We start from the raw sequence: 72,089 nt of genomic DNA on the forward strand, positions 1-72,089 counted from the left end.
CAGCCATTTAAATTTAAATGAAGCGCCATTTTCCTGTGCCGGGTACCCTAATCTACATGCCTCTGATGCCAGAGGCATGTAGTCTAGATGTACCCTCTGACTCAACCACATAACTAAGGAGAGAATGCCTGATCTGGGGGGAAATGTTTTGGAAAGCGCTCATACATATTCTATTAAACTATGGGTACGTCTACACAGCAACATTATTTCGAAATAACTTAGTCCACGTTTACACAGCAGGCAGTTATTTCAAAATAATGTTGAAATACTGTTAATCTGGAAGATTTCTTACTCAGACTCCTGTAACCCTCATTGTACAAAGAGTAAGTGAAGTCAGAGGAAGAGTGCTCTATTTCAAAGTAAGCGCTGTGTAGATGCTCTCAGTTTTGAAATAAGCTATTTTGAAATAAGCTACGCCATTGACGTAGTTCAAATTGCACAGCTTATTTCGAGTTAAACCCTGCTGTGTAGACCCTCCCACAGTTTTCATGTCCATGTAACAATCGTAGGGCTTGTCTACACAGGGACTTCCAGGAAAATGAATGTAAGTTCACTAATGGTACAAATTTGAAGTGAATTAATTAAACTTCATTAAACCCCTGTTTGGATATCCTTGTTCAGCATTAAAGTGGTAGCATTTAACACCTACTTTGCACGGCTGTAATGCTGCTCTGGTGACCTCCCAGCAAAGGGTGGGATCGCTGAGGACATTTCAATAAGGGAAACCCTTCAATCCTCAATTAACTGTGTTCCTTCTCTTCACTGGTTTAGGCATCAGGAGTTACCATTCACAAAGCTGTTGCTGGTCTTGTTTCCCTTTTCTGGACCATTTGCATTGTTTGTGGACAACTTCTCAGTCAGTGCACTGCAAACAGTTCACAGATGCTTGGTGGACTTCAATGGAGCGGTGTCAGTTTACAGTAGCTGAGGAAATAGCTCATTGTTGGCTGCGTGATGCAGAGCTACAAAGGATCGTGGGTAGGGCAGGCACATGACATGATGCAATTTCCCATTCGGAGAAAACTTTCAAGGTTTTATGGTTCAGGATGGTCCTTGCTTACATTGTCCTCCTGCAGAACATATGTGCCGTGTGGGCCAGAGGTGACATAAAAGGAATCCCCTTGGAATGGTATCTGGTGAGGCCCTTTGAATAGTAAACCAGATTACAATCTTCAATTTGTCCGAAACACGTCTGTGCCATTGACAATCTTCATTACTAGCATTGTTGCAAGGATGGATTTATGCAGGGCCATTTCCCGCTCTGTCTGCGTCATCGCAGTTATTCTCAGGAGAACACGAGACTGAATCCCTCAAACTTTCTGCACAGTTCAGCTGTCTGATCATTCTGCTGAGCCCTTCAAAGTGCTCTCAGACTTCATTGGAGGTTGGCCACGGAGATCAGAGCCTTTTGAGGTATGTTCACCAGGGCACCTCACTGCGGGGCAGCTGCATGTTATGTGGCAAAATCCAGCCCTTACCTGTCCGTGATTAGCAGAGCTGTCCCAAGGGCAGCCATCTTGGGCCTTGTGTGTTGAGGGGGGGCAGGTCCTATGGGAACTGGCTCAGCCTAGAGGATTACTGCCTAGAGGTACCCGCAGGGGGTGGGTTGGACCGACCCCGCACTCCCTAGCGGCAGTGAAATCCATGAGAAGCAGTGACCCAGGGCCAGATCACTCCAATTCCTGGCACTGCTGTGTCCGCAGGGAGAGGCCTGATCTCTGCTGTCAGCACCGGGATCTGTGGTAATCCACGGGGTGGCGTTGCTTGTGGTAGGGTGCTTGGAGGAAAGGGTGCAATGAGGATGCAGAGCTGGGACAGGTGGGGTAGGACAGAGGGAGGGAGGTTGAGTGAGGGAGAGGGCAGAAGAGGGGCTGTTTCTGGGGCCAAGAGGGAAGCGGGGAGAGTTGTCCCAGGGCCCACACTCCCTAGGGACAGTGCTGGTGATTAGTGTAGGTGGCTCAAGAGGCATAAATACAATTTCCAGACACCTGCAGTGAACATACAGGCCTACAGCAAATTATTCACCTCTGCATCTTTTGATTTCTTGAGGTCTTCCCTAAGCTTTCCTGTGTAACGTGTTATTCATTCAGTAGAAAGCCATGTGATCCAGTCAATAGTGTAGTGGACTAGGATTTATGTGACCTCTGTACTAGCCCCTGCTCTGTTAATAGTCTGCTGGATGCTTGTGAGGAAGTCGTTTCCCCTTCTTGGGCCTCAATCGCCCAATCTGTAAAATGGGGTTAATGACATAAGATCATAAGAATGGCCATACTGGGTCAGACCAAAGGACCATTTGGCCAAGTACCCTGTCTTCCAAGGGTGGCCAATGCTAGATGCCCCAGAGGGAGGGATCACAGCAGGTAATCCCCACGTGATCCCTCCCCTGTCTCCCACTTCCAGAGAAACAGAGGCTAGGGACACCATTCCTACCCATCCTGGCTAATAGCCATTGATGGACTTAACCTCCATGAATCTATCTAGCTCTTTTTTGAACCCTGTTAAAGTTATAGACTTTGCCGCATCCTCTGGCAAGGAGTTCCACAGGTTGATTGTGTGTTCCACAGGTTGACACTGGCCTCCTTTTGAGATCTAGTGGTGAAAGTGCTATATAAGAACTTGGTATTGTTAGTCAGAGGCACCCAGAGTCTATCAAGCATTAATCCCAAGTTACAGATATAACTTCAAACCAGGTGATTCTCTTCTCTGAATAAGACAAGGCAAGCCATAGAAAATCAGTAAGCCAAGAATCTTAAGCTTCTTTTGAGCCACCCCTCTTTGTGTCCATTGGTTCTATTCCCCTCTTTAGCATGCTGTAATATATCACACATGGAGCAGACAGCCAGGCCGGGCTGCTGGGGAAGGTGTGTGTGTGAGGAGCTACTCACTCCTATAAGGGGCAGGGTGGGCAGCCAGTCCTCAACACCTCCGATTGCACACCACTCCGGCCCCTGCAGCCCTTAGAGCTGCCTGGAGTGTGCTGCACAGTGCCTCAGCAACAATTTAAAGGGCCTGGAGTTCCAGGCACAGTAGCAGCAGTGGTGGACAGGAGCCCTGCATCCTTTTGAATTGCCAGACCCCAGGGGAACTTCCCTCTTTGCCCCTTCACTGTCAAGCCTGCAGATAGCCACAGTACTTGGAAAACTGAACATATTTTAAAGGGCAGTTTGCAATTTGCCAAGCAGTGTGTCTCTAAAATTGCTTTTTTTTTTGTAGTGAAATCAGCATGGGGGCCTCTTCCATTCAGCTTCCTCTGACACATAACTAGGGTTGCCAGGTGTCTGGTTTTCACCTGGACAGTCCGGAATTCATGGCCCCTGTCCGATAAAAAAAATCAGAAAATATCAGACATAAAATGTCCGGTATTTTCTGTTTTTCTCGGATGGAAGGTTGCAGGGACATTCTTTCCCTGTGGTGTCTGGCAGGGGTGGAGAGAGCAGAGTGCAAGTGGATTTAAAGGTGAAGTAACTTTTTTGGATCAACAAGTTTGGTGAAAAGTATCTGGCAACCCTATGACAAAACCTGTTTCCTAGGTGAACGGGAGCTTGGAAAAATCAGAATGGTGGCCCTTTGCTACCAGTTTATGAGCTGCTCTCCCAATTGGTGACCTATTTCTCCTGCAGCAGGCTTAAGGCTTTTGTTTAAGAACAGGTATTCCTGGGAGAGAGACGGAAACTGAAAAAATTGATACTCTCAGGTGTGGGGATAAATCAAAGAGCCTGCTATAGAAAGGTACAAGCAGTGGTTACAGCTGATAGAAATAGGAGAGGTCTCCTCCCTATACGAGGAGTAGGAGGTGTGGAGGGACATTGCTAATCCAACCCATGGAGATGTGGGGAACTCCCAGCTGCTTTACTAGAGGAGGGGGAGTAGTCTTTTCCTTCTCCTACCTACTCCCTCTTACTTTAATCCGGGGGTACAAGATAACATTGATCTGATTAGGAGAGGAGTGATGATCTTTTGGTTAAGGTATTGCACTGGGATGGGACTCAGAGCCTGTGTAACTCTGAAGTTATTCAATCACTCTGTGCCTCAGTTTCCCCAACTATATGATGGGGAGAATATTTTTTCTTTTCTCCCATCCTTTGTCTGTTTAGTTTATTTAGCTTGTAAGCCCTTCAGGGCAGCAGCTGTTTCATACTAGTTTCATGGGAATTGCCTGATTCAGTGGGGCCCAGTTCTCAGATGTAAATGCTACTTAAAAAACAACAAAAGGTCTGGTAGCACTTTATAGACTAACAAAACATGTAGATGGTATCATGAGCTTTCGTGGGTACAGACTACTTCTTCAGATGACCGGAGTTTTGAGTTTAGGATGTGCAGACCCAAAATAAATAGGGGAGAAGGGTCTGTACATCCTAAACTCAAAACTCCGGTCATCTGGAGAAGTGGGCTGTGCCCACGAAAGCTCACGATACCCTCTACATGTATTGTTAGTCTATAAAGTGCTACCAGACCATTTGTTGTTTGTAAGTTTGTCCTGTACAGACTAACTCGGCTACCCCCTGAAGCTTCTGTAAGTGCTACTGTAACACAAATAACGGCACTCCAGTAGTGCTCTTTTTTGGTGGTTGAAGATCTAGTAGTGGCTTGATGCTTTCCACCATTGTACTGACTTTGAGGGAGGGGAGCAATCTGTTCCCGTGACCAGTAATTGCCTGTTGTTAATTTTGTGCCAGACGGTGTGTAGCTTGTACCTAGCCCGCTGCAAAGGCTAGGGAAGCAGTGCCCCATCCCAGGGGTGAACTCCAGGAGAGATTGGGACTTAGAAAGAGTCACAATTCCTCCTTGACTGCATTGGTGCTTGGGTAAAAGATGATGTCCCCTTGCTAAGGGTGATGCAATGTATTCCACCCTGTGACGGGGCAGCCCCTGCGCCCCGCACTCACCGGGCGCCGTCCCTGGCTTGCTGGGGAGAAGTGGCGGCCCCGCGCTGGTTCCTGCCCTGCGCGGCTTGTTCTGCCGCGGGCGGGGCCGAGCGGCAGCCCCAATCAGCTGCGCCCGACTCCACCGCCGCTTCCCCAGCTGTGCCAGAACGCCGGGCGTTGACACTGCCCATGGCGTCGACCTGCGCCGGCGCCCTGGCGGGCCAGCCACCCCCGCAGAGGGGGCGTGCCGGCTCCTCTGCGGAGGACGTCAGTGCGGCGGGACGCTTAAAAGGAGCGCCGCTGCCAGAGACAAGGGGGGAAGGCAGACACGCAGCTGGGAGGAGGAAGCACCGACAGAGGCACCTCGGACCCCGTCTGTATAGACCCCCGAGACCTAGTCATCACGGCGGCCCAGCGAGGGGGGTAGGAAGCGACCCAGGGCAGGGTGCTGGAACCCGGGGGGTTGGTGTGTTTAGGGGATCCGTCCCCCACCAGCCAGGACTGCGGGGATTGGCGTATCCCCTCAGACCTTAGGGCCCTGGGTCAGGGCTCGGAATGAGAGTGGGCCCGAGCCCCCCTACCCCATCGCGCCAACGCGGATGCTACTCGCAGTAGACCGAGCGTGGACAGACCCTGTCAGACTCAGGACAGGGCTCTTGGGTGATCGGGGAGCACGAAGAGGACGAGACCCCGGGTGAGGGAAATCGGAGGGGAGGGCGGAGGACCCTGCATGGCCCTCGGGGCGGGCCGCGCCGGCGCCGCGCCTCTCCACACACCCTCTGTGCTCAGCCTGATCTGCTACCCAGGGAGGAGGCAGGCATTGTCATGGCTCTGCTTCTTCTTTGCAACTCACCTCCCAGGGGGGTAGGAAGGAGACGTCTCTACACCGAGATTATGTTTGTGCATAGCTTTTACTAAGGGCATATCTGTGTTGCCTTGTAGTGTAATTCCCAGGCCAGGCAGGTGTACCCACACTAGCCTTGCTTGAGTTAACATGCTAAAAATAGGAGCCATGGAGGCATGGACAGTGGCTTGGCCTTCCGTCTGAATAAGTATGTAAGATCTTGGATGGGATGGTTTTGGGGAGTTAGCCCATTCCCCCATTAGCCCATCCATGACCACACTTCTGTCTTTAAACACTAGCATGGGCAGAGCTACTGCCTGTATGTGAGCTGGGAATTTCTCCTCTCACTCCGAGTTGCTGTGTAGACATAGACATACCCTGAAAAATTCGAAGCTGGGAGAGCAGACTTACCGCTCCTTTCTTTTTCTGTGCGCTTATGCATTGGTCAGGCACTGTCTGGCCCTGAGTGTTTATCACCACATTTTTCTATTCATGACTTCATTACCTACTGCTTGCTGCTGTGTAATAGAGCAGAACTGATGATTCCAGCATATTATCTGAGTACAAATCAGACCCTCCTCTTCTTCAGCTCTGGCAATCTTGTCCCTTGCTTCCAGCCCTGGGGCACATTCAGGATTTTGGCTTAATGGTGCTCTCTGATCTTAAAAGTAGTCCGATCTCTTGGCCTTCCATGTCCGTGGGTAATATAACAAGTTTTATGTGGCTGGCAGAGTCCCTCTGTCTCTCTTTTGGGTTAATAGTTAAAAATTCAGAGTTGTTTTTCAAAACCTAAATTGCTTTACCCTTTGCAAATTGTTCCCCTTTCAATTAAAAATCAAACTTTTGTCTAGACTCTACAGGGCTCTTGGCTGATAGCTCTGGCATGCAGGAAACCTTGAGGTTATCAACACACTCCCCATCTCCAAACTCACTCATCCTAATTCCAAATGGTATTTTTTCAGCAGCACAGTATGTTTAGCTAATTGGGTTAAGGAGCCTTAGAAGTTATTGGCTCTCCTCAGAGTGATTATTTTCTAGCTATGCCAATTTCCTTAGCAAACTTATTTAATTGTGTTGCCCATTTGAACCTCCTAGCCGGAACTGCATGTGAATCCTGAACCCCCCAAGAGTGTTTTTAGGGCGGTCTCACTGAAGAGACTTGCTTTGCTTTGGAAAAGCACCTGAAAATCCAGATGATTGTTCCTAGCAGAAGTGGGGGGAAAGAATGAGAGTCAAATAAAGGCACTTTCCTCAAAGCCATGTATCTATGATCTCTGCACAGCTATTAACTTGGCTGAGATAGAAGATATATACAGGGGCTCCCACAATGAGGTCTGCTGAGCCGGTGATGGTGGTCTGTGAAGTCCTGTCCTGTTAAATAGGGCTCAGGAGAGATCAGGACCAAAGTTGTAAGTGCTTGGTATTCAGAATTCCATCTAGATTTTTGGAAGATTATTCTGGATTCTTAAAACCCCATTTTTGTAGCTGCTTACCTGAGAAACAGGCTGGTCCTCTGTCTGCATCCCTTGGCATAGATAGATAAAGTTATGATGAATAACTTAATTGGCTGTTATCATTTCATTATAAAAGAAGCTTAAGTCTGAGATTCTGATTCATGGACAGATTCTCATTCATGATCAGGCCCCTTTACAGGGTGTGCAAAACAACTTTACAATTGATCGCCAACAATTTTGGTCCAATAGAAGATATTACCTCACCTGCATTATCTATTTTATATTCCAGGAACAACGTGGCTACAATAACACTGTACACAACAATGACCGTGTAATTTATTGCCATAGGGCTGTAAGACGCCTTTGTGTAAATCAGAATCAAGGCTTCAAATCTGTACTGTAATAGCAAGTTATATAAATGTGGTGATGATACACCATGACTTTCTTAGATTATGAAGAGATGTATTCCCTGCTATAAGTGCATATCTATGTAAATTCACTTATGAGGCAGCTATTGGTGCCTATATAGTAATAAATATAATAACGCTAAGAAACACAGGAGCACATGTATTGATCTCTTAACTCCATCCCTTTTTAATAGACAGAGAAACTGAGGCACGTTTCCCAGTATCACACAATGTGTCATATTTGACAGAGCTGAGGTCAGTATTCAGGACTTCCCAGAGTCCAGACCTTGCTGCATTCCCCCCACCGGGTTATTATCATAGTGAAGCATACAAAAAGTCCACAAACCTGGGCAAATGAGGAGCAGGTCAAAGCAGAACCCATATGTGGGGATATTTATTTTAGGGTTACAGGATGGCAACCTTTAGGGTTACTGATAGTCAATGATGGTTGCATATTTTAATATGTAGTTATTTCTAGCCATGAGTCAAATGGACATAGGAATGGCATGTGGGGTTTGTGTATGGTTTGTGATTGGATTGGAATCAAATATTAAATTCTTCACAAGTGCTCCATTATAGTGATAATAGACACCAACTCCATGGATGTTCTAGGGCTCAGGTACCTGCCAACAAAAAACAGGGGTGCTCAGCACCTACAAGTCACCAGTAGGTGGCAGGAGCCCATACGTGGCACACACTGAAAACACCCACTGTCAAAGCCAGTGCCTGTCATGGTGAATGTTCAGCATGCCTACCGCAGTCCAAATCAACCACTTCTAGCCTGTGCATGCAGCATCAGCAGTGATGTTGTGTGTCCATTATCGGTATTGCATTCATGCAAAGAGTTTCCAGCCCCAGCCCCAGCACGCAGCTAACACAGACCTGCATGCAGTCAGTAGGCCAGCTTGGCATCTCAAGTATCGGTAACGCCAAACATGCAAAAACCAAGAGTCTGCCCCCCACTCCTCCACAAGGCTAAAAAATGATGAGATTTAAACAAAAAAAACATTTTCTGATTTCTGGGACCTTAAGGGCAATGTTTTCAAGCTTTCCTTTGAGGGCTTAGAAACTTTTTATTTTCTGAACATTAAAATTCCTGCATAATCACTTGACTCTAGGAACTGAGGCTTTAAGGAAAAAGAGATTTATAATAAAATCACCAGAGCTATCAACACAATAGATATTTCTACACTGCAGTCAGGGGTTATGATTGCACCTTGCATAAATCAAACTGATTTAGCATTAATCTATCTAACTCAAGTACTGGAGCTGTGACATGGCAGCTGCATGGACTTCTGTATTGCCTATACAAACCCATCTGCAACCCTAGGTAATTTCTTGGGCCACTCCATTACCTAAGCTAGCTTGACTGAAATTAGCATAGGTGTGTCCACATTAGTGATATTAGTTATTGTATAATTTAATCGTCATGTAACTGCATGCAATTTTTGCAATTACACAACTATTTGATCATCCCTGGAATGGGGCCAGCAGCCAGTGTGCTCCTGCCCCACTCCTAGGGAGCCCCTTGCCACCTCTCCCCCTATATCAGAGGCAGCAGTGTGGGGTACTGGGCAGGAGTTGGTCTGTGAGCCAGTTTAAAAACCAACTCCATGTGCAGACCAACAGTGTGTGTGTGGGGGGGGGGCGGGGGCAGCAACCTCTGTCCATTGGAGATCCTAGCTCCCCATGGACAGAAGCAACAGCATGGTGGGGGGGCAGGGAAAGACATTGTGTGGGATGTGAAGCAGCGTCTGTCAACAGGGAACTCAGGATGCAGAGCAGCCTCTGTTCACAAGGGAGCTTGGATCCCCGCATGGACAGAGGATGCTTTGTGGCAGCCTCCCCCCCTGCCTGCTCACTCTCACTGCTGCCTCTAATAGTGGGGCAGACAACACTGAAGCCGGTGCTGGTGGGAACTGTCTTATAAGATGGCTCCCCTCAGCACCAGCTCCTGTCTCCCCTCCACCCCATAGGAGGCAGCAAGTGGGGGAAAGCAGGTCTGTGGGAGCCTATGGCTATGCCTACCCTGGCAGGTTCTTGTGCAAAAAAATGTCCACACTGCCATATGCTTTTGTGCAAGAGCACCCATGGCAGTGTGGATGCTCTCTTGTGCAAGAAAGCTCTGATGGCCATTTTAGCCATAGGGCTTTCTTGCGCAAGAAACCACTGCTGCACGTCCACACTGCCCTCTTGGCGCAAGGGCTCTTCCGCAAGAGAGCTTACACTGGTTAGGAAAGAGCGTAGCTCTTGCACAAGAGGTCCTGTCTTCTGATGCTGTACTGTAAATCCTCTTGCTCAAAAGCGGGCGGGCAGTATGGACGTTCTGCAGGTTCTTGTGCAAGAACCCGCCAGTGTAGACATAGACTCTATGTGCAAGGAGCTGGCTTGAAAGCCGGCTCCCCACACGTATTGGCTCCAGCCTATCCCCCTCACCTTATCTATCAGAAGCAGCAGCATGGGGATGGGGCAGGGGCAGGGGCAGGGGCAGGTGGATCCAGTGCTTTTAAACTAGCTGTTCCTGGACACCAGCTCCTGCTCCTTTCACCCTTGCTGCCTTTGATTCAGAGTCAGCATGTTGAGGGGAAATGCATGTAAGGTTACACTGTTTTAAACTTGTCATTGTATACACAATGACATCCCTAGCAATCATGCCCTGTGGCTGCAGTGAACATGGCACTAGGAAAGGGCTTCAAGCGTGGAGTCTTGATTTTTGTGGACATTATGAGTTAAATATTCAGAGAGTTACTGGGAAAGTTGCAGTTTGCACAGAGGGTGTTAATCTTCAATCACCTGATACTGCTGCAATCAATAGGATTCTTCAATAGGAGCAGGAGCAGATCCTGGAAACACTTATCTGCACATGGTGAAAGGTTTGTTTTGCTTGATTCCAATTAATCAGGCCTTTGGCGTAAGAGTGGCATCTTGGAGTTTCGTTATTAGGACTTTTTTTAGTCTTATGGCTTGTTTTATTGCAAAGTTAATTTGAGTTATAACTTGTGCGGCCTCTAAAATGAGTCATGTCCACACACAAAAACTCTAAACCTGAGTGTGGGGATTTGGAGTTGGCTGATCCCTTTTGGGGGGCCAGAATAAAGTTCAAATGAACATGACTCATCAGCTGCTGACACAACCACTCTTGTGATGGACACCTCTTGTGACCCTCTAGTCCTCCACTGACTTCCCTCCATTCCTCTGGCATGCCCAGAAAAGACAAAAGTCTTTAATTAATTAGGGAAATAATTCCCGGAGAGCTCAGCTGAGCTTTACTGATATGCAAAGAACCATAGGAGGTGGCCCAGTAGTCTTGATACTAGGTATGTTAGATATCACGTAATTGAAAAGTTGTGTAACCACATCTAATTTTAGCAGTTATCTGACTATTCAATAGTCCCCAGGGGAGGAGCTGGCAGCCAGCATGCTCCTGGTCCTACTCCTGGGGAGCCCGCTGCTGCCCAGCACGGCTGCCTCTGATACAGAGATAGCATTGCGGGGCAGCAGCAATCCTACCTGTGGGGGGACTGAACTCCCCACAGACAGAGGCTGTGCTGGCATCCCATGGAGCAGCCTCTGTCAATGGTGAGTCTGGGTCAGCCATGGACAGGGACTGCTCTGTGGCAGCCTCTCTTTCCCTCCTGCCCGCTGCCTCTGTGAGAGTTAGTATGGGGGGCAGGCGGTTCTGAGGAGTGGGCATGTGCAGAGAGTTGGTTTGCCTGCTCCCCCATCCCCTGCACTGGTGCCTCTGATAGAGAGACAGCAGTGTGTGTATGTGTGTGTGTGTGGGGGGGGGGGGGGAGGAGACAGGAGCAGCTCTACATGAGGGGATATGAGTGGGGAATTGGTTTGAAAGCCAGCTTCCTGTATGTATTGGCTTCCACCTGTCCCACTCATCCTCCACACTGGTGCCTTTCTATCAGAAGCACCTGTGCAAAGGGGGGTGGGGAAGCACATGAATATCCCTACTTCATACTGCACATGAATGCTCACATGTATGCAGCAACTTGGGTCTTATAGCTCAGCATGGCTGTTGTCATGATAGCCAGGCTAGCTTGAGGGTAAATAACTCCAGTGAACTCTGCTATGAAAACATACCCTACAATGTCTCCCAGGTGCTGGAGAAGGCATTCCACCGAGCTCTCTGTGCTGCCTTTAAAAAGTACATTCCCTTTCTGCAGAGACAAAAGGAATTGTAAGGTCCCAAGGCTGTGTATTGGAGTAGTTGTAGGGATAGACAGGAAAGGGCCCAAGATATAAATACTGTGGTAACAGAAAAGGGGATAACATTGTTTTGATAGCATGATATCACTGCGAGGCACGAATGCAAAATCTACTTGTGGATCAGAGTTAAACTGGAGGGCAGTACGATAAAGTTAAGGTGACAATTTGATGGGAAATGTTGGGAGCGAACAAGGTGAAGGTCAATCAGGATGCTGCTAATACCCAAACATAACCAGTTCCCCTACTTGGCAACCCACTTTCTAGTTTAGGTACATGGAAATGACTTCATTATTTGTTTCTTTGTTTCTCCCTTGTCCTAATGCCTTTTATTTTTAATCCTGCATAACGCAAGCCGCATCCCTTGGGGAACTTAACAAGGGTCTAAGTGGCACCAGTGCTCCCCTGTTAACAATGGGCTTTTGTTGTTCACACTTTCCCTATCAGAGTGTCCTGGGAGGGACAGACTATATTATGATGTTATGACCTCAGAAAGGGGTGGGAAGAGGAAGGGAGGGTTCAGGTGTATCTTTAACTTGCTTGAATAGCCCTTCTTCTAGTTCTGTTTTCTTCCGACCAGGATTCTTAATAACTCCTCTGAGGGTGCTGGCTCTCTGTACTATAAATATAGCCACATTAGCACTTGGCTGGTTTGTTGTCTGAGTGCTAATTTTTTGTGCTGCTGTGTCTGAATTTGTTGACTTCTGCAGACAGTGTCAGGAAGTGTTGGGTGGGAAAAGGATTAAAGGGGCTGTTGATATGACTTGGAATCCTGGCCAGGAAGATTGGGTCTATCCTATGAGCTCAGAAATAGGAGCTTGGTGTTGATGTTTAGCCTTGGCTTTTCTTCAAGAGTCGCTTTGGTCAGATCTCCACTCCCTCCCTCCCCCCCCCTCCGCTCAAGCACACTGACTCCTGCACTCTAGGCTGGAGTCTCCAAGGAGGAAGTAGGCCACGTAGTTGAGTTTCCTGGTATTATGCCATTTTAACAACCCCTCTCTTGATTTAGGTGTTGCAGGCTGGCTAAGAATATTCTTTGACACTTGAAAGGGACCTTTATTGTTTTCTTAATTTGTGAAGAATTGCTTTTAAAACATTTTTCCCTCAAACTTTTCTTTGTAGGGTCAGACTGGAGCCATGTTATTGTTGTTAAATTTAGATCTGAGACTATATTAAGTCCTCTGGCAGTCTGCCCCAGCGCTTTCACTTCTTAAAACAGGAAGTGAGGCCTTGGCCTAGCTGTATTTGTGTGCTTAAAATGGGTGAGAAGCTGGTTTTTTACTCCGCTGGGAAAGAAATATAAACCGGCACTCGGTATGTACGACGTGCATCCTGCTGAGATGAAGGGGGAGAATTTCAAAGGCACAAACCGGAATTAGACACCCAACTCCTATGCCCATTCAATACAAGTTGGGTGCCTAGCTGCCTATTTATCTGCGAATATCGCACTCGGCCTAAATTGTTTATCAGCACTGAATCAAAGATTATCCTGTTACTGGGGAGAGGACAGGGAAGATGCTGAATTGGCAATGGAAGCTTGTGGTGGCAAAGCTCAAAGGGCAGTAATGTATACATCAGACTGAGGATCATAAAGGTCTGAATGCAGGCCCAGGAATTTCTGGGGAGGTGTGTGCTTTTTTTTTTGTAAATGTGGACCACAAGGGTATCAGTGAATGCATGCCCATTGTTACCCAAGTAAGCAGGGGAATCAGCACAGACTTCTCCCGGCTGGCCAGAGCATGCTTACTTGGGGGCTATGGAGGCGGGGTGCTTTCATACCATTTGCATTCCCTCTGCATATGGGCCTGTAATGATTGACATTGTAGAACATGTTTGGCAGTGATATCGCCTCCATCACAAAGTGCCATGCTCATTTGGAGGTAGAGGTTTCTCTTTTAAAACTCTGTGAAAAGGCCACCAGCATGGCCAAAATAGGTGAAATAATTCAGAGTGTGATTTGTACATGTAAGTACAGAAAAGGAGGGAACTTGGGAAAGAAAGACTGTATTGCGGGAAAGGCATAGACTTTGAAGTCAGAACCTGGGGCTTTCCAGTTTGGCCTGCCAGTGACACATTATGTGGCCTTGGACAAGCCGTTTAGGGCCTGATTTTTCAAAAGTGCCGGGCAGCTTATGTTGACTTAGCTGCATGAGCTTCTGAAGTTTGTGCTCTTACTGACAGCACTGCAGAGATTTTCTGGGTGGGCAGCAGAATCCAGTTGAGATCCCTGCCTCTCAGGCGTCAGTTCTCTGGGATGAAGTGCAGAATCCAAGGCTTCATGCCCCATTTACTCCAGGAATCTTTGTCTCTGAACATCCTCCCTCCCTCTCTCTCTCTCTATATGCGTATGTGTGATAGAAAACGTTTTGGCTGAAGTACAAGGAACACAGCAAATGAGTCTTTGATGCCGCAAAAAATGAAGAGAAATGAGTTTGATTCTCCTCCCACATCATTTTTAACAATTCATTGGAATTATTTCTGACTTATTGGACCCCATAAAGTCTGGGAAGGAGTGCTGTCTCTTTACTTATGCAATATACCCCCCTTAGGGCAGTCAAGTTGTCAGTGTATTTCACCATATTCTTGAAATCAGTGCAACTCTTCCTAACTCCCCTCTATTGAGGCAACCATGTCACACTCCTGGCTTTTGTGCGCTTTTCTTTCAATACACTTAATTGCATTCCTAGCAATCAGTGTACTTCATCACAAGAGTCCTCTGCTAGGTAAAGAGTCTGGGAGCATTTCTGAAGGTGAAAAACAAAAGTTTATGTGTGTATGTGTTTGCTTACTATGGGAGATGTTAGTCGAGTATTTAGCGCTAACTCTTCTCTATTAGAAAGGAAGCACAATATAAAAGGGCTGATTTGTGGAAGAGAGATAGAGGTATGACCGGAAAGTGAAGGGTTGGATACTATAGGAAAGTTTGATCTTGCATGAGGGACTGTAGCAGTGTTGCCAATTCTTGTGATTGCATGGTGAGTCTTGCAGTATTTGGTGTGTTTTTCCTACAGCCCACGCTCCTGGCACTGTGTGAATTTATGTGAAAGCTTCCACTCAAATGTTCAAAGATGTGTGTCTAAATTTAAGTTGCTACTTTCATATTTAGTCTGCACACCACAGTGAATGTGTGCTAACTTTTAAATGTGGAAAATTAGAGCTGACAGCCTGACTTGAAGCACCCAGTTTTGAAAATGTCTTAGTGCTGATTTTTTACTTTTATAGGGAGTTTTTAGCTTTCATGGCCATGAAGAAAAGTTTGAAAATTTGGATCCTAACAGGCTCAAAAACCACACTGGAAATCGAAATAATAGTGACTGTATTATTTTCAAAGATCTGATGATTCTGAAGCCAATCTCATGATTTTTGAGAGGGCTGACTCATGATTTTTGGACACTTTGGGCTGGCAGTGCTGCAGTGATGAAATAAGCAGCATTCACAATTACTTCCTGCAGCAAAAAGAGGTTGTGTTCAAGCAAACTGCTGGGGTGGGAACTCTGCTCCCCTCTAATGTTGACCCCTCCCTTTCCCCTTCTTCATGCCATCTCGGGATCTTAGCTAATCCTTTCCATCAGCAGACATCTAGGAGCCAGCAACTCATTGAAAGGGGAACCAAGCTGAGGACAGGCTGCTGAGAGGAGCAGAAAAATTGTTCCTTCGAGGACTCTATAGATTTTTTTTCCCTGTGTAAAAGCATTCCTGCTCCAACACAGGAGTGGAGGGTGGAGGGTGGGATGGGGTGAGAGGATAAATATATCCACCAATGCTCTCTGCCTTTTCATAATTCAGTAGTCTGTCAATCGCAGCCAGCAAAGATAGGTTTACAAAGAGGGGGCATATGTGCATAGAGGTGTGTGTGTGTGTGTATGTGTGTGTGTGTGTGCATAGATAGCGAAAACCAAGTGTCAACTTGATTGCTGGCTGTCCTAAGACTCGGGGGAGAACAGCGAGCTGCCAGGCAGGCGGCGAGTAAGCCCATTTTGTGGGTTGGCACTGGAAACACAAACACATTATGTCATTAGTGTCGGCAGCAGATGCAGCTGGCCCTTGAAAGGTTCAGAGTTTGGGTTCTGTTTGGAGATGCAGCACAGACCTGGGGTGCCAGTCAAAACTGTTGGAGCCTTCAGTGTGCAGGAATTGCTGCCTCTAAAGTCCCTCTAGCCCAGTATCTTCTCTCAGACAGTGGCCTATGCCTGCTGCTGCTGAGGAAGGTGCATAATTAAGGATTGGAATAACCTGCCCACAGGGAAAGTTTCTTTCTAAGCCCATTGAAGTTGGCTTATGCAAATTCTGAATAGAAATCTGGTAAAATGAGCCTCTGTAACAGCATTTCTAGGGTTGTCAGATGGTTTTCACAAAAATACTGGACACACCTGGCATTACATTACAATCTACATTACAACTTATTTAGAAAACACCGGACATTTATATTTTCTCAGTTATATTTTCTCCATTTGTTTCCTGAACAGAAAGCTCGAATACTGGACTGTTTGGTTTGAAACCAGGCACTTGGCAACCCTAAGCATTTCTGCTCTCCTGCTTGCGATCTCAGCTGGAACCCAGAGAGGCACAGGTTTACAGAGGTGGGCAGTAAGTAACAAAATGGGAGGGACATTATTCAACTCTCCACTGGTTCATTTCAGGCCAGCTACCAAGAATGAGGGAAGCTCAGAACAGTACCTATTTTCTGGACACGTTTGCTCTCCTCTAGTCAGTAACAATGAAGGCCTGATCAATGCAGGAATCCCGAGACTGTGGTTGCAACTCAGCATCCCCTCCTGGAAGGGACAGACCAGAGTGAAAGGCCATCAAAATGGTTTTAAATCCAGGCTGGAATTCAAGTTTGGCCCAGTGGTCAGTGTGCTTGCTGCTTGCCCGCCATGTCTTGCACAGAAGGACCACAGAGTTGTTAATAATTTTTCCCTCAGAGTGAAATAGCATTTCCCACCCACAGCAAACCCTTAGCTCCTGAAGAAGAGCCCATTCCCAAAACGGAGTGTTTTTATTGGGGTACCCACCTTTCACCCTCACTTTCTCTCATCTTCATCAGAACCCAGAGAGAACAAGCCAGTGCCTGTGTATTACTCCACTTGGCCTGCAGTGCACCATCTTCCCTGATAATATGAACAGCTGTTTTCAATTAACAAGAAAAACTAAAGCGTACATCTACACAGCACCCTCAACTCAAAAGAAGATACGCAATTTGCGCTACGCTATTTCGAGGCATCCCTTATCCCTCATGGAATGAGGGTTACCAAGATGCTGAAATAGAAAACCTGTTATTTTGAAAAATATTTCAAAATAGCAGAAGGCTTGTGTAGATGTGGGGTAGCTATTTCGGAATATCTCTGGTTTCCTGAAATAGCCATGCAGTGTAGACCTAGCCAAAGAGAATATATAAAAAAAGAGCTGGCTAGCCAAAGGGTAAGGGAAGGGAGAAAAGGAAGAAAAAGAGAGGTAGGTGGTTGTTATATATTCCTCCAACCTCCAGGTTTTGTAATGGTGCCCATAAAAAATGGTTTAGTACCCCTAAAGCTTTGCCTACCCTATGGCTCCAGTCAGATTTAGAATCGTTTGGCTGAACCAGCTTTAAAACTGTTCATAATTTTTTATAGCAATTTCCCTAGCATTGACAAGACCTAAAGTTTCCAAGGCCTTTTTCTTGCAAAAGTTGATCCTTGGCCAAAACATCCCCTTGGCCCTGATGCTCTCTTCATCCACATCTCCCTCCATCCAGCACTGCTGCTTTCCACTCCAGATCCCTGGGAGTCTTTGGAATGAAATGGCTGTGTTTACACTGGTGAAGAGAAGACTTAGCAGTAGGGATGGAGGGGGGAATAACAATGTTCAAGTCTGTAAAAGGTGGTTACAAAGAAGAAGGTAATAAATTGGGGTATATCTAGACTACAAGCCTCTTTCGAAAGAGATTGTCTAGACAGTCACAAGACTTTTGAAAAAGCCGATCTGCTTTCGAAAAAGGCAGTCTGGACGCTCTCTTTCAAAAAAGCTCTGTTTGCGGTCAAGAATACCTTTTTTCGAAAGAGCTCTTTTGAAAAAAGGTGTACTTCCTGGTAAAAGGAGGTTTACCGATTTTGAAAAAAACGCCATGTTCTTTCGATTTAATTTAGAAAGAATGCGACGGCAGTCTAGATGCAGGTGAAGATTTTTTGAAAAAAAGGCCACTTTTTTCGAAAAAACTCTGTAGTCTAGGCACATCCTTGTCCTCTTGTCACTAAGGATGGGACAAGAAATAAAGATTAACTGTAATAAGATAGATTTAAGTTGGACATTAGGAAAAATGTCCTGTCGGCTGTTAAGCACTGGAATTAAGTGCCCACAGAGGCTATGGAATCTCCATCATCGGAGGTTTTTACAGCAGGTTCATTAAAGGAACACCTGTCAGGGTTGGCCTTCATCAGGGACCTCAAACTCCTGGCCCTTAGGTCAAATCAGTTGGAGCAATTGCTCAATATTTCCTGGAATTCCCAGCAAGCTGTGTGTGTGCGTATGTGTCTATTAATGTGTGTGTGCTGGGTGTCTATTAATGGCTCCCAAACCCTGTCCCTTCCTGCCATTAGCCCAGCACTCTCCTGCCCATGGCTCCCCATTCCCCTACCACGTGCCTTTGGGGATCACACAGTGGCAGCGCTTGTATCTCCATACAGCAGCAGGAACTGCAGTTGTACCACACAAGACTCCTCTGGTGATTCCCAAAATTATGTGCTCACTGGATGGGGTGATCTTGCGGTTGAGGGCAGGGCAATGGTTGGAAGAGACGGGGTTTGGGAGCTGATGATGGACAGCCCTTTCCTCTGGCCTGCTTTCCTCTGGCCCTTTCCTCAGGGCTGGATTGATGGATAGCCCCCTCTCTCCTCCTCCGGCCTGCCAGTAGCCTCAGACTGGATTACACGATTCCTCCATCTGGGATTGTTCTGTGGGCCAGGCTTTTGAGACCCCTGATCTAGATCAGTGGTTCTCATCCGTGGGCCATATGGCTGCCCAGGGGCCACGTCCTACCTCTAGGGGGCCACATGGGGAAAAAAAAGGAACATTAAGTAAATTATATACCTTTTTTTCCAACTAACAGCAGCTATGAGGGGGGCCACAGAGGTAAACGAGGCTCAGAAGGGGGCCATGAGCAAAAAAAGGTTGAGAAACACTGGTCTAGATAATACTTAGTCCTACCTCAGTTCAGGGGACTGGACTAGAAGACCTGACGAGGGTCCTCCAGTCCTACATTTCTATGATTATCCTGAACTGTAACCTAGGTACGTCTACACTAGCTCGTTAGTTCGAGCTAGGTAGGGTAATGAGGGCAAGCGGAGTTGCAAATGAAGCCGGGGATTTAAATATCCCGGGCTTCATTTGCATGTTTCCGGGCGCTGCCATTTTTAAATCCCCCTTAGTCCGAACTCCATGCCCGTGGAATTAGGAATAACAGTAGTTTGAATTAGGATCTTTAATTCGAACTACCTACTCCGTGTCGCGTGTAGCCGTGGGCACAGAGTTTGGACTAAGGGGGATTTAAAAATGGTAAGGATATTTAAATCCCGGGCTTCATTTGCAACTCCGCTTGCCCTCATTACCCTACCTAGCTCGAACTAATGAGCTAGTGTAGACGTACCCCTAGAGACAGAGTGGCCCAGTGGTTATTGCATTGAACTAGCATTTAGGAGACCAGGACTCTATGGTTAGTTTTTGCTACTGACCTTCTGTGTGGTTATGAGCAAGTGGTTATCTTCTCTATGCCTATTTCCTCTCCCACGCAGCCTGTCTAGTCTATTTAGACCAGGGTGGGGAGCCTTCAACCCCCGGGCCAGATCTGGATCACTGTTTAATTTCATCCAGCTCACAGCAAGTCTCTGAGCTGTGGGTTAGAAACCCTGAGCCTCAGTGCTCCATTTGTAGCAATGGCTTCTGATGTGCCCGGTCAGTAAAATTTGCAACCATAATTCCAATCCCTCGGGAAAGCCCCAAGCCTCTGTGCCCCCCACTGCTCTGTGGGGCTGTATGTGGCCACCACTGTTTTTTTTTTCTGGGGTGAGGGTGTCAGTGGTTCCAGTAGGAAAATGGTTCTTCACCCCTGATTTAGACTGTAAAATTTTCAAAGCAGGGACTGTTTTTTACTAATAGATCTAAAGCACCCAGTACCACGGGGCTTTAGGTGCTACTCTGATACAAGGAATAGCAATCAGCCCTTTTCCAGTTCACTGGTCAGCAGATAAAGCTTCACCTGAGTGGGCACCAACAACGGCTGTAATGCACTAAGCTACACATTCCGATTTCACCATAATCTCGACTTTTTATTTGTACACGCCTGTTCTTGGTTTCCAAACAGACTGTGGGTTCAATCACTTCAGAGACTGGCGTCAGTCAGTCAGCAGCACACCTGTCTCCTCAAACACACAGAGGTTTGCTTTCTCTGGAGCTGCCGGGCTCTTATCCGTGTCTCCTCCCACGAACAGACAGGTGCCTTCTGGCTGTGAAGCCTTTACACATCCTTCCCCCTCCAGTCTCCTTATCAAACCTCTGGCGCTGACTGGATCATTAGGCAGGGGTGTGGCTGATACTGAGACACTGATGAAAAGCCCAGATCAGTGGACAAGATGTCTGAGGCATATGATGCTTATCTGCTGGCGTGGGTGGAGGAGGAAAGGGCATCCCTTATCTCTTCTCCACTTCCAGCTCACTCTGGCTGCTTAAGGAGGTTTGTTGGAGTCTTCTCACATTCCTGTGCATTTGGGTTCCTGCTAGACAGGAAACGGCTGCTGCTCCAACACCCATTACACCTCAGCTGGTAGTGTCATTTAAAGTCAGATTCCCAGAATTCCCCAGGGCGAGGGGGGCAGGGAAGGGAGCTACTTTGGAGTTGCTGTGCTCGCTGATCCTTGTGCAGAGAAAGCTTCTCTGCAAAGGCGAACAAAAACATTTAAACCCAGATAATTTCTTGAACAGTTGGCAAACCTGGTCCGTGTTGTTTGGGTGCCTGAGGAAAGACAATTGAACCTTTAGAAGGTTGGAAGCATTGTGAAAGTCACAAGACATAAGCATGTATCTAGTTGTGTGCTTTTAAAATTAGCCTCTAATTATATTAACAGCCTGCTGTTATCAGCTCTCACACAGCCAAACTGGGATAGGCCTCATTCATCCTTTCTTGTTTGTGAGACTTGAGTACAGGAAATGGTGCTTCTTTTAATTCAGTAGGTGGCATTCTCCCTTTCTGAGTCAGTACTGGCCTAGAGCCCCAGTCAGGCACTAAGAGGCACTGGGTGCATATGCCATCTCTTTAATAAGAGTAAAGATGAAGTTCTGACTACTTGTGTCTATTAAACATTTGGTAACTATTGTCACAAAAATAAGGCTATTTTCACCTTTCTGATAATAAAGACTGTTGTTACCTTTATGTCCAGAGCAAATGGTATTTCTGATATGCCTCCTAAATCTCTGAAGTTTTAAATGAATACCATACCTTTATTCATTTCCTGTCATAAACGGTTGTGTATTTGTAATATTGCTGTACATTATTAAACAACTGCTACCACTTACACACCAGATACACCTTCATTTTAGTGATGGGTCCCTCCTGGCATTGGAATCTATGAATTTGAACTTATGAATTATTTTTTCTGAATGTAACTCACTAGACTGCAAGTAGTTTTCCATTATCAAACAAATGAACCTGGTAGTACAATGCTTTTCCGCAGTCAGTCCCAAACACTTTCGGCTGTTCTGTAGCATTAATTTCACTCACAATGTGGGAAGGTGCTGAGAGCCACAAGGTACATGAAAACTGAGACACATAGCTGCTACCTAAAACCAGGTGCCCCACTATCTGAAAACACACCTAAACCCTGATTACTTGATGATTCTCTGTTCTGTTCATTCCCTCAGGGGCATCTGGCATTGATTACCGTCAGAAGACAGGATACTGGGCTATCTGGACCTTTAGTTTGACCCAGTATGGCCTTTCTTATGTGCGAACCTTGTTCTTTTGGGCATCATGCATTGGCACCATGCTGGGTTGCAGAACTGCACAGAGAGGTAGCACAGAGATCCTAGGAATGTTTTATAAATTTAGACCTTGATGTTATGTCTGCAGTAGGGATGTGAAAATATTGGTTAATTGAAGAGTCGAATAACTACATGAATACTTAATGGTTAGTTAACTATTCTATAGTCTCCGTGGCTGGGACTGGTAGATAGTGTGCTCCAGCCTCACCTCTGAGGAGTCCTCTTCCATCCTGCATTGCTGTCTCTGTATCAGAAGCAGCAGCACGAGGTACTAGGTGGGAGCTGGTCCGGCTGCCTGTCAACCTGTGTTGCTGCCTCTGATAAAGAAGCAGCATTACGGGGTGGCAGCAGCCCCTGTCTGGGAGGAGTTCTTAGCTCCTGGACCCAGTGTGAGACAGAACTGACTCGGGCTACCTGACCTCCGAGCTCCTAATACACTTTAAATGCAGAGCTGTGGCAGGAATAGGTCCCAGATCTGTTGCAAGCCAGGACTGAGCTGGGCTGCTGGCCAGCCTGCTAAAAATTTATTGGTGGAAAGAGGGAAATTCATGTAGTCTATAGCATTAACTGATAAGTTTATGCTTATCGGTTAATCGACTACACCGTTACATCACTAGCCTGGCATTCATTTTGGCATTCTGCCCAGTGCTGGTGGGGTGTTTGCTGCTCAAGGTAACTTGGGAAGACACAATCATTTGTTGTTAGTATTGCTAAAACACAGTGGCCATGTCTACATTGGCACCCCTTTTCGGAAAAGGGATGCTAATAAGACCAGTCAGAATTGCAAATGCCGCGGGGGATTTATATATCAAGTGTAATTTAAAGTGTAAAGTAATGCACGTTGGAAAAAATAACCCCAACTATACATATAAGATGATTGGGGCTAATTTGGCTATGACAAATCAGGAAAGAGATCTTGGAGTTATCGTGGATAGTTCTCTGAAAACGTCCACACAGTGTGCAGTGGTGGTCAAAAAGGCAAATAGAATGTTAGGAATTATTAAGAAAGGGTTAGAAAATAAGACACAAAATATCTTACTGCCTCTGTATAAAACTATGGTATGCCCACATCTTGAGTGCTGTGTAGAGATATGGTCTCCTCACCTCAAAAAAGATATTTTGGCCTTGGAAAGGGTTCAGAAAAGGGCAACTAAAATGAACAAGGATTTGGAACAGGTCCCATATGAGGAGAGGCTAAAGCGACTGGGACTTTTCAGTCTGGAAAAGAGGAGACTGAGGGGGGATATGATAGAGGTATATAAAATCATGAGTGGTGTGGAGAGGGTGAATAAAGAAAAGTTATTCATTAGTTCCCATAATGTAAGGACTAGAGGACACCAAATGAAATTAATGGGTAGCAGGTTTAAAACTAATAAAAGAAAGTTCTTCTTCACACAGCATGTAGTCAACCTGTGGAACTCCTTGCCAGAGGAGGCTGTGAAGGCTAGAACTATAACAGAGTTTAAAGAGAAGCTAGATAAATTCATGGAGGTTAGGTCCATAAAAGGCTATTTGGCAGGGGGTAGGAATGGTGTCCCTGGCCTCTGTTTGTCAGAGGCTGGAGATGGATGGCACAAGACAAATCGCTTGATCATTGTCTTCAGTCCACCCCCTCCAGGGCACCTGGTGCTGGCCACTGTCGGCAGACAGGCTATTGGGCTAGATGGACCTTTTACCTAGTACGGTCATTCTTATGTTCTTATGTTCTTAAATAACACGGAAGGGAAAAACATTCCTCAGAGTTCTGCTGCCACTCCATTTTAACCTCAGGCCTGTCTCCCCAGCAGCACCCTCTATCCTCTTTTGGATCAGCTGTCAAGAATGCCCAGGAGGTGCACATTTCACATGTTCAAAATGTACAATGTAGTTATCAAGGAGGGCAGAATCTCAGAAAAGTCACAGGGTAGGGTCAGATAAGTACTCAGTATTTTGAATTCTTTGAGCCCACTACACCTCTATTTGCCCAACTGTAATTCCATGTAGTTCAGTGAAATTACTCATGCGTTTAACATTGGTATAGATTGGCTGCCCCCTGTCGTGATTCCTAACCTCATGCTTGCTGCCCCCTCTAGTCATGTGTGCGCATAACTATCCTTGACATCATTTGATATGAAACGGTCACATTCAACGTACATCTCTTTATCCTGGCACAACCAAACCCAGACCTTGCTTTAAGTGAGGAGAAGAAGAAGCTGCATGCCAAATTTGGTGGTTCTACTTCTTACCGTTTAGGAGGGAAAACTTAAAAAACAATAAATAGTCTTGCAGCACTTTAAAGACTAACAAAACATGCTGATGGTATCGTGAGCTTTTGTGGGTGCAACCCACTTCTTCAGATGAAGAAAGAAGAGTTCTTGAACAAATGAACTCAGACGGGTGGACAGACAGATGCACAAATCTAAAACATACAGATAGATGCTAAAGCATGTAGGGGACTTATAGTGTGCGGGGGCAACATCACAACTAATAAAAATCTAGCTTACTGCACGTGTGACCCCAATTTGTTAAGCTTTGAATGACTGCTGTCATAGATGACATCTAATGGTGTCAATCCATTTTTTAGTGGGCAGGTGTCTGCATCACAGTCACACAACCTCACAAAGATACTAAGGACCGAATAGACATGGACCAAAACTACTCAACATACTCTTAGGGTTGGGACACAAGACTAGGTTCTATTCCTGGCTCTGCAAGATGCTTCCCTGCTCTGTGCCTCTGTTTCCCCTCCCAACCTTTGGTTGGTTAAGCTCTTTGGAGGAAGGGAGTGTATCTCATGTTCATCAAGTATAGTAGGTCCTGATCTCTGCTGAGAAATGAGGTGTTACAATAATGCAAATAAATATTGACAATAATTTCCCCAGCAGCAAGTCCTTGACAAAACAATGGAGGTGTATTAATTGGGAAATTTGCATCACTATTTCCTGTGCTGTACTAGTTTCATGGATACACAGGAGACCTCAGTCAAACCAGAACAAAGTGAAAATGCATTTGTGCCTTTTAGATTATGCTTCTTGGGGTTTGGAATGTGAGGCTATAGTATCCAGGGGGCTTCTAGTATCCTCCCAGATGACTGGAGGGCTGCAATGTCTTTACTCTCTCATTTGCAACAAATTCTGGTGCACTGGCTCTTCATTACATGTGGAGAACAACCAGAAGTTATAATATGAAGGGTCACCTCCCTCCCTCAACATTGCAGATGATGCAAAAGCAAAGGCATGGTAAAGCCATAACTGTAGGAGCACATCTACACGACGGGTATGTCTACTCTACAGAGTTTTGTTGGAAAAATGGCCATTTCTCTGACAAAACTTGAGGAACGTCCACAGTGCAGTTGCATTCTTCCACAAGAAAATTGAAAGAACAGAGGGTTTTTTCTGGCATTGGTAATCCCTCATTCTAGAGCTCTTTTGCAAAAAGGTGTGTGTGGATGGGGAAGAGGGAGTTCTTTCGCAAGAAAAGGGAAGAGGAAAAAGCACAAGTTCCCTCGTGGCCACTCCGTCCACAGTAATCACAGCTTACATGTTAGATAGCATCCATTCAGTGTGGATGCTCTCTTTTGAAAAAGCAAATCACTTTTTCGATGCACTCTTGCAGCGTGGATGCTCTCTTTCGAAAAAGCTGATCGCTTTTTCAGTGTTCTTTGGCAGTGTGGACTTCCAGATCTCTTCCAAAAAAGCTTCTTCTGAAAGAAGCCTGCAGTCTAGACATAGCCTAAGAGATAAGGTCGAATTTAACATGGTCCGTTTCCTACCACCTGATTTTGCAAAGTCAAAGGTTTGTGTTCTCACTGCAGGGAAGAATCAAATGAAGTCCCAAGTAGTGTGTCACTGTGACAGGGCAGACAGGCCCCGCACCCACGGACAGGGGTAGCCCAGGCCCAGCTGGCAGAGAAAGCCCCGCTCCTCCGGCCCAGCTGGGCATGCTCCCAGCAGAGGCTGGGTATAAAAGCAGAGGGAGCCCTGCAGCAAAGGAGACCGCAGAATGAGGCAGTAGACTAGGCCAGGCCAGTGTTTCTGCAGCATCTGAGACCAGAATCGCTGCCTGTTCCTGACCCGGAGATTGAGCCAGCAGCTGCCGACCCCAGGGAGGCAGGAGCACGCCCGCAACCGTGGCAGGTAGTGACACGGAGGCGAATGGGCCCCAGAGTAACCAGGGCGCAGTAGAAAGCAGCCCAGGGCAAAGGACTAAACGTGTGGCTTGGTGTGTATCAGCTAGATTCCCCACCGAGCGGGCAGGGGCCATAGGCCCTGGGCTGGGACCCGGTGGAGAAGGAGGGCCTGAGTCCCCCTACTGCCCGATTTCCTTTCGCTGGATAATCAAACCCTGGGCCAGGAGAGGCTTCTCTGAGCGGCTAAGCCTCTAATGCCATATTTACCCTGCTAGAGGGGCATGGACTTTATGGGGAACTGTTAAGGCTGGATTTACCCTGCTAGAGGGGCATGGACTTTATAGTGAGACTGGTAAGGCCGGATTTACCCTGATAGAGGGGCATGGAGTTTATAGTGAGACTGGTAATGTCGTATTTACCCTGATAGAGGGGCATGTACTTTATGGGGAACTGTTAAGGCTGTATTTATCCTGATAGAGGGATATGGACTTTTATGTTGGGACTACTAGGGTTGTATTCACCCTGATAGAGTGGGCAACGGGCCTGTAAGAGAGGGGGCGCACCCCATGGCAGGGGCGTACCCCATGATAGTGACCATTAGGGAGCCTACCATCGACTCAAAGATTGAGGGACTGTGGTCGCTTTGCATTATAGGCTACATAGTTCATGGTGTCCATTGGGTCCAACACTCTGCTGCGGGTGGTTAGGGGCACATGTGTCAGCATCCCATATGATACTCGTCTAGTCTTTCCCCACTTTACATGGGATAAGGAGGCAGTGTGCTTGTGCCTTTTGGTGCCCTGGTTGCCTGTGCGAAGGCCATAGCAGCATGAGCATGGAGTCCGGTTGTCAGAAAGACATTGTCATGCTCAGGGCTCACCGAGCAGTGGCAAGCCCCGCTCACCAGCCACACGATTTTGTGCGGTTCTGTGCTCTGCGCCAGCTCTTCCGGGTTGTAATCTACTCGCCACAGGCGAGTAGATTACATTATTTGTCGAGCCCTGGTCATGCTCATGGGTGGCGCAGTGCACCTAATGGCACTGTGCTTCAACAGCATACACACATGTTGCTCCACCAGGAAGAGGATGAGGATGAAGCTCAGCACAGCATGGAGGCCCAGCTCCATCAAGGCCTGGTTCTCATGCCAGTCAATCCTCTGGCAGCACTCGTCTCCTGCTGCTCTGTGATCGGGTCCTGCTGCTCTGCTCACATCTCCTCCATGCGGGAGTGCATGCACTCCATCTAGTCTCTGACCATCTCCTCCCTCTCATGTGTTTTTGCCTACAGATTGGCACCAGGTGGGCAGACAATGGAAGAGGAGGAGTTCTCACTGAGTTGGTGGCTGGCACGGTTGCAAAGAAAAGTTACAAGGGAAGACTTTACAGTAGATACATTGCGTTAAGCCTACGCCATATCTATTAGTCTCTGTAAAGACGAAGAAGATGTGTGCCATGCAAGACCAAATGTTTGCTTTAAAATGGGTACTTTATAGCAGGTGCTCAGGCTTCCCAGGGCAACATCGGGATGTGCTCAATCTAGAGGCAGGTAGGCATGGTAAGGAGCTAGCCAGGGTGGGGGATAGCAGGAGAGGACAGCTTCCTGCTGTGTCCTGCATACACAATTTCGTGGGATAGTGCTACTTCCCAGTCAGGAAAGGAGCCTGCAGTTGGGAGCAGTGGAAAGGGGTGGGCCAGCTTCCTGCTGTGTTCAGCACACACCAGGTCCACCACATGTGGCCTCGAGGGGAGAGTGTGAACAGGTTCCCCTCCTCCTTCATGCAGGTTGCCCGGTGAGATGTCAGTCTTCTCCGAATCACACTGAGCGATCTGAAGCAGATGCTGACTGAATGTGGCCATAAACTTGGGTCTTATGCTTCAGTGCTCTATGGTTCAATGTTGCCAGACCACTTACGGGTGGCTTGGCAAGGGTAGGTGTCCTGCTGTGGAGGACAGCATAAGGCTGGTCTTCACAAAAGCCTTGTGAGAAGGATTAAAGAGTTCCTACGTGAGAGCTTCATGGAGCTGTTCTGCCCCCCATCCCCAACACTGCATAGGCACAGAGCATACCACACCTCACACCCCATTGCATTAACCCACTTGTAGTTAGAAAAAAATGGTGAATTCACCAGAAGTGCCCTTTGCACGGTCCATGCTGGACTGGGAAACATCCCGGGAGGAGGTAACTGGCTTCATCATCATGATCAACTCCTGGCTCTTATCAATCGCTGGTTGGCTAGTCTCCTCCTCCTCCTCCTGCCCCTGCACCACCACGGTGTCCTCCAGGCTGATGCCAGGAGTGTCTTAGCCTGACTCCACAACCATGATGGGGAAATTGGCTGGGTCCCACCCCAAAATGGTGTCCAGCTGGTCATAGAAGCGGCATGAGTGAGGTGCTGCACCAGACTGTGCATTCTCCTCCTTTGCCTTATGATAAGATGGGTGAAGCTCCTTGATTTTCTCGGCACTGCTGGACATCCCTGGAATATCCTTTAGCTACCATGCAGCTTATGATCCTGCCATAAATCTCAGCATTCCACTTGCTTCTTCAGAGCTCAGTGGGGATGGCTGCATCTCCCCACACCTCGATGAGGTCTAAGATATCCTGGACACTCCAGGCAGGGCTCTTCTGTACCCCTGGCAACTGGAGCCCATGGGAGCAGAAGTTCTCGAAATCGTCACACTGTTGGTTGAATTGTTGGAAATTACCTCCACGTGTGCCTTGGTGTGCTTCTTGCTCAAGAATAGGCTCACAATGCTGACCACATGGGAAAGGCCCTTCTTCTGTTCCTGAGCCTTTTTGAGCTCAGCAGGAGAGCAGTAGAGGCAGAAGTTCTGACCAGAGCAGTCTGAGCAGGAAGCTGCAGGAGGCTTCCCAAAGGCCAATAGCATTGACTTTCCGGCAATGCTGCATCTACACTAGTGTAAATTCGACCATGCATGGTCAGGCATAGCATTACTGCTCGTGAAAAACAGGAGTATGAAATTGACTTTCACAGCTCTTAAGGTCAACATGTCAGGCTTGGTAGTGTGGATGCATCACTTAGAAAATAGATTAGATGGGGCTAAAGTTGATGTAAAGTTCCAGTGTAGATCAGGACTAAAACTCTGTTCTCCAACAGATGTAAAGTATTTCTCTGTCAGGCACTTAGGTAAAGTCGAAGTGCTCAGTTGCTTCAAAGGACAGTCCAAATGGAATAATTAGGTTGGTGTATGCACCAATGTGTTCTTTTAACAGATCCACTTTTTTTCATGTTACTTTCTGGTGCACTGCAGTTTTATTCTTTGAACAAGTTAATTCCTTTACCAGGCCTGAATTTTAAGAATTCCACTGTCTGGTTCATTGCCCAGAAAATGTGATTCTTTTAACAGGTCATATTCCTTAAGGAAGGAATCTTTGAAATTGGCTCCACTGTCTCTTTTAATCCATGCCTAGAATTTCTCTCTGTCCTACTCCTTGTGCTCTGATTCCACATTGTAACATGAATTTCTGATGAGTTTTATTGAGTCTTTTGACCAAGAGGCTAAGCAGTTATAGTTGTAGAACCTTTGCAGTCTCTCCTGGGTTTCCCTTACTTCTCAGCTGGTTTTGAATCAGTTTAGATGGTATTAGAAATTCCCTTTGCATGCAGATAGGCATCAGACCTGATTTATAAAGTTTCCTTTGTTTTTGGAAACTGTGGTATTGATGCACTGCATTTTTTATTCTTATTACTCTGAAAAAGCAGTGTATTTATTATTTGCCTTCATCAAGTCCTCCCTTGCCCTCATAGATACAAAATTGGAGTAGCCTTGCTTTCAGTTAACCACTGGAAGGGGTGTCTTCCTGGATATAACATACTGATGGCTTAATATTTTTCAAAGTCCTAGCAATCTATGTTCAAAGTTGCACTCAGATATCTAACTGGCCATTTCTACATGAAAATATGTGGTTTGTGCATGTAGTCATATGCACGAATGCAACATGCAATTGCATGAAGTTCTGGGCTTCTGTAATTTGAAAATGAGGACTGACAGAATTACATTACTTGGGAAATCTTATTGCTAAAAGGTCTTGCAGATGATTTCAAGTGATATATGGAACATTAAGTGTCTCTAGATCTAAACCAGACCTTTTACTCTAGATCTGCTGTGAATCCAATTAATCCTGCTTACCATTATGAGTACCCACAAATTAAAGGGTTGGGTGTGCCTAAGAAATCTTAAATATTGCTTTTTCCATGCTGGAACCTGTCACAAAAAGCCTTTCTTGAATATATGCATGAATGATTTAGGCTGACAGCAATGCCTTGTCTGTCTTGTATCTTTCCATGATTAGCATCATAGTGCACTCTGTCCTCTGTCTGACCTTGCTGTGTCCCCATCTAGAGAGTAATGGCTAACACCATGTCTCATCTTTATTCTGACTTCCTGACATAATGAGCAAATTATTGAGGCTGGGTCTGTAGCTACCTCTGCTGTTATAGCTGGTGCCTTGATGTGGATATGGTCCATCTTTTTTCCCTGTCCTAGTTCTTGGGTACATTTAGTTTGCCAGTCTCCTTCTCATCTTCCTGTCCAGCTATTGTAAGCGCTTTGGAGGATAGGGTTAAATGGAGAAATGGTCTGAAATAAGTAGAGTGAAATCAAATAAGAACACATGCAAAGTATTCCACTTAGGAAGGAACAACCAGTTGCACACAGGCAAAATGGGAAAAGACAGCCTGGGAAGAAGTACTGCAGAAAGGGATCAGGGGTCAAAATGTACCACTTGCTAAATATGAGTCAACAGTGTAACACCTTTCGGGATGGGGGAGGGGAGGGAGGAGGAGGCAAACATCATTATGGTATGTACTAGCAAGAGAAGTAATTCTTCAGTTCTACTCTGCAACTTTTAGGCCTCACCAGGAACATTGTATCCAGTTTTGGGTACCATACGTCAGGGATTATATGGAAAAATTAGAGAAAGTCCAGAGAAGGGCAACAAAAATGACTGAAACAATGATGAAAAATGACCTATGATAAAGGAAGATTTAAAAAACTGGGTTTGTTTAGAATGGAGAAGAGAAGACTCAAGGGGTTCATTTAAGAGTTTTCAAGTACATAAAAGTTTGTTACAAAGAGGAAGGAGAGAAAATGTTCTCTCTAACAGGATAGGATAAGAAGCAAGGGCTTAAATTGCACCAAAGGCAGTTAACTGTCAGGGTGGTTAAGCACCAGGATGAATTGCCTGGGGAGATTGTGGAATCTCCACCATTAAAGATTTTTAAGAGTAGTTTAGACAAACAGCTGTCAGGGATGGCCTAGTTAAATATTCCTTCCATAAGTGCCAGGGACTGGACTACATGACCTCTTATGGTCACTTCCAGTCCTGAGATCTATGATTCATTCCTTTATCAGAACATGATTTGACTGCAGTCACGCTTCTCTATTCCACGAATACTGGGTAACCCTAGATTCTGTTTTTTATAAAACATGGAGAGTTCAAAAGTTCTTCAAGAACTGGATCCAAGTAAATAAACCTGGTCTTTGTGGCTGTCAGCTAGCCTGTTCACACAAGTCCCTAAATAGGGATGGTTATGTTTTAATGGTATCCCTTTCTCTTTTTAAAGCAGGGAGGTATCTTCTCTAAAATCTAAGTATAGGACTAATTCTGTCCTCTGTTGCACCCATGCATTGAAGTAAATGAAGTTTCATAGCTGTAGCAGAGGGCAGAATTTTGCCCAGTATTGTACGTATGTTTATGATGCACTGCAGCTCAGCTCCATAGAAAAAATAGGGATGGTTGAAAATGTTCTGAGTAAACATTTTCTGTGGAAAATGGAGGGTAGGGTCAATGGACATTGTCACAGAAAAAGACTGCTTTCTTTGAAGTTGTTTGATTTTGTTTTCATCAGAAGATCAGAAACCAAAATATTTTAGATGGAAATTTCAAGCTTTGGCGGTTTTTTAAAGTGAAAATGGAAATTTTCTATGGGCTTTTTATTTCCTGATGTGCCTTAAAAGAATAACCATTTCCTCTTCAGGCCCATTTCTAGCCCTGTCTCTGGTAAACCCAAATCCCATTTCCCAGCCTGGCATGCTTTGCCCAGTTTTTTTGCATGAACCCTTGATTCTGCACTTCCGTACATCCTTTTTCCCACCTTGGATCCTCAGAAGCTACCTATATTGTGCCATGCAACTTCACTTAGCTATGGATGGCTTACATCTTGGCTAGTCTGAGAATTCACTGTTCTTAATTGCTAATGATACAAGGAATCTATCAATGAAGGTAGGGGATAGTTTAGCATTTGCTCCATACAAAAGACACTGTCTCTTTTTTTTCTTTTCTTTTCTTTTTTTGGCCATACCAAATCCTTCTTTTAGAGCGTGGGCTTGAACCATTCACCATTGCTGAACCATTCACCTGACTCTTTTAAGGGTCTTTTCATTTCAAAGGCATTTCATTTTGCTTTAGCTGACAAAAGCACAATGAATTGCTTCTTCAGACTTAAGCAGAAGCAAAGTACACGAAACAGTGAAAATATAGGACACTCTGGAGATTATTCATGTATCAGAGGGTTTGGATATCAACCATCTGGAATTAATACAATATTCCCCATATATTTCCTATGAAAAACATTTGTGATAATATATCACAAATATTTTAAAATCTGCCAATCAGCATAATATTTAAAATACCATATGCCGTGCTAGCTAAAATGTTATGGAAATTGGTAAGTTTTCTAAATTATTTTAAAAATCTTTAAAGTATTGTCATGTATGCATGTGGCATTATGTCTAATGTATGTATGCAATACATTTAATAAAATGTATATTTATGCATGGGTGTGTTATATATTATGTAGATATATGAATGGAATATAGATTAGTTTTTTACATGGGCTATTATATTTATTTAATGATGCAGAGAGGAGCCAATGAATTCCTTCCAGATATGCAGAGCGGCTTAGCCCCAATAATAATTTTGTTGTTAATCCAGGTAAAACTGACGTTCAAAATCAAAGTCAGCATGGTTTCAAAACATCAGGGCCCCCAGGTTCAGGATAGTTTGAATAAGAGTCTCAACTGTTGGTTGCTTATCTGAACCAGCCTCCAGTCCTTTGAAGACTCTCCCATGGTTTGTGCTTGTATGTAGTTTCGCAATGTTGCAGCTGGTTTTATTTATGTTATTTTGGTGCTTTTTGCTATAAGAGGAGGCAAAAGAGCACCCTGGCACATCAAAGAATACAAGCAATATTAGAATACAATTATCTAAATTAAGGTCATATCCTAACTCGGAATAGAAGCCTCAGTCTGCAGAATATTGCAAGAAAGCTGAGGGAATCCAGGTGTAGATGATGGGTGTGTGTTGGTTGGTGGGGGGGGGGGGTATATATAAACAGGGTATTAAACATAAAAGCAGTGGGTAAGACAGTATCAGAGGGCCCAAAACTAGATGCATAGATGTCATAGAAAAGGATCTGGCTAGCTCAGTGTTTCTGAGGAAATGCCTCTCAAGGCAGACTGGAATAAAGAAGGACTCAAATAGCTGATCCCCTGTAGATATAAGTAAGGCTAGAAGAAGAAGAGGTTACAGAACATTGTCTGGCTCTGTTGTTAGTATTTATTATTTATATATCAGACAATAGCATTTACAGGCCTCCACCAAGTCAGGCACCTCATTGTGCTAGAGACAGTTCAAACATTAAGGGTCCCCTTTGCATTTCACTGTGTGAAATATCCCAGCATTGACTCATTATGTGAATGAGTTGGTGGAATGAACCCTTTCTTTTCTTGTTTCTCTTCCAGGGTAGTGCTGGGCAGATGTATCCAGTCCCACCAGCTCTGGCTGCAGCAGGGTTCCCCATTTTTCCTCTCCCTCCTGGGAGCCAAGATGTCTCCATCCCATGGCATTGCTTCGGTAGCGTGCTGGCAGGCACATGAAGCAGATTCTTCCGTCACCGTTAACGCTGACGGTGAGATTTATTATCTCCATTGCTCTCAGGCAAATTAGCCCTGGGAATTAATTTATGGTGTTTTGAAATGTGGTTGTCTTATCAAGTGATTGCTCACTTAAGCTCAGCCTCCCTTTTACCTTTGGTCGCAGGGATTGCGTGCTTAAATGTGTGCTTTATAGGATGCAATTAAAAGGGCAGAAGTGAATGCAGTCACACTCTGGCTTGTTTATTGCACATGATCCTTGTACAGCAGGGAACTCCCCCCACCCAACTCACTCCCTCTTCCGACGCCATATCTGAGGAGGGAGATAAATTCACAGTTAATAAAGATAAGGGAAAACTCGCATCTGAACACTTGAAAAGCCTACAAGTTGCAGTTAAGTTTCCAACAGCAGGATGCAGCAGCCTCCTGTGCTTACATGAACCACTGTCAGGGGGAAACAGGGTTCCAGGGTGCAAAGGCTCTGGGCTGACTTAACTTTAAAGCCTTCTACATTGTGTGCAATAATAGGTGAATGATGGAGCCTTTAAGCTTCCCACACATCTTATTGCATTTTTAATCCATATGATTCACCTGCATTTCTGCTTCTCATGGTGCTTACCCATGTGAGGTGCGGGGGGATTATAGTCATCATGAATGTATGACTCTTCTCACTCCGTTGGTGAGGGCATGGTATTATTAATGTTGGGGATACCTTGGGGGTATTGTATCAATTCACACACACTTTGTATGCAGGCTCTGAGGAGTCTTGTTTGCCCATATTTTCTTCCATATTATTGCAAGTAACCTATCTCCTCATGAGGCCCATTTTCTCCCTCTTCCACTTGTAACTCTTTAGGTACAGGGCATCAGAATCAGTGTGTCTTTTGATCATCTCTTAATCATAATCCATGAATGGATGGATATTATTTAATGTAGACTGGGCTGACCGAGTGAGGAGGGCTTTAAACTAGGTTCAACAGTGGTAGGTTTCCAAAGCCCACAGGTAGGTGAAAAACATGGAGATGTGGTCAGAAATGGGAGGGAGCATGGGGTATAATAGCAGAGATAAAGGAGGGACAAGGCAGAACTGGGGACATAATCAAATCAGAATCTTAGATGCCTGAATGCAAATGCAAGAAGAATGGAGAAAAAGCAGGAAGAACTTGAAGTGCTAATAAATAAGTAAGTATGACATAGTATACTTTCATTTATTTCAGTTATTCTGAAATAACGCTGCTGTGTAGACATAGCTTTGGATTGGGGTTCACATGGACATATGAGGCAGACTGTTGAGAGTCTCTGGCACAAAACAAGCTCAGTCTAGCTAGAGTCATAAAGGATAGCAAGAAAATATTTTACAAATATATTAGAAGCAAGAGGAAGACCAAGGACAGGGTAGGCCCATTGCTCAGTGAATAGGGAGAAACAGTAACAGGAAACTTGGAAATGGCAGAAGTGCTTAATGACTTCTTTGTTTCGGTTTTCATCAAGTAGATTGATGGTTACAGGATGTCTAACATAGTGAATGCTAGTGGAAATGGGGTAGGTTTAAAAGATAAGAAAAGAACAAGTTAAAAAATTCTTAGAAAAGTTAGATGTCTTCAAGTCACCAGGGCCTGATGAAATGCATCCTAGAATACTCAAGGAGCTGATAGAGGAGGAATCTGAGCATTTAGCTATCATATTATAAAAGTCATGGCAGTTGGGAGAGATTCCAGAAGGCTGGAAAAGGGCAAATATAGTGCCCATCTATAAAAAGGGAAATAAGAACAACCCAAGAAATGACAGACCAGGCAGTTTAACTTCTGTGCCAGGGAAGATAATGGAGAAAGTTCTTAAGGAATTCATCTGCAAGCATTTGGAAAATAATAAGATGATAGGTAACAGCCAGCATGGATTTGTGAAGAACAAATCATGTCAAACCAATTTGATACTTTTCTTTGATAGGATAACAAATCTTGTGGCTAAGGGAGAAGCAGTGGACGTGGTATACCTAGACTTGAGTGAGGCATTTGACACGGTCTTGCATGACCATTTTATCAATAAACTAGGAAGATATAATCTAGATGGGACTATTATAAAATGCATAACTGGCTGGATAACCATTCTCAGAGGCTGTGTCTAGACTAGCCAGTTTTTCTGGAAAATTAGCCACTTTTCCGGGAAAAACTTGCCAGCTGTCTACACTGGCCACTTGAATTTCCGCAAAAGCACTTACCCTGATTTCTTACAGTAGGAAGTATGTCTACACTACAGCGCTAATTCGAACTAACTTAGTTCGAATTAGTTAATTCGAACTAAGCTAATTCGAACTAACGCATCTAGAACTAAAAACTAGTTCGAATTAGCGTTTTGCTAATTTGAACTAGCGCGTCCACACTGATTGGACGCAGGGGTGCATTTAAGGGCAGCTTAAACCGGTTCCGGCAGGGCATCAGGTCAGTAGTTGCGTTGTGTGGCTGCTGTCTGAGGCTATCTGAGGCTCGTGCTTAAAGGGACCCCCCTACACAGCCGGTTCTCAGCTTTTCCTGCTTGCTTGCCAACCTCGCCGAGGGACAGCAAAGCATTGGTCTCTGTGCCCGTCTGTGTCGGTGCTTCTCTTCGGGGACTCCGCCGCAGGTGGCAACATGGAGCCAGAGCTCGCCCTGCACCTTCTGGTGCACTTTCTGGACTTTCTGCTGCAAGCCTGCCAGCAATGGCTGGAGGCTGCCTGGTTCCACCTGGTGCACATCAGCCCCCTGCCTCTCCACCTGGCCGCCCTGGGGGCCGTGGAGGAGCCGCGGCGGCGCCCCGGCACCGGTGTGCCCCGCCGCATCTGGCGTCTGGGCACCAGTAGCGACCGGTGGGACCACATTGTCCTGGAGCGCTGGGAAGACTGACAGTGGACCCAGAACTTCAGGATGAGGAGGGACACCTTCCTGGAGCTCTGCGAGTGGCTCGCCCTTGCTCTGCACAGAAGGGACACTCGCATGAGGCCCGCTATCCCCCTCCAGAAGCGGGTGGCCATCGCCCTCTGGAAGCTCTCCACGCCGGACAGCAACCGTTCCGTCGGGAACCAGTTCGGCGTGGGGAGATCCACTGTCGGAGCAGTGCTCATGCAGGTACGGCGCTCGTCGGCCACCGAGCCGGGGCGGAGGGGGGCTGCGAGGAGGGGATGGGCCGCCCCAGGGACAAAGGGGGGGCGGGAGGAGGCGAAAGCGCCCCGCACCGAAGGGGTTGGACTGTCCCGGCCGTACTACACGCCGCCAGGGGGGTTGCTTCCGGGAGTGGGGCACGGGGCACTGCCATGGCATGAATGCTCCCAGCCACCTGGGCGCCCCACTGATTGGCACATTGCTGTGTCTCTCCGCAGGGGGTCAAGGCCATCAACCCGGGTTCGGCGCCCTCGGCTTCCCCAACTGCGGGGGGGCCATCGACGGGACGCACATCCCATCCGTGACCTGGAACACCAGGCGTCCCGTTACGTGAACCGCAAGGGGTACTTCTCCATCCTCCTGCAGGCCGTGTGTGACCACCGGGGACAGTTCACGGACGTTAATGTGGGCTGGTCTGGCAAAGCACACGATGCCCGGGTGTACCGCAACTCCTCCGTGTGCCAGCGGCTGCAGGACGGGACCTTCTTCCCCGACCGCCACATCAGGGTCGGGGATGTGGACATGCCCGTGTGCCTGGTGGGGGATACCGCCTACCCACTGCAGCCGTGGCTGATGAAGCCCTACACGGGGCACCTCAATCCCTCCCACCAGGCTTTCAATGCCAGGCTGACCAGGGCCCGCATCGTGGTGGAGGGGGCCTTCGGGCGACTGAAAGCCCGCTTTCGATGCCTCCTCATCCGTCTGGACCTGGCCGAGCACAACATCCCTCCCGTGGTGGCAGCATGTTGTGTGCTCCACAATTTATGTGAGAGAAAGGGGGAGGCTTTCCTGCCAGCCTGGATGGCTGAGGCTGACCGCATGGCTGGACACTACGGTCAGCCCCGCACTGCCGCCATCCGGGAAGCCCAGCGGGGGGGCCGTCCGGATCCGGGAAGCCCTGTGGGAGAGCTTCCTGGTGGAGGAGGAGGACTGACCTCTCCCTTGCATGCCCCACTGGTGCCTTCTTCCACCCTATCCCCCTTCCCCTTTCCCCTCCCTACCTACTGTTAAATAAAGACACCTGTTTTTCAAACAAAAACATCTTTTTATTTAACATAACTGGGGTGGCGGGAGGGAGGAATGAGGGTGGGAGAGAGGAGGGGGAAATCTGGGACGAGGGAGCAGGAAGGGGAGGGAAGGGAGGAAGGGAAAGGAAAGCTCGGGGTAGGAGTCCGGCTGCCTCTCCTGTCTCGCGACACTGCAAGTCCGGGGGCGTTGGTGGGGAATGGTTGTGGAGGGTGGGGCAGGAGGGACGGTGGGGTGTGGAGGAAGCAGGAGGGGGAGCAGGAGCCAGAGCAGGAGGAATTGGGAAGCGGTCGAGCAGGCTCTGGAGGTGGCCTCGCAGGGCACGGCCCTGCTCCTCCAGTGCCTCCAAGCTCCTCCGGCATAGCCTCAGGTCCTCCTGGACCCAGTGGTCCTGGATGCGGAGCTGGTGCTCCAGGAACCGGAGGTGCCGCCTCTGGTACTCCTCTCGGTTCCTGGCTCTCCTGCTGGCCCGGGCGCGGGTGGCTGTTGCAGGCGGGGTGGTGCGCCCTGCAGTCCCAGGTGCTGCGGCTGTGGTGAAACAAGAACAGCGGTCAATTACCCCAGGGGCCCAGGTGTGTGAAACCCAGCCCCCCCTCTGCAAGGCCAGGGCCCCTGCAGGATCCCCAGCTGCTGCTCCGTGGTGGGCAAGGCCCAGGCGCACGGTCCCTGGGTTCCCTCTCGCCCCAGCTCCCGATACACATAAGGGGAGCATGATGGTACTCACATGTGGACGCCTCCCCGGCCTCGGACGACACAGGCGAGCGGCTCTGTGGGGTGCCTCGGGTGTCCTGGGTCCTGGGCAGGCTGCCGGCAGGCTCCTGGCTCTCGGAGCCCTCCTCTTCCTCCTCTGCGTCTGGGAGCGGTCCCTCTGCCCCGAGGTCTATCACCTCCCAGGGGGCAGGGATGGCGTGAGCCCCCAGGATGCGGTCCAGAGCCTGGAAGTGGGGGCACGCCTCCGGGTCGGCCCCTGGCAGGCAGGCCCGGGGGTAGGACTGCCGCAAGTCCTTAATTTTACAGTGCACCTGCTCCCGGCTGCGCTGGTGGCCCCTGGCGGCCAGGCTGGCAGCCATGCGGCCGTACACTGCTGCGTTCCTGTGGCTAGTGCGGAGCTCGTGGACATTGGAGGCTTCCCCCCAAACCTCGATGAGGTCCACGATCTCCGCACTAGACCACGCGGGCGCCCGCCTCTTGTGGCCCCGGGCAGGCTCCTGGGAGCTGCCAGGCTGGTCCCGGGAAGAGGGGGAGGGCTGGGTGGCATCGGGTGGCTGGCTCATGGGGTGTCAGCTGCTGGGTGTGCTGGCATGGGTGCTGGCAGCCTTGCAACTGGCACAAACCCCGTAGCCAGGCCGTGCCCCTTTAAGGGCTCCGGGGCCGGGAGGGGGGCAGTAGAGTTTCCCTGGTGTTGGCCAGAGTGGCCACCAGGGAAAGCTGGGGAGGCCTAGCCTCCCACTAGTTCGAATTAAGGGGCTACACACCCCTTAATTCGAACTAGTAAGGTCGAACTAGGCTTAATTCTCGTGGAATGAGGATTACCTAGTTCGAACTAAGCGCTCTGTTAGTTCGAATTAAATTCGAACTAACGGACACTAGTGTAGCGCCTATGAAAGTTAGTTCGAACTAACGTTTGTTAGTTCGAACTAACTTTGTAGTGTAGACATACCCTCAGTGCTTTTTGCAGAAATTCTATGCTGCTCCCATCCGGGCAAAACTCCCTTTTGTGCAAAAGTTTTGCGCAAAAGGACCAGTGTAGACAGCTGAGATTTGTTTTTCGCAAAAAAGCCCCGATTGCCATTTTCGCGATCAGCGCTATCGGGGCTTTTTTGCGCAAAAGTGCGTCTAGATTGGCCACGGACACTTTTCCGCAAAAAGTACTTTTGCGGAAAAGCATCCGTGCCAATCTAGATGCGCTTTTCCGAAAATGCTTTTAAAAGAAAACTTTTCCATTAAAAGCATTTCCGGGAAATCATGCCAGTCTAGACGTAGCCAGAGAATAGTTATTAGTGGTTCACAGTCATGATGGAAGGGCATAAAAAGTGGGGTTCTGCAGGGGTCTGTTTTGGGACCAGTTCTGTTCAATATCTTCACCAACGAGTTAGGTATTGACATGGAGAATATGATTATTAAGTTTGCAGATGATACAAAGCTGGGAGGGGCTGCAAGTGCTTTGGAGGATAGGGTCATAATTAAAAAATGATCTGGACAAACTGGAAAAATGGTCTGAGGTAAATAAGATGAAGTTTAATATGGACAAATGCAAAGTACTCCACTAAGGAAGGAACAAACAGTTTCACACATACAGCACAGGAAGCAACTGTCTAGGAAGGAGTACTGCAGAAAGGGATCTTTTACCATAGTGGACCACAAGGTAAATATGAGTCAACCGTGTGACACTGTTGCAAAAAAAGCAAACATGATTCTGAAATGCATTAACAGGAGTTTTGTTAGCAAGACACAAGAAATCATTCTTCTACTTTATTCTGCACTAATTAGGCCTCAGTTGGAGTGTTGTGGCCAGTTCTGGGCACCACATTTCAAGAAAGATTTGGAGAAGGTCCAGAGAAGAGCAACAAAGATGATTAAAGGTCTAGAAAACATGATCTATGAGGAAAGACTGAAAGAATTGGGCTTGTTTAGTTTAGAAAAGAGAAGACTAACAGGGGACATGATAGCAGTTTTCAAATATCTAAAAGGGTGTAACAAGGAGCAGGGAGAAAAATTGTTCTCCTTGGCCTCTGATGATGGGACAAGAAGCAATGGGCTTTAATAGCAGCAAGGGAAGTTTAGGACATTATGGTTAGACATTATGGAAAACTTCCTAACTGTCAGGGTGGTTAAACACTGGAATAAATTGCTTACAGAGGTTGTGGAATCTCCATCACTGGAGATATTTAAGAGCAGCTTGGATAGAAATCTGGATGATCTACATGGTGCTTACTTCTGCCATGAAGGCAGGGGACTGGATTTGATGACCTCTCAAAGTCCTTTCCAGTTCTAATGTTCTATGATACTATGATTCTACATTTCTCTCTTTCTTTTGATGGGTTTTAGGTTCCACCTACTGCTAACAAAATTTAAAGATTAAAATTTAAACTGGTGGGAGTAACATGTAACTTGGTGGAAGGAGGAATTAGAACGAGCCACTGCTTTACTGGCACCAGTTGGCCACATCGCTTTCTTTTTCTGCGGTAGTTGAAAATTTTCATTAAAAACTTTCCATTATAAACATTTGGACTAGCTCTATTGTATTCGTATCAATTAATCCATTCCTGCATCTGTAACTATATCTCCCTCTATCATGCTGAAACATTTTTTTCATGGTAAATGGCATTCAGATCAGTTTCACTGGCAATAGAATATCTCAGTCATTGGGAGGTTGTGATCATACTCAGGTTACACCAGTGCAGCTGAAAGCTCACACTATAGCCATACCACACAGGTTTAACTTCATGCTCATAAAACCATATCCACCAGGGACCTCATCAACACAAACACACTCAAGAGCGGCTAATGAGGATTTTAATTTAACTTTAAATGTCTCTGGTGCTGGGAAGGCCTTTACAGCACCAGCAGGGAGTTCTCCTAAGCTCTGGCGGCTTTCACCATAAATGTCACCACACCATATTTATTATTTGTTTTAGCTGCATTTCTAATGACCAAAAAGCTTTTTTCTCAGATTACAATGATGCTGTGTGTTTCTTACCAATGCTTTGTTTTGTTAGAGTACAGTGTGCCATGCTGGTCTACACAGCAGAGTTATTTTGGGATCACAGCTCTTATTCTAAAACAACAATACAAGCGTCTATACAGCAATTCCTTTACTCAGAATAACAGCCGGCTTATTCCGACTTCTGTAAACCTCATTCTACAAGGAATGACATCTTATTCAAAATAGCTATTTTGGAACAGCAGCAGTATGGAGGCTCCAATGCTGCTATTTCGAAATAGCTCCTTCCTAGGGCCATTCAGAGTACCCTAAGATACTCTATCACAGCCGATCCTTAGGAGAATCTTTTCCTGGGGCATTTGATAAACCACATTTTATTTGGTGTACCCAAGCCTGGCTTGTAAGATTAAGAATGTTTTGTAACTTATGCCTGCCAATGTTTTGTAACTTAATAATGCTGCTGTTGTATCAGGTGTCTCCCTTCACTCTAATTCTCTCCATCCTGAGTGGGTCTTTATATGCTTCAGAGCTGACTTCAACCTTTCTCTTAGTTGGTGCTTGTTAGGCTCTGTCAATGGTAGACTTATAGTCCAGCTTTGATATTTTCCAACCCTCCTCCAGAGCCGGTCTCATTCATGACAGAGCCCAGATGGACCCTTTGTAGTACCACAGCTCCAGTTTTTACTTACGGCTTCCTCTGCTTTTCAGTCATTGATACCGCTCCTCCATTATAATTAAATCCTGGCGATCTTTTTTTGGTTTGTCCTCCCCGTTTCTCCATAGTCCTCTGGTTTCCAGGTGCCCTGAAATTCCAATTTCTTTTTCTTCACCTTTCCCCATCTACAGTCACATTCTCACCTTCCATCTATCAGTGGACCATTCTTCTTATGCTTGTTCCCAAGTTTCTGTAACCCTGTTCATCCCATATGGAAAAACAATATATTTTTCATGCATTGGGACCAGCAAAAAAAAAAAAAAAAAAACACCCTACAAAGTCATCAGAGGGTTATAATTCAAAGCTATAGTACCATATATATGAAATATGACTTCTTTGAAGCAAAGGGATAAAAACAAGATAACTTTAACAGCCTTTTCATCCAGATGTTTGGATGCTTATCTGAACCAAGCCAAGGCTTCAGAGGTGAGCCCAGCAGCAATAATGTGTGATGGGATGTGCAGTGAAGCCATATACTTTCATTTCTCAGGTGCATAATGAAGCAAGGGGGGGGGGATGGCTCTCTTGGAACAGTCTTTGCTACATTTTTCCTGACTGGCATAGGTGTTACAACTTGAACAACTGCTTATGAGTTATTTTTACAGCTGGAACCTTCATTAGCCAATTGGATTCCTCTGTTCATGTGCATGCTGGCCTCTTCGAGGTGCATTTCATAGGCTTATTCCAATTCCCAGTCTTCCCTTTGACCCAGGCTGCATATGTGGGCAAAACAGGGTGGCCATTCCTTCCCTGTTTTTTCTGAATAGGTGAGAGGGCTAAATGAGGATATTTGTAAATGTAAAGAATATTCCCCCCTATGTGCATCTTCTCTGACTCTGGATGATAAGGGTTGCTGCTTGAAACTGCTGATTTTTTTGTCTGCTTGGTGCCATTATTAAAAAGAGTGTTCCTGGTGAATATAGAGTGGAGGAAAGAGATGGGGCAGGGAAATATAAGAAGCTTGAGAATTTATATACAGTAATAGAGCAATGGTCCAGTTGAATGCTCTTTTAGCTTTGTGCTAAATGCTTCAGAGAAAGGTATCTGAGTGTAGTAGGGAGACCCAGATGATACAGAACACTTGGCAAATTTGCTATCAGAATATAAGGGAACCTTCCTGACCCTAGCTGATTATTAATGCCCAGAAATGTGATGATTGATAATTTTCTTATTACCCTACAGCATAAATGAAAATGCAAGTATTCTAGGCATATGCATGGAATCTATTTTTAATCTTGCTGAGCGATGTATTTCAATAATATCCTGCAGTAATGAGTTCCTTAGGTTAATTAACTGGCTAGTGTGTATGTGTGATATTCATTTCCACTTGGTGGGATAAAAACTGCTTATATGAATGTCAGTGGCTAACAACTAAACATGAATGTCCAGCAGCGTGTACTTTGGAGCCTGAGGATTTGAGTTCTGTCTTCAGACTTTCCCTCAACATAATCAGGGGCGGCCCATGAGTATAGGCCAACTCGGCCATCGCCTAGGGCACTGCCTTCAACGGAGCACCTAGGGCACCCAATGATGACGTCACACTGACGTCATGCTGTTGACGGCTGTGCAGGCAGGGGTGCCGATTGAGCGTTCCGCCTGGGGCACCAGCTGCCGCAGCCTGCCTCGGGCCACCCCTGAATATAATGCAAATAATCTTGCAAATACCAAGGAGTGCAATTAGCTGAGCTTAGGTAGCTGTGGCCAATGCCATGTTTTTTGCTGTAAGAAGCGCACATGCAGTTGAGCAAGAATTCACTCTCAGGGCCAGATTGAGTAGCCAAACATGCCCAAGGGAAGGTGGCTGTTCAAATACCCTCATGCCTAAATAATAGGGTCATATTTTCAAGAGACATTAGGGCTCAGAAGCTCCCACTAGGAACAATGGGGAATCCCTTACCCTACCTTATTGAGATCAGTGTGTTCTGCAGAGTCCTCAGCCACTTTGAAAATTCAGTCCTAAATTTGGTGCTAAGTACTGAAAATTCTAGTATTGGGGCAATCAGGGATAGAACCAGCCAAATCATGTGAACTATGGCTGGATGCTATCTCTCATTTAAGCTGTGATTATTATGGACAGAGCGGCCAACAGGGCACCTGTGCTTTTTCCTCTTTCCTCTTCTTTCGAAAGAGCTCCCTCTTCCCTGTCCACACATGTCTTTTTCCGAAAGAGCTCATTTGAAAAAAGGCTTCTTTCTTATAGAAAGAGGTTTACCAATGTTGGAAAAACCCCTCTGTTCTTTTGATTTTTTGTCGAAAGAACGCAATTGCAGTATTGACATAAGTAATGGGTTTTCCAGAAAAATGGCCATTTTTCTGAAATAACTCTGTAGTGTAGACATAGCCTATGCCACACTGAAAATCTGGTCTGAACCTTTTGATCTGCCTCATGTCAGTGCTAACTGAGGTCTAGATTTTCAAAGGTAGTTAGATGCCTAAAGATGGTGGACTGCTAGTGGGCTTTTCAGAAGTACCTGTTTGCATCTTTAGGTGCCTAACTACCTTTGTAAATCTGGCTCTGGGAGCCATTACTACCTGGAGACTGTACAGTGGCTGATGTGCCAAATGAATTGGAGGTCTCTGCTGAGCCGTTAGAGGACTGTTATCCATATCACAAAACCCACTCTCGCTATCTAGCAGTCTGAGTGGCAAGACCAAAGATTTTGTATCTGAAGCACTACCCTTTGAGCCTTAGAAGTTGTCATTCCAGAACAGATTTGAGGCAGGGCAGTGAGATGTGTGGGGCAAAGCCTACATTTCTGTAGCTAAGACACGCTGTTGCCTGGGTGGAGAGAGGTTTCTAGTCTCCAAGACCATCAACCAGCAATTTTCCCCAAAATGTGGAGAAATCCTCTCCTCTATCCCCCATCCCAGGGAATCGTTTTAGCCTAAATGCCTGTTTTAGCCAGCACAGATGTGTCCATATATCTACCAGTTCAGAGACATCCAATAGACTTGCAAGGGCCATCTACCAATTCTTCGGCAATTAACACCTCAGGACCCTGTGAAAGCAGATGTTTTGCTCAGTGGCTCATAAAACCTTGAATAAACTTTTACACATTGACGCTGAGAGTGAAGGGACAGCTATTTCTTATCCACTTCTCTGCCACTCTGCAGCACTCCCCAGCAATTATGGCCAAGCCTATCGTTATCAGGTGAGCAATAAGAAGGAACGTGAAGGGAGATAGGTGAGGGGATGGGCCCTGGCAGTACTGTGGCAACGAGCAAGTTATTGCAGGTTTGCTGGCGCCGTCAAGTCTGTATCGGCTTGTTTCAATGGCAGTGCGGGAGCAAAGGGAGGCAGACACCAGGCTGCTACCGGGAAAGCGGGTGTGTGCTGAAGTCAGATGGCTCTCATCCGCACGCAGAGATGAGTAAACAACATACAATGTGCACATTGATTTCCAGCCCTCACTGTCGCCTGCCCTCATTTATGGTGGGGAGATGAACCTTCACCTTTTGTTTGTTTGCTGTTTGTGGTCTCCATGTTATTCCCATCAAAACCAAACTCGAAGCAAGAGCTAGTAAGCCAAGGGATTTTGCTGTGGTTTTCTTAGGGGTTTCCATTGTCTCATCTCCAAAGCTTTCCAGCTGTGGATCTCAAAGTGCTTTAGAAACATGGTCATGTCCAGTTTTACTCTGAAAAGTGACGATAAAAAAGCAGCCTCTTCCCGTTCACCAGAACCACTCCCAAGCAGATTGAGAGTCAGACCTGCTGTCTCTAAGAAAAGAAATAGGTTCAACTCCTTTTAACTCCTCTTAGCTCTGCCCAGCCAAGACAACTCAGAAAGAGTGAATTGGACTTTCTTCCTTATGCACTGCCAGCAGAAAATGGTTAGCTAAGTGCCAGTCAGTCGTACCTGCGTAATCGAGGGGAGGGGGCAATGGAGTCACAGAGGTGTCATGGAGGGCAGCAGCTGTCTTGTGGAGCCCTGATTACTGTGTGGGAAGGAAAGAACTGAGCTCAAAACCCGCTCTTGATTTATGGCCTTGCATGAGTAAAAATGGAATCTCACAAGATCACATTCTTTTTTCAGTCACTTTTTACCATACGACTGCATTTTAAGCTTCTGCATCTTCTTTGAGGTAGATAGTATTCTTCCCTTTTCATGGAGACACAGACTGCCGTAGGCTGAGGCAAAGTGGTTTACCTAAGATCATACAGGAAATTAATGGCTGGGCTCAAAACAGATCCCTGTGGTTTTGGGGAAAGATTATCAAGGACACAAAGGGCCAGTAGGGCTTGGATGCCTATCTCCCTGTTCTATCATTTAAAAACCTACCCTTGATGTCCAATCCTCTCCTGTGAATCAGTGCAGTAGCTCTCCTCCTTAATCCCAACTGCAGATCTTGCCTTTTGTCTTACTCATCTTTGGGTGAAAGCAGCCATACAATGCTAGATTTCATTATTCTAAAGAGAGGGAGACATGAGAGCAGCAGAATAAGGCCTGTCGACTCCAGAAAGGCAGACTTCCACACACTCAGAACTCGTAGGTAAAGTCCCAGGGAAAGAAAATCTAAGGGATAACAGGCCTCTAGTCCTCACAACCCCCACAGTCCAGCGCCAAAAGTGAAGGCACTTATTACAGTGCGTCAGGGCACCATGGCCCACTAGCCAGAGTCAGTAGAGAAGTCCTGTGCTATGGGGCTGTGTGGCCCAATAGTGCATCCCTCAGAGATCAGTCCAGAGCTTGGTATCCTTCAATATTTTTGTTAGTGATTTGGATAATGGAGTGGGGCGTATGTTTGTAAAATTTGCCGATGACACCAACTTGGGAGGGGATGCAAGCGTTTTGAAGTACAGGGTTAGAATTCTAAACAACCTTGATACATTTCAGAATTGATCTGAAATCAACTAGATGAAATTCAGTAAAGGACAGTGCAAAATACACACCAAGGAAAGAAAAAGATGATGCACCGCTTCAAAATGAAGACTGACTAGTTTAACTGATAGTACTGCTGAAGAGGCTCTGGGACTTAAAGTGCATCACAAATTGAAGATGAATCAACAATGTGATGCAGTTGAAAAAAACCAACTAATATCACACAGAAGGGAATTGTCCTGCTCTATTCAACACTGGTAAGGCTTCAGTAGAGTACTTTGTCCAAATCTGGGTGCCACGTTGTAAAAAAGATGTGGATAAATTGGAAAGAGCCCAAAAATGAGAAAAGCCTGGTCTAGAAAACTTGACCTACGTGGAAAGGTTAAAAAACTGATCATATTTAATCTTGAGAAAATAAGACTATTGAAGTAACCAAATAACAATCTTCAAATATGATAATGGCTATTTTAAAAATGTCCAGTGAAGGTAGCATATGAAGTGATCCATTTAATCTGCAGAAAGAGAAATTTAGGTTACATATTAGGAAAATCTTTTTAATTATAAGGTAGTTACATTCTGGGACAGGCTTCCTAAGAGGTTGTGGAATCCCCTTAATTGAAAGTTTTTAAGAACCGATTGGGCAAACACCTGCCAGCGATGGGCTAGGTCTTTTTGGTCCTGGCTCTGTACAGGGAACTGGACTTGATGACCTCTCAAGGTTCCTTTCAGACCTATGTTTTTGTGATTCTATGATTGTCTGAATGAATTAAGTTAGCTCACTATTTCACAAGTGAAATTATGTTAGTCAGACCAAGTTTAAAAAACAAGCAGAAATTTCTTCAAGAAAATGAAGAAGACTCTTCCATGCTAAGGAGGTGACAGGAACCAAGCCTACAAACCTTGTAAGTGAAACATATGGGCCTGGTCCAAACTCCATATCCAAAACTCCCTGGGAAAGTTTGCATTTAGATCTGAATTGTGGGGGTGTGGATCCCCCCCTCTTAGCTAGAACATTTTTTTCATTGTCCTACTATTACCACAGTTCCTTGTAAAGATGTAAATATGAAAGACTATAAGTTAAGACTGGACTGTATCCCCAAAATGAAAATAAATGCTTATATAAAAGTTCATTGACCCTTCTTTATGTTAGTGAGTCTGACTTATTACAAGGAGCTTTTAATCTTGCTTTCCATTTCCTCTGTAGATACTCTTTGTTTTCAGGCATCCTATAGTGAGGTAAAGGTGGAGTTCTGACAATCTTCAGTGATTTGGAATGGTCCATTAGTTAATTGTTCAGTGACGGTGACCTTTCTGGGGAATTCCACATGACGGCTGCATTAATGCCACCTTAATGCATCGTGATTAACTTTATATGCCATTTGCTCTTCATTATAACTCTGTTCATCAAGGAGCAGCACCTTTGGAATTCTCATGGCTGTGAAGGGTGTTGCTGATGCAAGAGTTCTTTTTCGGTGAGTCGAAAAAATGAGAGCCCCATGTTTTTCACAAGTACAAACTAACAAAAAATAATAACCTACAAATATGAAATAAAAAGAAAAGCGGCACTGCATCCCCACTCTGAGCATTACCTGCTGCACGGGGGCGCGGGGGCAAATCTGAATAATGGCATGATCTGTGAGTCAGCTTGCAACTGTCAGAAATGTGAGCTGGGCCTAGCCTTGTGGGATGGGAGCCACCACTGAGGGATGAGTGCAGGACAGGCTTGCTCTTTGGCTCCCCACATAGTACCTCCCTGCTCCCCAGGGCAGGGGGGCCAGATCTCCCCACCAGGCCTCTAAAAATAAAATGGTTTTACCTAAAAATAAAAAGTTCACTGGGCTCCAAGAATAGCTCTCACAGTAAATACCTAAGTGATGCAGCAGGCAGCATGTTCATCCATGTCCCCAAACCCCTTTCAATTTGCTGGAAAGGAGCTGTGTTGATGGAGCCTTCACTCTACCACGGAGTAAGAAACCGCCAGGGGTTGCCCTTGCACTGGCATGCAGTGTTATGCACAGAGGTGGAACGTAAAGAAGTGTTGAGACAAAAGACAAGACAGCTTGACTCTGCACTGGTGAGAAATCTTGCTGTGTGGTCATCAAATGATCTTTCACTTCAAAGCAGAAGAGGGGAGTGTGGAGGTAAGCAGACAATCCCACAATGCACATTGTGTGTAAGTGTACATCTCCTCAGTCGGTCCTGAGGCTAACCCCCTTTTCACCCCATATTTGAAAGCCAGGCAGTCGATGTGCAATAGTTGGTATGAGACTGCTATCCATTCAGCACAGAGGAATACAAATGTGCATTGAGTGGCCCTACACCGCACATCATAATTCCATTGTGCTAGATGCTACATACATATAATTGAAAAAAACAATAGTCCTTGTCCAAAGGGGAGCTGATACCCCCTTTGGGATTTCCCCCCTCCACCTTAAGAGGTTGAATTCACCTTTTAGTGGCATCCAGAATATTTCTTCTTTTCTTGTCTCACATCTTTTCTCCATTCTGGGCACCTCTCAGAAGTTTATGGCCAGATGATTTATACATAGGCCAAAGATCTAAGCTGTGGAGCAAGAGACCTGCAAAGGTCAGTACCCTTCCCTCCTAGTTTAGTTAAAGACCTGAAGCAATGTTTTGGAGTCATGAATTAATCCACTAGGGAGCTCTGGGTGGGAATTTAAGCTCCATTTAGTCCCCAACCCTTTGCTACTGATCTAAAGATAGACAGGAGAGAGCTCTGGAGCCTACCTACATGGAGATCAGAGCTACACTTGTTTGGGGAAGGTCTGGGCATGGCTCATAAACCTTTATGACAAAGATTAGATGGTGTTTAGAGGCCTCTGGCTATCTTATCCTGAATCTTCAAGGATTCACCTTTTTTTTGGCAAGGTGTGGGAGGGGGGAGGAGAAGAGTGATAATTACAGGTAGCAGTATTACTACGAGCTTTGTAATCCTCAGCTTTATCCAGAGGATTTATGCTGACTGTGGTCTTTGCCCTTTTATCCCTGAAGGATTTCCTTACAGGCGGTTAGACAAAAAATGGCATGGAAGCTCCTAGTGGAGGAATCATTGTTCTTGTCACTCTCTAGCATCTGACCATGCCAGTCACCACATACTTTTTGCCTCCTTCCTCATCACCGGTTTCAGATCCAAGTATCTCATCCATCCTAGGGTGCATCTAGACTACAGGGTTGTTGTTTTTTTAAACGGCTGTTTTTCCAAAAAACCATAATTTATGACCACACTGCCGTAAGTTGAAAGATTTTCTTTTCAAAAGAAAATCAAAAGACCAGAGGGTTTTTTCTGACATTGGTAAACCTCTTTCTATGAAGATGAAGCCTTTTTCCAAAAGAGCTCTTTTGGAAAAAGGCATGTGTGGACGGAGAGAGAAGAGGGAGTTCTTTCTAAAGAAGAGGAAAGAGCACAGGTGCCCTGGTAGCCACTCCATCCATTGTTACAATTCAGTCTTGTTACACTCTCCTTCCGTAAACACCACTTACGGTTACATCGACCAGATCCAGTGCATTGATTGTTTATACCTTGACAGTCAGATTTTTTAGTTAGCTGTATTTTTTCTGCAAGACAAAGTCAGTTCCTGCTGGGATCCTAAAGCCCAGATAATTCAAACTGATTTTTGACTGCTTCCATCACAAGGGCTATATTGTGATTATTTTCTTTCCATTTTTGCACAAGTCTTCCCATTGTCTGGGTTGTTCATGCTGTTTGCCTTACTACTCTTGGGCTACGTCTACACTGACGTGGTCTTGCGCAAAAACTTTTTTGCGGAAGAGTTCTTCTGCAAAAACTCTTCCAAAAGAGAGTGTCGACACTGGCATGTGATTTTGCGCAAGAGCATCCATGCTAATGTAGAAGCTCTCTTGCGCAAGAAACCTCTGATGGCCAATTTAACAATAGGGCTTTCTTGCGCAAGACATTCATGTTGCCTGTCTACACTGTCATCTTGTGCAAGAACAGTTGCGCAAAAGGGCTTATTCCTGAGCGGGAGCATCAGAGTTCTGGTGCAAGAAGCCCTGATTTCATACATTATATCGTCAGTTTACTTGAGCAAGGACACGCGGCCAGTGTAGACAGGCCACAAGTTTTTGCGCAAGAGCGTCTGCTTTTGCGCAAGATTGTGCCTGTGTAGACACAGCCATATATGTTCCATGCTGCTTACTGGTAAGTTTCCGTGCCGTCTTGCTGTGCATTGTTCACCCAGCAACGACTGCATTTCAGCGCTGGTTGATGTGTGGTGTCATGATTGCGGCTTTACACTGCTGTAATGAAGATCAAGGGTAGACTCGGGGACCATTGGTGTGAATGTTTCCTCTGAAGTCAATAGTAAAACGCCGTCTGATGCTTTAGCTCTGTTGAATGGGAAGGTGCCACTGTTACATGGCTGTTTTTCAAAGAACCTGGTCCTTCTGGCAAAATTGTTACTGGGTGAAGAATTGACCTGAATTTGTTCCATTTCTCCCGTTGGTTCCTGTCCTTTCCCCTTAACTCAGCCATCTCTCCACCTACTCAGAATTAGAAATAACATTTCTTATGCAGGATATTTTATATCTTTTTAGCTGTAGTAAGGGCCTGGTTCTGCAGTCTGCTAAAGCCACTGACTCTCTTTATCTGACTTTGAGTAGATATGGAGAGAGGAGTGGTGCTATGGTTGAATATCCTAACATACATTTTCAATAGAGCTCTGGAGTTAGACACCTACGTATAGGCTATATTTCTAAAGAGCTCTGTACAATGTCACTGTCTTTCTGACACTTTTGGTCAGATTTTGCAAATAAATCATACCCAACAGGGTTTTGAAAATCTGGCCCTAGAGTCTAGCCTTTTGCTGCTGGTGACCTGGTTTCAAATCTTGCCTATGGTAACAACAAGTGAGAATGAATCTTGTTGTGCTGCCCTGCAGATGTTTATCCACATTGCACAGAAGAACTGCATGGCTCAGGGGATTGGTAATGGGTTATGAAGCTTTTCATTCCAAGTGGTTTTGGGATTGGACACATTGCAGCATGGATCTTCTCTTGCCTTAGCCTTAGGCACTTTACTTTCAGCCATTTGTCTCTAGAAGACTAGCAATGCTTATATCACTGGACAGCACTTGTAAGGCAAAACTTCACAGCTCCTCACATTCAGGGTGCAGAGACTTCCTTCCGCAATGTGTGGTGTCTAACCTCACAGGCTCAGACTGTCCTGGTCCTGGGATAGAATGGGACCAAATTTGTTCTTTCACAACAGAGACAGGGTGGACCAGCTTGGACTCTGGCAATGCTTGATTACAAAATACTGTCAAAGCCAAAGAGCAACTCCTAAGGGTGGAGAGCATCCAAATGTTCATCTGTGGGTTCCGAATTGTGAGCTAGATTCTCCACCAGAATAAAGAGGCATAGCTTCAGTAAATTCAGAGGGACTACACTCGTTTATCCCAGATGAGAGTCTGGCCTGGCATTTAGGGGAGAAACTCCTGGTTTCACCCTTCTGGAAAAGCCCTATATCTCTTAATGGGGATAAAACCAATGAGATTTTATGGAAATATAATGGATAACTATAGAAATTACTATAAAAAGTTATAGTAATTCATAGGGAATTATTGACTTCCCATCCGTTTTTATGAATCCTTCTATAGAATTCTTTAGCAGGTATATAAATCTCTATAAGAGTCTAGAGAATAATTTGTGAAAGTTTATTATTTTCTATTATGCCATATAGGACTTTTCCACTACTGTGGGCTCAATCTCACTAATTTTAATGGGATAGCAGAATGGTGGTCAAGAGATAATACATACTTTTCTCCCATTATTTTCCCTGTCTTTAGGTGACAACTGGTAATGCTAGTCACCAATCAAGTTTTGATAGTTCCTCTATATGTATAGTACAGTTATGCTCCTAAAAGGTCAGTTGTGAGTTGGAGCCATCAGCTGTATGTCCTGCCAGCTATTGTTAAGCATAGGTAAATGTCCAATCATTGTTTTCAAGTCAATGCACAGTGTCTAGTTTGTATTACAGCACTAATTAGAAACCCCAACTAAGCTCAAAAGTCCATTGTGCTAGGTGCAGTACATATACTCTGAAATGAAGTATTACATGCTGAACAAAAGAAGGAATTATGCCCATTTTAAAGATGGGGAGACTGAGGCACAAATGGGTTAAGTGATTTGTCCAAGGTCACACAGTGATCCAGTAACAAAGCTGGCAACATATCCCACAGCTCTAGTGTAGGACCTTAACAGCAAGGCCAGATTTTGCCTACCACCAGCCTTCCCCTCTAGAGAAGTTGCTGTTGCTTCAGATGTATTTTAGAGAGTTGGTCTGGGATCTGTCTCTCATTTGATTCTTTCCTATAACATACTGCAGTGATTAGTTATACTTTATAAATTGTCCAATCCTGGAGCCATAAAACCACACCTGTCTTGCAGGAAGGCGTGACAGCTACACAAGAAATCACCAGAGTAGATTAAAAGGTAGTGTGTAAAATGGGTGTAACAGGATCAAGAGGAATGTCAGCTGGTGTAATTTACGGGTTGTGGAGGCCAGAAGAAGATGAAAATGAAAGTGGAATAGGAGTTAATTTAACTTACGCTCTCTTGTCAGTTACTTTTCATGCTATACCCTTTTTTCATGGCCTTTCTGCATGTAAATTTCAGTATGACTCAGTAAAACTTAGCTGGAATGTGATATACACATCACTTTATTAAGGAATTCTCCTGGCAGGCAGAAAATCTTCTGTGGGACAGGTGGAGTTTTAAGGATCCTGGAGTGCAAACAATGCCCATTTGAAAACAGAAATTATGTTAAGAAGAGCAAATCATTTGCTTGGGAGGTTCTTTATATGCTGTCTGAAGCTGGAAGATTTCCCAGCAGATTGTGACAGACATAGTGACATTGAATTGCATTGAATTTGGTATATTAATATACCAAAAATAAACCATGCCCAAGTTATTCAGTGTCTTGCTGATGATTTGGAAAAAGCAAGGATGACAACAGCTACTGGTCAGGATTGTCAGAATCAAGCCTCATTATCACAGCTTGCAGTACTTGACCCAGAGACCTGGCCAGAAGGGGACATTCAATAGGGTGCCAAAGTCTGTTTGAATTAAGTCCTTCCATCAAAGGTTTATGCTTCCTAGAAAGACACTGTTCTTGCTCTGAAGGATTATTGTTATTGCTCCTTGTGATAGAGCCCACAAATGTGTGAGGCCCTTTCCAAAATTGTAGGTAGACAGAGTCTCTGCCCTGAAGGCCTTGGAGCAGGGGTGGGGAATCTTTTTTGAGTTGGGGGCAGCTAATTCTCAGGAAAAATCAGTCAGGGGCTGCACGCAAGTGAGAAGCAAACATAGGCTCCCCAGTGAGAGGAGCCTCAAGCCTTGGGGGCTGGATCCAGGCAAGCCAGATGCTGTCTGGCTCCTGGGTCTTAGGTTCCCTACGCCTGCCTTCGAGTGTAACAAGGATTACACTGGAAAAGGGATCACAGCAAACCATCCCAATGGCTCAGAGGACAGTATGGATGGTGAACAACGGCTCAGTCCTGTGAGCACCAGCAGGAATGGCTCTTGCTGTCCTCTGCAGATCAGAACTTCATTGCTAAGCGTTGCTGTCCCCCCCCCAGGCAGCTCCTTTCTGCTCTTGCACTTGTGAAATGGGAGTCAGGATGCCTGTGTCATTTGGGAGGACACAGGTTAGTGGTGGAGCTAGTTCCTTCTGTCTATGTGGAATAGAGACTACGTGAGCCTTTGGCTATATTTTGAAGCACTCAGCTTCCACACTTGGGGGTCAGGTTTGCAAGAGCAATCAGGCACCATTTAGACATCTAAAAGAGAGATGAGTTTTCAAAATGGCACCCCAAAGTTCCCAGGGGAACATCTAAAACTAATAAAAGAAAGTTCTTCTTCACACAGCGCGTAGTCAACCTGTGGAACTCCTTGCCAGAGGAGGCTGTGAAGGCTAGGACAATAACAGTTTAAAGAGAAGCTAGATAATTTCATGAAGGTTAGGTCCATAACAGGCTATTAGCCAGGGGATAGAAATGGTGTCCCTGCCTCTGTTTGTCAGAGGCTGGAGATGGATGGCACGAGACAAATCGTTTGATCACTGTCTTCAGTCCACCCCCTATGGAGCACCTGGTGCTGGCCACTATTGGCAGACAGGCTACTGGGCTAGATGGACCTTTGATCTGACCCAGTACGGCCGTTCTTATGTTCTTATGTTTATGTTTTTATCCATGGCTAGAACTCAGCTCGCAAGTTGCTGAAATATCGGGTCATCTTTTTTTCTTGTGCCAAAATAGGAATTGAGCTCTCTTCAAAAAAATCTGACGTTGTATGACCTGCCTGATGGAGAGAAGGAAGGAGTCACTGAGTAAAAGATAACAGCAGAACAGTGTGAAAAACAGATTTAAATAAAATCCTAATAGATGAGCCCTTTAGGTAACATTTTGTAAAGTGCTTAAGCGACAGGATGCTAAGTCTTATTTTCAACTGTGAATTAGACGCTTAGGGTCAGATTTTCAAAGGAGGATCAGATGCCGATAGCAGCTGTCCTCAGTGTTCAGAGTATGGCTCTGTACCAGACCCGCTAAATCAAACGCCAGAAGATCGACCTCTGGAAAGTCAATCTTCCGGTAAGCATAGCTGTGTGATTGGCTTTTGAAAATCCCACTAGACATTCATCTGCATCTTTTAGTTTCTAATACCTTTGAAAATCTGGCCCTAAGCACTCAAGTGATTATTGAAAACGGACTCTGAAGTCCCTTTGGTGGTTTTGAAAATTTGGGGTCTTGCCTAGTACTTTATATTACAAACTCAATTTTGAATTATTTCCAAACGCTCCTTTTTAAAAACATACTCGCCCAAGAAGAAAACTATGCAGGTGCGTGGACGTACACACTCTCCCAGAGACAGAATATTACCTGTGCACATGTGCATACACACAATAAGAAAAGTCCTCATGTGGATGCACACACAGAGGAAGACTATACATAGAACCTTAGCCTCAATCAGGGTCCTGAAATTGGAAGCACTAGTTGGAATTGGGAGCCATGAAAGTTTTGAGGGTTGGGGGAAGGGAAAGTAATTCTTACTGATTTCTATCAAAAGCAGGATTTCATTAAAGCCAAAAGAAGTTAGAAAAAAAGCTCAATTAAAAAAAAGGTATCATTATTAATTTTTTAATAAAACCTATATAAAACATGCAAGCAAGTTATGGTCTTTGAAACAAAAGCTATATATTGAGGAGAGAAATCCTTTATCAGTACAGAGCATATATAAAATTCAGGTTATTTTTAGCTAAATCCACAAATACATTCCTTTTTTGTTTGTTTAGGCATTTTTTTCAACATCAGAAAATAAACTATCAACAGGGCATGGGAAGTAATAAATTTAGACGAGTCATTAGTAACTGTGGTAACAAGTTCACTTTGCACAGAGGTACGATATTCCTGTGGGAGCATATATTTTTGTGTATGTGTCAAAGGTCTAAAAATAGGTCACTATAGTGAGTAGGGTATAAAAAAACATAATAAAAGGATAGCACATTTTATTTGGTTTATTGTTTTGTTTTTACGTAAATCTTAGAATCTGGAGGAAAAAGCTGTCCCATGGTTGTACAAATTATAGATCTTAGTAAGATTCAAGGAAAAAACTGGATAATTATAAAAATAATGAGACTATCTGAAAATTATTTTATGCTTTCCTATTGCAGGGTTTTTTGCACCTTGATCTGAAACATCTGCTCTAGCCACTTCTGAGCCAAGATACTAGACTGGATGAATGGAGGTCTGATCTGCTAATTTGTATGTTGCCTTGAAGTCAGAATGGCAGGATTTCTATTGAATTTAGCAACAGTCATATCAAACCTAATTTGTGTCAGTTTTGCTTCCCATCCATTTAAATCAGGAATACATTGGAAGAGATGTGAGGATATTGGTGTGGAGCTAATGGGAGTGAGAGGAAAGTCAGACAGGTGCTTCCAAACTTTCATGCACTAGAGAACTTATAGCAATGTTTTATCAATGTCCCATTTAATTACACTGTTAGTTGGTCCCTTGAGAGTTAAAGGAGGAGTCAGACTTATGGTGGGATAACAATGTTAACTTTTCATCTGAAGATCTCAAAGCACTTTACGAAAATGTGTATAGTATTATTTTTATCCCTACTTTAGAGATGGGGAAACTGAGGCAAAGGGAAGCGAAGAATGTCAGACAGCTGCAACGATGAGGCTGAACATCGCAGAGTCAGTGGCTGAGCTGGGACTAGAACTCACATCTCCTGACCCAATCAGATATCTAGCTGCTGGGCCACATGACACAGAGCACTCTGTGAAATAAAATTATCTTCTGTCTTTATGACCAGTCCCAGTTTAGCTAGACTGGGCTGTTAAAGGTAGGCATTTCAAAGGAGGCTTCTTCATTCCTTTGCACTCTGATGGGACTGCTCAGATAACAAGAAGTCAGTTTCAAAGGGGTAGCCATGTTAATCTATTTCAGCAAAAACGTCAAGGATGTGGCACCTTAAAGACTAACATCATGTGCCAGCAATACCCCTCTGTCATGTTCATTGGCCAAACCGGACGGTCTCTATGCAAAGGAATAAATAGACACAAATCAGACATCAAGAATGGTAACATTAAAAAAATCAGCAGGAGAGCTCTTCCATCTCCCTGGACACTCAGTAACAAAGTTGGAAAGTGTCATACTTCAGTCAAAACACTTCAGAAACAGACTTCAGACATGGGATTCACACAAACTTGACACTAAAGGGCATTTCTACACTAGGAAATTATTTCAAAATAACTAAATTCAAAATAATAACTCCCAAAATAACAAAATCAAAATAGCGCATCCCCCCCAATAAGGGAGCTTTGAAATTAGTCTGAGGTAAGATCTGTTTTTGTGGATGTACTACCTTGACTTAGAGCCTTAGGAAGTGCTGGGGAGTAATTACTTTGAAGTACTCTGGGGAGTCGTTATTTAGAAATAGCAGCAGCGGAGCATCCACAGTACCGCTATTTCAAAATAACAATTTCAAAAAAATATTCAGAGGGATAGTTGAATTAGTCTGTAACTGGAAAAAATTTAGGCTGTGTCTAGACTACATCCCTCTTTCAACAAAGGAATGTAAATTAGACACTTCGAAATTGCAAATGAAGTGGGGATTTAAATATCCTGCACTTCATTTGCATACTCACATCATGGCGCGCTTTTGTAAAAAAGCATCTACTTCATGCATCCACTAACGTTTATGCTCAAATAAATGTGTTAGTCTTTCAGGTGCCCCAGCAGTTCTTGTTTCTGTCTAAACAAACATTTTTTGAGGATTTGCAATTTGTTTTGCTTCATTGTGGAATGAAAATGAGACATTTCAAAACATGTTGTGAACAAACATGAGTGAAACCACCCAGATCAGCCAATAGCCCTGCAATTTTGGCACTCACCTCAGATGCCCTACCACCAAGGCTATAAAGCAGGGGTGGGCAGTACTTTTTAATGGCCCCCCCCCAAAGATTTTGGTAAGTGGTCAAGGACTACACCTCTGTGGAAGGGGCATGGGATCTGGGATGGCAGGTGTGGTATGGAAGGGAGCTTGGAATAGAGGACTGGGGTGAGGGAGTGGAAACTGAGAGGGAGTTTGGATGAAAAGGGGTTTATGTTCTGGAGCAGGAGCTTGGAGTGCAGGGTCCAGGAGAAGGGGTATGGGTGCAGGAGGGGATTTTGGCCTGGGGGAGCCGGGTAGGAGAGAATACAGAGTCTGGGAGGGTGATCTGCGGCAGGCGGGGCTGGTGACCTGGAGCAGGTAATTGGGAGGAGACAGAGGGTGGGGCGCCAGAGGCAGGCTGTGGCTGAGAGGTGCTTACCTAGGTGGCTCCCAGGCGATGCCTGTCAGCTGGGAAAGGTTGCTCCATGTGTCTCTGCTCCACCACAGGGAGGGAGGGAGGGACGAAGGAAGCTTCACTCTGCCCCTACTTCCAGCAAAATTTCTCAGCTGTAATTGTCCGGAAACTGAACAATGGGAGTTGAGGGATTTTGCTGGGGACAGGGTTAGTGTGCGAATTCTTCCATCTCTCCCCACCTTCCAGAGAAAATAGCAGCCAGCGTAGTGGTGGTAAGGTGGATCCAGTGGCTTGCTGGGCCAGATCCAGCCTGCTAGCTTCCTCTTGCCCACCCCTGCTGTAAAGTGATCTTTTCTCTCTCAGTCCTGCCTGTTGGAGCAGCTCCACTTTGGTTCAATAATTAAATATTCACTGAGCCAGAGGAAGAGGCCACGTCTATGCTTAAATGCCTCAGTGGCACTTCTTTTTAGACACTCTCTACAGTCATGGAAGGGAGTCTCCTGTAGCTTGAGTTAATCCACCTCCCTGAGAAGTAATAGCAAAGTGGATGGAAGAATTCTTCCATCAGCCTAGTGCTCTCTACATCAGGGCTTAGAGCAGTTTAACTGTGTCTCTCAGAGGTGTGGATTTTTCATGCTCTTGAGTGATGTAGCTGGACTTTTGCAGCCTTGCTGGTGAACTTTTCATTGTAACTGTTACATTTCCTGAAAAAAGTTCAGTTCCAATGAGAAAACATTTTGTTCAAAAATTCCCGACTAGCTACTTAGGGTGGCCATAATGGAGAACAGAGACAATGGTCGGATCCCCACCTCTGTCCTTAAAAGTCTTCCTAACACAGTGACCTAGGTTGGAAAGACTTTTGGGCATTTCTTGTGCCTTTCTTTTTAATATCTCTCCTTAGGTCCCAAACTCCAACTCTTTGTGGAAGCAGCAACCCATTCTGGACAAGTGGTTCCTTCACTGACATGCTCCCAAAATCTACCTTTGATGTTCATATTTCTCTGAGGTGAATTCTTTCTTCTTCTTTTCTATGCTGAACTAATCAAGCAGATGGAGAGAGACTGTGTTTACTTCTGTTGCCCAGTTAGGGCTGTTTGCTTATCACTTAAACTTGTATTGCCTCAGCCTTGTTATTGCAGTGTCAAGGGTTGACTGAAATCCCCACCCTTGGACGCAGGGGTCTGAGAGAGTTGTGCAGCACTGGTTTCAGTACTGGCCATCAAAGTTTTAAAGCTTTACAGTGGCTGACACACCACAAGGAGGAGCCATCTCCCTCCTGATCCAACATGATCCTGTCACACGGCTATATTCCCCACTAGAGTAAACTGGCAGAGCTCCATTGACACTAGTCACTAGAGTGCCATCAATTTGCACCAATAGAGAATTTCTTCAGACATAGCACTTAGTTGGAAATCAGGAAAAGAAAGAAACTGAGTGACTTTGAGGGTGGGTTCTGGTTGGAGTAGTGTTTTAGCCTGGAGTTAGTTAATTTATTTTTACACTTCGATGACGTGGCTTCTCCTTGCATATTTTTGCAATTAATGTGTTTTAAGGGGAGCAAGATTGTATTATGTCAGGTTTCTCCTGAGAGATGGAAGGAGTGCATTTGGGGAGGAAGAAGAGGTCCAGGCAAATAACCTGCAGTGGTACAAATCACACCCCTAACTTGTATGAATAGTGTAAAGAGCTGAACTCCCTTAGCTGAACAGTATCGAACAGGGTCTGCCTTTCCTCTAGCACTGGTGTCTGAATAATCACATGGTCAAACGCACTCATCCTGCAACCGGATTCCTTTCTTCCCTCCCTTTTTATGCCAAGATGAACTGTTCATGTGAATAAGGTGAGTAGCCTGAATTAATTAGAAGAAAAAAATCAGACCCCCAACAAACTGTCTAGTAACCAAGGGAATGAGAAGAGGATGGAGTGGGGGAATCAGGAAAAAGGATTGTAGATGCATTGCATGGTTTATGGTTGTGGGTATACGTGTACACTAAATTGTTTTAAAACCATTCCAGCTGTCCCTCCTTCCTTTAATTTCTTTCAGTTTATCTCTTTCCCATCACTGGCCCATATTTGGACAAATATTAACCAGATCAAAGCTAATGGATAGTTATTATGGCTCCAGTTCAGCAAAGCACTTAAAAGGATACTTAATTTTAACTTCAATGGGACATGCTTTGACTTCAACAAGATGTAAGCATGTGCTTTGATGAATCAGGACCTACAAGGAAAAAGATGAGTGTGGGCCTCCAGGGAAAGAGGCAAAAATAAAGTCCGGTAATATCTTTAGGAATGATGACCAATCACTTTGTTCCTTTAAAGCAGGACTACACAATTTTAGAAGCCCCGAGGACAACAATGATACTCACAGCACATGCCGAGGGCCACAACTTAAGTGTGGTTGCATATACCTGAAAATATATACACAAATAGCTTCTTTCACACTGACGGCATGAATACAAAGATTAAGGCAAGACTACACAACACACAGACCCCATTTAAAAGTCAGTTCTGCTGATATTAATAAAATGCAACATTTACCTGATTTCCACCCATATGACATGACTGTTCTAAAATGCATGTCAACAGAAGACCATAATATCGACTGCTTTTTTGTTGGTGCCACATAAGCCCAAATTGCACCGTGGGCCGCAAACACATGGCCCATGGGCTGCGTGTTAAGTAGCTCTGATTTAAAGTGTTGCTGTTGGACTAATCAGGATTCCTTGTACTCCATGGTGGCAGATGACACTTTCATGTAGTGATCTAGTATTCAGGGGCAAGAAGCCTGGTTTGTGTGAACTTCAGAGCACCAGACGAAGAGACAAAGAACATGTGGAATGGGGAGGGAAGAGGAAGAGAGGCGCGCAGGCTGCCAAGGCAGAAGGCAGACTGGTAGAGTACTGGGACAGAGGTTGTGATGTAGTTTAGTATGTTACCTCTGTGCTGTGGAACGTTGCAATGGCACTCACAAACTGGTGTTTCCAGTTCAAAGGCAGGCATTGCATGTTTGCCTCACTGACAGGCTTCGTCAGTGGATGGCCTCAGGCTGAGAAGGTGAGGTCTAATTCAGTCTTGGTGGTGGATGGTTTTTGCGTGGGAAGAACTTGGGTTGCTTCCCAAGCATCTAGGCTTCTGCCTGGGGAGTCTTGCCCATGTGCTCAGGGTTTAACTTATCACCACTTTTGGGGGTTGGGAAGCAATTTCCTCACCCCCAGATCAGATTGGCAGAGACCGAGGGAGGGTTGTTTGGCCTTGCTCAACAACAGAGGACATGGATCACTTGAGGTCTTTAAATTAAGCTTTGAAGACTTCAGTATCTCAGTCAGAGGTTATGGGCCTGCTATGGCAGTGGGTGAGTGAGGTTCTTTGGCCTGCAGCATGTAGGAGGGCAGACTAGGGTCCCCTTTGGCCTTAAAATCTGACTTCTATATGTCTGAAAGGGTTGCTGAGACCTGGGTTGCACAAATCCTTAGGATTTGCCTTGGCCAGTTAAAATGTTAAAGTACAACTTGTCCAGTTTACCCCCAAGTATTTCAAATGTGCCAGTGAAAAGGAGAGAAGGCCAGAGAATGGCCATTATGGTTTGAGACAACATTTGAAGTTTCAAACACCTTATGTAAGAACCATTATTATAATCACGTGCAATTTTTATATAGGGAACCAGATTCTGCTCCCTCTAACCCAGTTGTATATCTTCCACTGCCATTTTTAATCCAGATTTATACCCTTGTAGGTGAGACGAATTTGGCCCAATGTGATGAACAAAATCGCAGGGATAGGAGTCATTTCCTTTCACTCTGAGGTTGATATTGTTGTAAAGTCTCCAAAAGTGGCACCTTCTGGCTCTGAATTAGGCAGCCTCAGTGACATGTGTCAGGCTGTCCAAACTGGTTTGCTTGTCCAGCGAAAGAGGAGAGCCTTACACATATAAAACTTCCTGGCTCCCCGGAGGAAAATGCCAAACTTGTCAGAGAAAACAAACAGGGGCTTGCCCAGCCTGTGTGTGTTCTGATTAACAAACCAAGGAGGCTATAAAACCTGGGACCCCTTTCCCTGAGAAAGAGCATACATTAGGGAGCTGTTGACAGTTTCTACATCTGACCCCTTGCAAAAGACTGGAGACCTATCAGCAACTCTGAGGAAGGCAGCCATAGCCTTTTAGTTCCAGGAGGTCTCAGGGAAGTATTTGACACTCAGTAAATGCCAGATACACCACTGGTTTAATCTGTAATGTGGGAGGCCAGCGGGAGAGAAAAGGAAGAGCCCATGATGCAGCTTGAGTGTTTTTTTTTTTTAAACTAGGTCCTCTGGCGGGAGCATTGTAGTTTGGAAGCAGGCAACTTTAGGCTGTGATTTTTGTCAAGTCTTGCCAGGTAAACAAGATCAGTCCTGGTATCCATTGTTTGGATGAGAGTCCTCCAGGGTCAAGGTTGGTGCTACAGGAAAGGATGGTATTGGGGTCAATTAATTCTTTTCTAGGAGTTAAGAGCAAAACAAATGTCCAGTTGTTCTGTTGTAGATACTACTTTTCACTGAGCTGCAAAGCCATGATCCCAACCATTTGTGATCATATGTGACACATTTTACAAGAGAAGTTGTATTAACTCCAATATCCTGGCCAAATGTCAGCATGGATCATTATTTTTTTTTCCTTGTCCGTCCCTGACTGTTTGTTTCCTGGGGATTCAGTGTTCTGAAAGTCACACTGTAAATGGCATTATTGCTTTTTATGAAAATTTGTTCTGTTTTTCTGGAGGACAAATTTAAAAATTCAAAGTTTAGTTACAAATTGCATTGCAATTTTCATTGGGTGGGTTTTTTTCCCAAAAAATATTTCAAAAGAAAAATGCCATTTTTAACCTGCTGTAATTATCGTGCAATTGGCTTGCTATCTGTTGCTATGCCAGTCAGAAAAGCAGATATCACAGAGAAAGAAATCAGGAGATTTCCTATCAACAGGCTTTTATTTCCATTCCCTTATAGACTTCACTGCGTGCATAACTACAACTAAATCCAGATGGTGGTACCACTGAATCTGTTAAAGAGAGAGGACTGTACATCTTCATCTTCTAAATCAATCAAATGTGTTTTTTTAATATCTATTAAAATAACAAATGTATAATTCAGTGAACAATGTAAGATGGAGTTAGATGTCACTGGTATATGGTCCAACATGCCCTATAGATAGATTCTCTGTAGTGGGGTAATCCAGAAATCCAAGTCAAAATTCTACCAAACACTGGGGAAATTCAGACATAAATTTTGTTGAACAGTTCCAACTCCAGTTACAACCTTTCCAAAATCCTCTCTCATTCTTATGGTCTAGATCATTTGGACCAGATGGCTCTTCAGAGCATGTGGGGCATATCATTTAGACCAGGTATGGGCCCCCCCGGGAGACCTTCCGGCATAGAGCATTTTAATCTGCTGGATGAGATCTCTGTGTCTCCCAAACACAAACCTTGATGTGAATTGCTTGGGTCACTTTTTACAGTGCCCACCAAAATGCTGCTGACAGTGTCTCAGAGTAATGCTAATCCAATGTCTAGTCACAGTTCCTTGTGTTACAGTCCTGCTCTGCATCAGCGAAGGACCATTCCTGTAGGAATGAAGGATCTCTTTCCGAAGGGACACAGTCAAGGCATTAGGAGGAGGAAAAGCTATCCTGTTCCCATTACTTCCTGAAGGCTGTGTCTGAATAGATCCATGTAGTTAAATACATTTGGGAGTGGAGGAGGGAGGAAGGGAAGAAGGATGGAAAGAGAGTTCTAAGGAACTCATTATTTAACTTGATGGGGCCATGGAGCCCTAAATTTTTATACAGGGTCATCAAAATTAGAGTCAGCAGCACCCTGTGCTCGGGATCACATATGATATGTCCTGTTTCTCTCTGAGATTCAGGAGGGCACAGGGAGATTTTTTAGATACACTGTGGATTATGGAGAGTTTCTCAGCTGCTTGTTTTCAGCATTATAAAGAAGGGCTCAGGGACGATAGAGAAGGCAAAAGAATCCCTCAGTGAGGGCACCATATGCTGTGACTGAACAGGATAATCCTTAATGCATCTCATGGGATGAATCATTGGATCATAGAATTTGGAGGAGGAAAAATGGCTCCAATGGGCCCACGTTGTTTGTAGCTTCCAGCCACAAACTCGATTGTTTCTTGCAGTGTGTTGCTGAGTGCTTTATCCTGTCTGTTTCACAGTAACGCAAATGAGGAAGCTCGGGTCCTTGCAGTTCCAGGAGTGGAGGAGGAAGTTCTCCATTGCTGTTGCCATGAGGATAGTGAGTATTCATTCCCAGGGACACTGTTATGGAACTGGGAGCTGAAGAGGCATTAAAGTGGTGATAATTGATAGGCACTTTTGGAGGTTGCTGGAATATGCTGAGTCCATCTGTCACGTTACTGGATTTTAAAGGGAGAAACCAGATTACTACTGCACCCACGGGGGAAGGGGTATTTGCCCTAAAGTATATACAAAGGGGGCCATGTGAGGTGTCAAGTAAAAGCTTATGTTTCACTGAGTCTGCATATGCTATTCATGTATGATATCTGTATGTGGAGTTATATATAGGTACTCTATGCTTATGCTGGAAAATTCTCTGTCTGAGACAGAGCAAAGGGCAAGGAATGTTCAGTCAGTGACTATGCTAATTAGCAAGGCTTTCTAGGTGCCCAGTACACACCAGAGGAATGTGACTGATACCTGCAAACCTGCCAGGGCATAATGGCTGCCAGCATGTGAAACAGAGATAGGTCACTGGGCCATGTGATCTGCTCTGGCCAGGAAAATGCCAGGAGAGGTATATAACGCCGTGTGGCACCCTCCATCTTGTCTTCAGTTCTGCTACTGATTCCAGATGCAGCCTTGCGAGGAACACTGAGCCATGAAGAAGAAAACAGCAATAATTAAAGAGATTAAGGATGTTTCTCAGGAGGCCAATCTAAGCTTCTGACTTTTGAGGAAACAGAAGCAAGATGGAGAGAAATGCGTGCAAAGCTGATTAAAGCGCCTAAAAACAGGAGGCCTCTGAGAGTGAAAAAGTACCAAAAGGTGTGGAAATCCAAACAATGTTTTAATTTAAAAAATTCCACCATAAAAGAAAAGCACATGTATCTGATTGTCCAAGTCCTAAACAAAACACGTGGCCAGTCTGGCAATAACTTAGGTGAGCTTTACCGGAGAAAGTTGGGTAAGTATTGTGGGTAGAAGGTGAGACCATACTAAAACCCTCATTCAGCAAAGCATGTAGTCATGTGTTTACTTCTAAGTACACACTTGAGCACCTTCCTATTCAATAAAGCACTAGGTCACATGCTTAAAGTTAAGCTAGAGTTACCATATTTGAACTTTCAAAAAAGAGGACACTGCTGAGAGAGAGTGTATCTGTATCAGTATCTTTCAATTCATGTTGTATTAATATAATATAATATAATATAATATAATATAATATAATATAATATAATATAATATAATATAATATAATATAATATAATATAATATACACTTTAATACAACGTGAGTTAGTAGGTACTGATACAGATACACTCTCAGGAGTGTCCTCTTTTTGAAAGTTCAAATATGGTAACCCTAGTTAAGCATTTGTAAAGTTCTCTGCTGAATGAGGCCCTAACAAAGTAGTTTCCTGCATGGTATTTAAATCTGGCAGCTGAGAGAGCTGTTTAGCTAGCAGAATCCCAAGTATTTCTCAATGAATTTGCACTGTTTTCCAGTGTAATTGGGACTATGGAAATGCTAGTATTAAAGTGAAGTATTCAGGTGTCCATCAGCATTATCCTGACTTCAGTCTTCACTGGGAAGTTAGTAGACATGCTGCGTGATGATAGTATTTTATATCCTTCAACTGGGGTACTTTATTTCTGCTCACTGGTGGCTTGGGAATAAAAGCTGCATGAGGAAGGAATAAAGGCATGAAATCAATGTGATCTCGGGTTCCCTTTAGAGAAGTGCTGAGTGATTCCCTGACTGATGAATTAGACTGGTAGAATGAAAGTGTTAACCTTGATCGTAATGTCCAAGTCCCCTTAGCTATTTGTGAAGTCAACCTGGCAACAAACTGTTTGTTCTAGCTTTGGGATGATGGTCTAGTCGAACACTTGCTTACAACAATGCACTGACATTGAAGAACAAAATGGGGTGGGGGGAAAGAGGGAGCTTGGTTTCCAGCTCTTTTGTTTGGAAGAGGAAGGGAAGAAGTGAATTAAAATTAAGGATCCCCAGCCTCCCATGCAACCACTCCCAGTGGTCTAACTTTTGCTGTTTCCTGCATTTTTATGACAGAGTCTGAAATTCTCTCCACATGTCCTCACATGGCTTATATGAGATTTGTACAGTAAAGTTTTAGTACTTTTGTCAGTAGCATCTTCTGAAGCAGGGTGGAGTATGTAACAGATGTATCCACCATCGTGGTGTTGTGGGAGGCCAGGCTTTTGAGGGTTTCTCTGGGACTTTCATGTCATAACCTGGAAAGATTTATTTGGACTCTTTTAGCCCATTTGAAAAAATGATCGGAAGAAGATATGCAAATTCCAGCCGAATTTGCATATCTTCTTTCAAAAGTAAAAAGTAGTCTAGAGATGCCCACAGTAACTACTGAGGGCAACACCTGCAGGGAAAGCTATCCTGCAGAGTGACCGCTGGGAGCAGCCACACCACCAAGAGCGAGGCCAGCTGGGGATGGGGGCTCTCCATCTTGCCTTCCACTAGCCCAGATAAGTGGGCCCTCTGCCCCAAAGGTCCTGCTGGCCCCACCACCATGCTCCCCAGGGAGCACCACCAGGGCTAGGAAGCTCAACCTGACCCCCACCTCAGAACCCACAGCCTGTCCACTCCCCAGCACCCTCTGGTCTGCCCAGCGCCACCTCTTTATCCCACTTAGGCCAGGCCCCGGGAGTGCTGGTGGGAGGCCTATGCAGCACAGCAGGAGGCCCGTGACCCCCCCCCCCCAAACTATGGGCTGAGCCTGGGGAGTGCCGGTGGGAGGCTTGTGTGCTTCCCTCCTCCCCCAACCTCATGTCTGGCCTGTAGGGTTGCCAGGTGTTGGGTTTTGAACTGGACAGTCCAGTATTTGAGCTTTCTGTTCAGGAAACAAATTGAGAAAATATAAATGAGAAAATACTGTCTGGTATTTTCTAAATAAGATGTAATGTAGACGGTGATGTAATGTCAAGTGTGTCCGTTATTTTTGTTGAAACCATCTGGCAACTCTACTAGCCTGAGGAGTACTGGCGGGAGGGTAAGAATCTCATCCCCTATATATCCTTTAGGGGTAAGGATGAGACAGCCAAACTCATATGCATATATTCAAGCAATCACATGATTTGTGAATTAGATTTGTGCAGTAAATTAAATTAATGAAGATCACCTATCTCATAGAGATGGAAAGGACCTTGAAAGGTCATCAAGTCCAGTCTCCTGCCTTCACAGAAGGACCAAGTACTATACCTTACAAATTTTTGCCCCAAATGGCTTCCACAAGGATTGAACTCACAACCCGGGCCACTGCTCAAACCACTGAGCTATCCCTACACCTAGCTAGCCAGATTTGCAACAGACAGCTTATGGAAGGTGGGAAAGAGAGGTGGCTTAGTTAGTTGCTCCCAACCAGAGACCTGGCTACAGTCCTGCCCTAGGTTATGGGTGAAATGAATTCAGCTGTCTCAACCTTATCCCGAAAGCATCTTTGTACAACAGAGATCAGCCATGATTTTTTTTTAAACCCTCACCCACCAGGTCTACTTTGATGTCTCTTCTTGGTTGCCCAGTATCAACTCTTCAACATTCCAGGTTGTTGGGAAGTTTTGAATAAATGGTTCCTTTTGTTGTCTCTTTTAGTACACATACGAAGATGTCACACAGTCCACCACTTGTGACTGTTAATCTCTGTTGATGAAGGGCCCAGTTCTGTAAAAGCTCCAAGTGAAGTCAGGGGCATGACACCCAAAAGACTTGCACAATCAGGCCATTAGTTAACTAGCAGGAGAGATGGGGGTGAGGGGTCAGGACTGATATTCATTTTAGGGTAGCAACCCTGAAATAGCTGAGTGTGATGGAAACCAAGATGAGAGAGCAGTTTGGAATTCTGTGCACCAGGAGCAATGCAGATCAGAGCAGTGAACAGACAAAAACATGCATGGAAGAAACTTACACAGAGCCTGCATAGAAACCGTACTTTCCTTTTTCCTTTTCATGATCACACCTTTCATTAATTCATTCCTTCACTCGGATCAAAACTCCCTGAGGAATGTGAAACTGGGTGAATGGAAAGAGGATGAAAATCTGTGCTCCTTCTCTAGAGGAGCTGGTGAGATTATTCCTTATTTACTGATGCTTCCATTCTTGCTCAACTGGCAAATTAGACAGCACAGAATTAAATCATCAAAGATGGAAACAGTGAGTCCCTTCTTCTAATTTAGCCAATACAAATCCTTGCAGCAGGCATTTTATCAAGATAGCCCTGCAGGTGGCACAGCAAGCCCTGTTTTTTCAAGCAGTGTTTCTTCTCCCTATAATTTTTCTATGCAAAAGCTAGTGTAATGGGAGCTCTTTTATAGTGAATGTATGTTAGTGCTATTCCTTGGCTACCAAAATATAGAATCTTCTTCCAGGATGTCTCCAGTGTCTTACATTAGCAGCAGTAGGTGTTCAGACTGGCCCTGAGAAAAAAGTTTTGTTGTTGTTGCTTAGAGGCTTGTGTGTGAGTGAGTCTGTGAAATTCTGGGTATGTCTACACTTGCCCTCTAGTTCAAACTAGGGAGGCAAATGAAGCATACCGAAGTTGCTAATGAAGTGCGGGATTTAAATATCCCGCGCTTGATTAGCATATTCACGGCCGGTCACCATTTTAAAAAGCCAGTAGTCTGAATTAACTCGCCGCGTGTAGACATGGTAGTCCGATCCAAAACCTTTCCCTCACATTAACTGTTATTCCTCGTGCAATGTTACTCCTGCACTTCATTAGCAACTTCGGTATGCTTCATTTGCCTCCCTAGTTCGAACTAGGGGGGAAGTGTAGGTATACTCTCTGAACTCTTTTTCACTTTCCTAAAGGCTGCAGGTAAGGGTTTGGTGGAGACTTTTTTCAAACTTCTTGGTTAGATTTCCAAAGTTTGCCCCTTCAGGTGTGTCTCTTACTTTGTTCACTCCCCATTATAGCTCTTTGTTGCTGCCAGACAACTCCTGTCAATCCAAAGTCATCTCGCAACCTATCAGAGTAAATGAACTTGACATAGAGAACTGAGGTTTGGGGGATGCAGGGCTACTCAACACGTGGCCCGGTCCATGATGTGGTTTGGGTTTACACAGAGTTCAACACATGGCTGGTGGGTGGGATACTTTGAACATGACCTCAACTGGGAACATGTTCCACAATGGCAAGGTGTCTCCCAAGCGGGGTGAGCACTGAAAGACACAAGCAGAAGGGCTGGCTGGAGCAGATGGGTACAGGGTGTTAGTGTTTCTATCCCCCAGGGAGGAGGTGTCAGGAGCACCAGGGCATTATGGGAAGTGCTGGCATCTTAGCCTTGTGGCCAGAGCCTGAGAGGTGCTGACTGGCTCACACTGGCCATGTTTGAGTCTGACGCCATGGTTTAAGGCTTAATCTTCATATTCATGCCCGTCAATGTGAAATAATCCATTTGCATATATTTGCATGTATATGCAACCACACTTAAGTTGCAGCCCTGGGCATGTGCTGTGAGTATCACTGTGGCCCCTGGGGTAAAGTTTTGACTGCAAGAATGGCCATTAGGAATGCCCAAATCACATTTAAATTCTGGCTCTGACACTGATTTTCTTTGTGACCATGGGTAAATCACTTAACCTATTAATAGCTGACCGAGCTCCCTCGTCTGTTAAATAGAGGTTACAATCACCATTGTACTAAATAATCACCTACTTTACTGTCTTGTTCCAAATATCAGTTAGACACTATTTGTAAAGTGCTGCATAATAGCCAAAGTATGCTCATTATTATTATGGTACTGTTATTATTGCTGTTGTTATAATTTGAGGTTTTGTATGAAATTAAACGAGGAATTAAGTTGTTTTTCTAATCAGATATAAAACTACTTGTGGTCCTTGTGGTTAAACCAGCTTTATAGCTCCTGTGCATCACTAGAAAGGAGTAAAGCATTCAGAAAACATTAGTTCCTCCAGTCCACTATTTATGTAAAACTGAGTTCCTTGTTTGGGTAGAGAATTACTTATGATCTTGTACTGAGTGTTGTAAATTGACTTATCTGTGAACAGATGATTAGAGATTTTTCATTTAAATCCTATTTTTTAAACAAAAAGTATATATTTGTCCAAATGAAAATGTCCCTTGCAAATATCTAGTTTGGTCATTTTTTCAGGTTTCCTTCAAAATAATCCCCCAAAATTTGATTGACAGGTGGACTTCATGTTCTCTCTGCCTCTCTGCCTATTTCCTTACCAGCTGTAGTTGGACTAACAATATTCAGACTTGGTTGCAAGCTGTTTGCCTTGAATGTTTACAGTTGTTTTCTGTAATTGGACGTCTACATCAGTGTTTCTCAACCAGTGGTACGAGTATCCTTAGGGATACTCGAGAGAAGTCTGGGAGGTACATCAACACAATTGAAATTTGGAGAAAACTGAATTTTTGTTTTAAGTTCTACAGCGCTTTATTATTTTTTTACTTTTTACACCCAAAAATTTCATCACATGCCCTACTACGATTAAGTTGTTTGAACAAATGTATTGTAATGGGTAGAAAAAATTTTTGTGTTTCTGAAAACTGTAGGTACTTAATTAATTTATTTTTTGGGGGGGAAAAGAGGTATTTTATAAAAAAAAGGTTGAGAAACATTGGTCTATGTAATATTGTTTCTACTTTCTGAATGGATGGACAGGAAGGTTTGAAACAGAAGAATAATGAATGTGGAATAGCAAACGTCTTTTTTAAGAATATTGAGTCATCACAAATCTTTCAGGAATGGGGATCGTTTTGATGAACACATGACAGTCTGCGTGCTTCTGAATGGGCTTAATCCACCACTATTTTATTACTGTTAAACTGTTGCAAAACTAGTGTAATTCAGTGGCAATTA

Source organism: Pelodiscus sinensis, chromosome Z (assembly GCF_052426305.1).
Source record: "Pelodiscus sinensis isolate ZL-2025 chromosome Z, ASM5242630v1, whole genome shotgun sequence".
NCBI lineage: Eukaryota > Metazoa > Chordata > Testudines > Trionychidae > Pelodiscus > Pelodiscus sinensis.